Genomic DNA, 63,026 nt, shown 5'->3' on the forward strand with positions numbered 1-63,026 from the left:
CAATGGACGCTGGGACTCCATGTCGCGTCACTATTTCCTTAAGGTAAATGTCCACCAGTCTATCGACCGTGTATCTTTCATTGATAGGAATGAAATGAGCTGACTTTGTTAGTCGGTCTATAATCACCCATATGGCATCATGATTGGCTTTCGTCCTTGGTAAGCCGACAACAAAATCCATGGCTATCTGTTCCCATTTCCATTCGGGAATCTCCAGGGGTCGTAAAAGTCCACTGGGTCTCTGGTGCTCTGCCTTTACTCTTAGGCAAGTCAAACATTTGCTTACCCATTCTGCTACGTCCCTCTTCAAGTTGGGCCACCAGTAATACTCCTTCAAATCCCCATACATCTTGGTGCTTCCCGGGTGAATGGAATACCTTGAACTATAGCTTTCATCCAAAATCTCGTATTTAAGTTCTTGAACATTCGGAACCCAAATCCTGTAGGAATACCTCATTACCCCCTTATCATCTCTCTCGGTATGGATCTCTTCTCCAGTCATTGACTCTCTGCCTTCATTCATTACTTTTTCTTGGCACAATCGAATCTTTTCCAATAACTCTGGCTGCATCGAGATCTCAAACAGTTTTTCAGCTCCGGCTCCGATTACCTTTACTTCTCTTTCCATTCTCTCGAAATCCCTTATCAATTCCTCCGAAGTCATTATCATTTTGAGTCTTTCCTTCCTGCTAAGGGCGTCAGCCACCACATTGGCTTTCCCTGGATGATAGAGAATCTCACAATCATAGTCCTTGATTAGTTCTAACCATCTCCTCTGGCGCATGTTGAGCTCTTTCTGCGTGAATATGTACTTGAGGCTCTTATGGTCTGTAAAAATCTCGCACTTCTCTTCATATAAATAGTGTCTCCAAATTTTTAAGGCAAAAACTATTGCCGCAAGCTCAAGGTCATGAGTAGGATATCTAATCCCGTATTTCTTCAGTTGTCTCGACGCATACGCAATCACCTTACCGTGCTGCATAAGCACACACCCTAATCCCTTGTGCGACGTGTCACTATATATCACAAAATCTCCTTTTCCGTCTGGCAATGCCAAAACCGGGGCCGTTACCAACCTTTTCTTTAATTCTTGAAAACTGTTCTCGCATTTTTCCGTCCATTCAAACTTCTCTGTCTTACGAGTAAGTCATGTCAAAGGGGCTGCGATCTTCGCAAAGTCCTGTACAAATCTACGATAGTAGCCGGCCAATCCCATGAAACTCCTTACCTCTGTGGGTATGGTTGACCTTTCCCAATTTGAGACCGCCTCTATCTTGGAGGGGTCGACCAATACTTCTTCTTTATTGATCACATGTCCTAAAAACTGTACTTCATTCCGCCAGAATTCCCACTTCGAGAATTTGGCAAATAACTGTTCCTCTCTGAGTATTCCTAGAGCTATCCTCAAATGCTCTGCATGTTCTGCCTCAGTCCTTGAGTAGATTAAAATATCTTCGATAAAAACTATCACACACTTGTCCAAGTACTTCTTGAATACTCTGTTCATTAAATCCATGAAAGTCGTTGGGGCATTGGTTAATCCAAAGGACATTACCAAGAACTCATAATGCCCATACCTGGTACGGAATGCGGTCTTGGGAATATCTTCGGGTTTAATCTTTAGTTGGTGATATCCAGTTCTCAGGTCAATCTTTGAAAAATAAATAGCATCCTTTAGCTGGTCGAACAGATCGTCTATTCTAGGTAATGGGTACCTGTTCTTTATGGTTAGCTTATTCAACTCTCGGTAGTCGATGCACAGCCTCCTGCTCCCATCTTTCTTCTTAACAAATAACACCGGTGCCCCCCACGGAGACACACTGGGTCTTATCATACCCTTATCTAAAAGTTCCTGCAATTGGGTAGCTAATTCCTTCATTTCTAATGGGGCTAAATGGTAAGGTGCCTTTGAAACTGGCGCCGTCCCTGGGGCCAACTCAATAGCAAATTCAATCACTCTATCGTGTAGTAATCCCGGAAGGTCTTGTGGAAATACATCTTCAAATTTGTTGACTACCGGAATATCTTGCAAGTTGGGCATCTCCTTCTGCGTGTCCACCGCATAGGATAGGTAAGCCTCGTTTCCTTTTCGTAGCATCTTATTGGCCTGGACCATGGTCAAAAATTTATACGTCTGCCAATTTCCTCTAAATATAACTTCTTTCTTCCCTGGGATATTCAACTTAACTTTCTTCCCATTACAGTCTATCTGAGCATCATTGCTAGATAGCCAGTCCATTCCCAAAATTATATCAAACTCCCCTAATTTAAAAGGAATCAGATCAACACTAAAAGATTGTCCCCCTATGCCTAACTCACAGGCGGGGTGAATTTGGTTAACAGGAATAATTGTTGGATTTTTAATCGCAGCGGGACGTGGAAAAACACTTTTACACATACAAAATCCAAATAAAAAGCATATAAATCGTGAATAAAAATTCGAGGGATCGAATCTAACCTTTTAAAATAATTCGGAGACAACGATCAGAGATCCTTAGCAGTTGCTCCTCAAGTGTGAAGCACTCCACCGGTATCCACCAAAAAAACGATGTTAAGGAGGAAGAAGGAGGTGGAGAGAATTGGGTTTTCCAAACTTTTTGGGTTTTCGGGTTTCGATGGGGTTCAAATAAAATAGGGTCTATAATAGTGTATTTATAGGCAAAATTTTCAGCTAAAATTTTCCCATAAATATTATTATTATTATCCCATTTATTATTCTCATTAATAATTAAAACACCTTTTAATCATTAATCCTTTTTCTAAACACTTTAGAAATAATTCTCTCTCTTGATTTAATTTCCAAAAATTAAATCCTTTAATTAATAATATTAAGAACTTTTCTTAATTAATTTATAATCAATTAAATCTTATTTAATCAATTATTAAATTTGCCAATTAATTATTTATTTCATAAATAAATAATTATTAGCCATTATTAATTAATTCCTCCACCAATAAATCATTCTCTTTTTATGGTGTGACCCTGTAGGTTCAATATTAAGCCGGTAGTAGAAATAAATAATAATAAAACTATTTTATCATTATTTATATAAATTCTCTAATTTATTAAATATGATTAATTAATTAATCACATTTATTCTACATCGTGAGTGATGCTTCTCAACATATCGCGACTATCCGGATAATATGAATTCACTACTTAGAATACCAAGAACCTGTCAGTGAATAGTTACCGTACAATAAACTCCTTCTACCCTACAATGTCCCGATTAAATACAAGGCATGGATCTCGTGTCAAGCCTATCTAATTCAATCACTTTACTTACCATTTACTATGCGTAGTTCTATGCAAATTAGAAACTCCTTTCTAATTTCATTTACTCTGGCCAGAGATTCCTGAACTAGCATAAGTGGATCAGCCTTGAACATTCGCTTCCTTCACTGGAAGGGGTAGATCCTTTATTGATCATACACTATCTTCGTGTACAAATTCCTATACCCAAAAGAGCCCTAATAATTGTCCCTAGAGACTAAGAACTAAACCAAAGCATAGTTCAGTGTACACAAGATGACTATGATGACCTCAAGTCTAAGGATACTTGTACAACTATCACTAGGTGAACAACTGCTGACACGTGAGTGAACTCCATCAGTTGTTCAGCTGTGCGAGTCATGTTCAGTGAACTTATTCTATAATAAGCACCTACATACTAGCTATAGTGTCACCACACAAATGTCTATGAGAACAGACATCCTTCATAATGAAGCAAGCATAGTATGTACCGATCTTTGCGGATTATTAATTACCAGTTAGTAATCCTATGACCAGGAACTATTTAAGTTTAGAGTTATCATCTTTTTAGGTCTCACTATTATGATCTCATCATAATCCATAAAAAGCTTTACTCTAAACTATGGTATATCTTATTTAAACACTTAAATAGATAAAGCCCGTAATAAAAACAAAACAAGTCTTTTATTAATATCAATGAAATCAAAACAGATTACATAAAAGTTATTCCTAAATCCTCATACATGATTGGACTTAGGACATATTCCTTTCAATCTCCCACTTGTACTAAAGCCAATCACTCTGGTATCTAATACCCATCCTGTCATTATGACGATCAAAGTGACTTTCATAAAGTAGCTTTGTGAGTGGGTCTGCTATGTTGTTATGTGTGTCAACTCTAATTCAATACAATACAAGAAATGTTACCGCGCTCCCACTAACCCTTTTGTAGACGCATGGTTCATCTACGTTTTTGATAAAATCAAACTCTTTGATTGTCTCATCAAAACGAATGTTCCATCTTTCGAGAAGCTTGCTTTAAACCACATATGGTTCGCAGCAGCTTACACACTAGGTTTTCATTTCCCTTGGAAAGAAAACCATCTGGCCATCTGACAGATTTCATAGTCGTGGTAAGCAGCATTCGCAAGCAAAATCCGAACTGATTTTAACAGGGCTACAGGTAAAAAGTTTCATCAAAGTCAATCCATTGCCTTTATTTGAATCCTTTTGCCATAAGCCTGGCCTTAAAGGTCTCCACCTGGCCATCTGCTCTAATCATTCTTTTGTATCCCGTATACATAGATTTCTTTCCGGATTTCATGGCACTATGCCTGTAATAACCCCAATTTTTGAGAAATATTGAAACCCTTATGAATAGTGTTTTTGCTGAACGAGAAAACTTTTCATGCCACGCTATGTAGGGGTTCTGTTATTGATCTTATGGGATATTATTAGTACTCTATGTGGTATATAAGTGTATGTAAAGATCGTCAGAATCCAATTCCGAACACTTTGATTTTTCCCGGAAATTCACAAGATACGGAGAGAATTGAGTATAAGGTAACAGGATAAAAAGGATTTAAATTAAAGGATTATAGGAGAGGATCATAAAAGGAATATAATATATTGAGAAAGGTTAAGGGAACCTAAGTAATAAGATCCCGGGTATGATCCCTCAAACGATAAACGAGAACGAAAGATAAGCGAACCGTAAAACAAATAAGTGACCAAGAGACAAGCTTGTACAAGAAGCCAGGGATTGTGACATCATCAAACCACAAGGTGTGGACAAGTGGGAGCATTATGACATGTGCAAGGTGACATAGGCATGACAAGAAAGGAAGGAGATGTGGTGACTTTTTAACCACACAAAACCAAGGGCAACTAGGTAATTCACTAAAACAAACAACAAAAATCAACCAACCAAAAGCAAATCAAGCCAAAACACAAAATTCTCTCTTCTTCTTCTTCATGCTCTCGGGTGGTTTTCTTAAAAAATGAAAGTCCAAGCTCCTCCACTTACTATTTAGCAAGGTAATTATCTAAGCTTCCCCATGGATAGTTACATACTTCCTATAAGTTTAAGCTTCTAATTCCAAGCCAATCTTTTTCTATAAATCATGAAAGAAGATGGTGAATAGTGTTTTCAAGAACTAAAATTTGTGTTCTTGAAGTTTTGTTTAGATTAAGCTTGGATAAGGACTTTAAGGGTGATTCCAAGCCATTCTCTTGATTCTCCACTCTCCAAGGAAGGTATAACTTCTCAAACCCTTAGTATTAAGTTTTGTTGGTTTGGATTTCATAATGTTAGATGATGGGTTAGTGTAATGAGTGTGTACTCATGATAGAGCTTTGTTTAGTAAGTGGTTTTGTTGATTTTGGAGTTAGGAGTGATGCTTGTTAGATTTGAAGTTCTTGGTCACATTTTTGACTTGGTGTAGATGAATAAATTGGTAATATTGAGTTGATTTGGGGCTGTTGTGGTGTAATTTAATTGGAGGTTTGATTGGGTTGTGAATTGGAGTTGAAATTGTGGTTGATTGAATTGGTTTAAATTTGGGAAATCGCGTAAATATAGCCGTCGTAACGTCCGATTTCCTGTAGACTGTTTTTGTGCATAACATTAGGACCCGAGAACCCCCTGCTAGATTATCACCACTGCCATGTTTAGATAGCTCATGTTACGAGCTTCGTTTTGATATGTAGTTCGTTCGATTCCGATGCACGGTTTAGGAGAAACGACCGTTTCAAGTAACGGCGTTTCGCGAACGAAACTTTTCCCCTCGCCTTACTTTGAAACATAGGTTAAGGACCAAAAAGGGTTAATTAATGTATAAAACATTTATGGTAAGTGTGTTAGGCAGTTGGTAAGACACTCGCGAAGGAATCGCTTTAAAACTCGTAAAGGTTAAATTATTAAAAATGGTGGAGCCGAGGGTACCCGAGTGACTTAAGCGAATCAGTGAGCGCAAAACGAGCGTTAGAGTCTGAGTTGGTTAGGGTATAGATTTACAAGTGACTTTGGTTTAATTCCAACTTACTTGTTGCTTATAGGTTACCAGACTCGTCCCGAGCCATTCGTAACCCCCAGTCGCTCAGGCAAGTTTTCTACCCGTTATAACTGTTGTTGTGATGTAAATATATGTATATGCATTATCTTGTGATAAGTGCATGATTGTTATTAGCAAATTTTGCGATATATTGGAGCATGCTGATATGGTATATATGCATGTCTGTTTCGTAATCTGGTTATCTATCTGTTGATTTCGATGCTTATAGTTGCATAATACCTATGCTAGAGATAAGCAGTAGTTGCGTATACCCTTAGTATAGGGGACCCAAAGGTGAACATATTTCTAAACCGGGAGTCGATGTTCCCGAGTATAATATATATATTTTTATATATATATAGTTATAGTTTTCAAAACTATTAATCGAATAAGGTTTATTCGATAACTTTAACTTTATTTTATAATTGAATATTATTTCGAATATTCATCTCAGGACTTATGACTCCTTTATTTTATTATTGAATATTATTTCGAATATTCATTCGAGGACTTATGACTCCTTTTATTTTATTATTTGAATAATATTTGAATATTCATTTGAGGGCTTATGACTCGGTTTATATTATTTAATGAATATTATTGAATATTCATTTGAGGATCTATGACTCCGATTATTTGCTGAAATATATTCTTTATTTTATTAAAGAATAAGGTGTCAATAATCAAACTTATTTTCGATTATTCAAATAAAGATAATACTTTCATATAAGTATATCTTTGGTTATTTAATACTCGTTTCAAGTATAAGTTTTAATACTTCTACTTCAATTATTTTTATAAAGATTATTCTTTATGGGAATATTATTTAAATAATAATATTCAATCATTTTCTAAATATTCTGGGGACTGATTTACTTCATTAAATCAGCTTTACTCCAAACACTCTTTAAAGTGTTTTCGAGTCTTCAAAATGATTTTTAAAAGTCAGAGTGGATCCCAAAACTCTTTTTTTTATATTTAAGATCTTCCTTTTAAGGGGATTTAAATACTCGCTCAAAACCTGGGGAATCCGGCTCTGTGGTGTATTTTATATTCGCAACGAGGTTGCAGTTTTGGTAAATGAATTGATTACTTGCCCAACGTTCGGGAAGTAAGCCCATCTAATTGAGTCGGCATAAGCGACAGGCCGGGGTACGGTCTATTATTGTGTAAGTGGCTGGGTGGCAGTCTATCAACGCGTGAGGGGCCGGGTAACGGTCTAGCGCGAGGTCCTAATGCGGCCAGGGTGATGACCGGTGAGGAATTCATCCATCTACAGTAGAAAAGGTTACTTATTGGTATCTTTGCCTGATCAGCAAGATATCTGGTTTATGCCAAAATTCTTTTCCTTTCCAAAATTCATTGGATGTTTCAAACTATGTTCATACTTTACATAACAGAGGTTCCAGGAAATGTTTAAGAGATATATATATGTGGATATATATATATCGGGACTAAATAAAGTATCTCGTAACTTTATTTCATTCAATAATATTTCAAAGATTGAATCTATTCAAATCTTGTCTTGTAGTCTCATCTATGTGATGAACTTTTGAAACTGATTGTAACTTGAACGGTGGTAGTTCAAGTGGTATTGGGAAAGATATAAGTATATTGGGGTATTTGGTAACCTCATCTTTTAAACTTATATCTAATTAATAATTGTCTTATGAATGACAAAGATTTTCAGAAAAACGTTGAGACAAGGTTAGATATATGAGATCACCTTGCAACGATATTTTTTTATACAGTTATACACTGGGACTTTGTGTATATTATGCATGGAAGAGGACTTCCAATATTTTGAAAAGTATATATGTATATATACTGAATATTTTGCGATTTCATCGCATTAAGATATCAAACTTGGTTCATTTCTTTTGACCAAGACTTTCATGAGTATTATGAGTAGGCTCATATACTATTAATCATTATACATATTATTTTGGTGGGCTTGCTGCTCACCCTTGCTTTATTTCTTCATCACACAACAACAGTTAGGAAAGATGGCCAGACTCCAGCAGACCCAGCGCAAGCGCGTGGGAAGCGTCCCGCGTCTTCCCGTTGATGTTGTAGCTGCTATAGCTGCAGAGGTAGATCTATTGTAGATCAGACCATCTACTTTTGAGAATCAATTATGTATAATTATAACTTGTGGCAGATAATGGCAATTAACGGTAAATTTATCAAGTAATCATTTTGGGTTGTAATAACTTTTAAATTGTGGATTCAAAGACTTGTGGTTATTTTTGGATGTTCATCTCTGAGACTATAACGTGTGGTGTGTGTGTTTATTGTAGGGTCACAATACAGAGTAGTTGAGTAATTATTAAGATTGGGTGTTATTAAGGGAAATGGAACTCGTGACTACCCGGATCCCCGACCCCGGATCTGGGGGTGTTACAGAAATGGTATCAGAGCTAAGCGTTATAAACCTCAGAGATGATGGGACATTAAGATAATAAGTTCACTAAAATAATAAGAACTCTTGCCAAGTTCATAGTCGGGCTACCTAACGTAGTACTGACAGTTAAAACCCTTATGGGAACCCTTATAAATATCGTGATAGGAGCGTAGTTCGTTATCGTATATGGTAGCGGGACTCCGAACCCTGAAGTTGAGGAACATCAACGCGATGATGTTTTATTATTTATTGGGGATCAGATTATGGATCCGATAGAGCGTCCTAACGCGGGACCGGATGATGTTGATATTGAGGATGTAGCGGTTGAGGATGTTGTCCTAGAAGGGATAGTTGTTGAGGAGGATCCCATGGAGGATCCTGACAAGAATGAATAAAGGACCACTGAGGAATTGATGACCATGGTTAGGAAACTACCAGAGGTAGGATTGGCCGGTCACTACCGGAGGTTCGTTCAAGTTGTAAAGATAGTAGCCCCTTTAACGCGGCTTACTCGTAAGACTGAGAAGTTCGAATGGACAAAGAAATACGAGAACAGCTTTCAAGAACTGAAGCAGAGGTTGGTGATGGCCCCTATGCTGGCGTTGCCGGATGGAAAAAGGAGATTTTGTGATTTGTAAGTGACGCTTCGCATAAGGAATTAGGGTGCTTCTTAGCACAGCAAGATAATCGCGTATGTGTCAAGACAATTAAGGTAATATGAAATTCGATATCCCCGCCCATGAGCTTAGGCTCGTGGCAATAGTTTTACCCTAAAGATTGGAGGCACTACTTGTATGGAGAGAAGTGCGAGAATTACCTAAGACATAAGTGCTCTAGTACATTCTTACGTAGAAAGAGCTCAACATACGCCAGAGGAGGCGGTTAGAGCTAATCAAGAATTATGATTGGGAGATTCCTTATCATTCGGGGAAAGCCAATATGGTGGCTGATGCCCTTAGTAAAAAGGAGAGACTCAAGATGATAATGTCTTTTGGAGAGTTTATAAGAGATTTTGAGAAAATGGAAATAGTAGTGAAGGTAACCGGAGCCGGTACCGAAAAGCTGTTTGAGATAGCAATACAGGCCGAATTATTGGAAAAGATCATATTGTGCCAGAAAAAGTTATGAATGAAGGCAGAGAGCTAACAAATAGATAAGAGGTTAATACCGAGAAAGATGAGAAGGGAATAATGAGGTATTCCTACAGAATTTGGGTTCCAAATGTTTAAGAGCTTAAAGATGAGATCTTAGATGAAAGCTAGTTTGAGGAATAAGATTTAGAGCAAACCCTGAACGTGATAGTCAGGGAGGTCGCCATCAAGATAGAAGGAACACATGACATAATGGAGTGGAAAATGAGGATTTTAAATTAAAAGATGACCCCAATTATGGGGAGTAGGATGAAACATTTCATACTAAGGAAACAAAAAGTCGAGTAAGGAAAGGAGACCCGAGATGGTACCCCTATACGGCAATTCATGGACCTGTCTAAAGAGAAATTAGACTATTATCCCCAACCACCACCCTGAGGAGACAGTACGGTGAGAAATTCTTTCAGGACCTTTAAGTCTCTAAGCTCCCAGAGTTCCAAGGAACAGGTTGACCTAGCCGAGGCAAGAGCCTGGCTAAAGGAAATATAGGAATCATTTGAGATTCAAAATGATTGATGAACCACAAAAGACCGTTTTTGTCACTTACCCTCCTAAGAGAGAGACCACCCGCTGGTGAAAGACCAAGAAAGGCACGGAGCCAGAGGTTAGAATAAACTGATTTAAGTTCAGTCAATTGTTTTCGGGAAAGTAATTCCCAAAGATAAGGAGATAGTGTAAAAGCTTTAGAGCCAAAACAAAGGCAGACGAGTATGATGAATTATGAATCTAAGTTGTAAGAGTTGTCAAGATTCGTTCTGAGGACACGAATCCAGAATGACGGGATGTTTGAAATCAATGCTTATGTTGTGTTGGTTCATGAAATAATGATAAGAGAAAGGAAAATAAAAAGAAATTGAAGTGGAAAGGAATATAACGGCAATAGAGTTTGAGGTATGATAAGGGAGTTGGGTATGAGGAAACCCTAACGACTCGTAGCAATAGAAATAGAAAAGTATGCATTCGTCAGGATGAGGGTGATTCACCATAAGTTAAAATTGATGGTTGAGGGCATAAGAGATACATATAGTTTATCCCCTGTAAGTTGGGAGGATTCGAGGAAACCTTGAGATAATTCGAAGGATAAATAATGAGACGCGGATAGACTAAGGGGATAAGGAAGTAAGAAATTAGGAAAAATTGGATGAAGGAAGTGACCTTCAAGAAGGAAATGTAAGACCGATGGCTTGATACCCAGAAAGGGAGACGCCAGGTATGAAAGATATCCCAACATTGAGGTGAATGTTGAGATAAACAACAGAAGTAAATAAGGAATTATTAAGAAGAAGTTCACGTTGAACACGACCAATATCTTCCAGAACATCCTTGTTATCGTTACCAAATTAGGCAAGACAAGCGGATAACCGTTGTTATCTTTTGGAGGCCATATGGATTGACCTCAATTTGAATAAGGATGCTATTATGAAGTTAGGTATAGACTATCGAGGTGGAAATGATTGAACAAGATACCCTTATCAGGGATATATGACTTTATTTATCCATGGAAGGATGCTTGTACCTTTTTAGAGGTGGAATTAAGGATAGAACATCGGTAACTTAAAACGAATCCTAGGGGAATGCATAAAGGTTGGCATTTCACCCTTAATAGGGATAGTATGAGTTTTGACAGTATGAATTGGAAAGGATTAAGGTAACAATAACCTTTAAGAATTAGTGGAGAAATTTTTCAGATGTATATAGACAATGGTTCTAGTAATAGTGAATGGTATTTTGATATGCCCTGTATCTAGGGAATACAGGAGGAACGATTGAAGGATAACCTTAGAGGTTTTATAAGGAAAAAGGTAATATTCAAAATTTTCAAGAATAGAAATGTGGATAAAGGAAATATGACGTAATTATAATGATGCCAAGTGGGGCACGTGTTGAACCACGAGAAAGTATGAATCGAACCAGTAAAGGTCGAAATTGTTCAGGGCAATTAGGGCCCAGGATAAAAGATGTTCTAAGTATGATTAAGAGTCAGTCATGACAGTGATTAACCTCTAAAGACTGAGGCAATAACTTATGGAAAAATGGTGATATTTTTTTTTTACTACTCATCAGATTTTAAGGAATACATTTTCACAAAAGCAGTGATTGAAATAAGGTAGAAAATTTATTTGAAGGTGGTTAAAATGACATTGACTATAAGGAAATTTTAATATCAGGAAAGGCCAAAGAGGTGGCCGACACTTTAAAGGTAAGAGGATAATTATAGGCGCTTGTGCCAGAGGAATACATTGATGATGGTTAAAACTGTGAAGGTTGTATTATGGTTTGGAAGATTGACATTCCTTCTAATGACTGTGCAATACCCAACCGTAATAGTAGTTGGTAAAAGTTTAATTCGTGTAATCGCCATGAACGGGCTATCTATCTTAGAAGGTCCTATCTTGGGATAAGCCAGGACCATGTTTCCAAAAGGACTAGACGAACCTTTGAGTTAAGTCTTCTATTTAAGGCATATGATTAAGAATGGTATTAACCTGCTATCGGTGCTTTGATTGAAACTCTTCTGCAATTTTATATACTTCATGTCATGTAAGTATGTCAGGATCAGGAGTGTACTCCATGAATCATGAATGGTGATTATGTTACCTCCTTAGAAGGATTTGATACGACATGTATAGACTCCGTATGGTTAGATATTAAGATTTTATGGAAAAGTGAATGACGACAGTAGGTCAGTGGTGGACCTTAGTAAGGCAGCAATGATTCTGCGAGTAATGAGCTGATTACAACCGTGAGAGTTGTATTGGAATGGGTGTTGAGATTGAGTACCACTAATCGGGTCGTGGTAGTGTATAAGTTATCATTGATAGACTAATTAAGTAGAGTATCTACCTAGTGAATTATTATTCTTTCTTATCAATAGAAAGTCGTATTATTATACGAGGAAGGTTGCGGTGCAAGCATAGAATTCTAGTAGCGATGATGTATAGAATGAGATCCCAGATTCGATTTTTGATGTCGAGGGAGTTTCAAAGGTGATTGTGTATAAGCTCGAGGAAGAGCATGGGTCCATAGAATGATGAACGGAATAGAAATATTTAGGCATGTGAAATAGGATGCTATAATACTTGATGTTGATATAAATACATATATGTTTTGTTCTCCTATGACAAACCTCTATAGTTCAGAGGTAGGTTCCAAGCCAGATATTTTGTGGCAGTATATTTTTTTATATATATACAATTCTCTTCAGTTCATTCTTTTCTCTTCTTTTCATTTCATGTAATTTGAGAAGAACAACCCTTCCAGAAGGGGAGGTATTGCCGAATGACTGTCTATCTGTGTGATAGAAGCCTAGTAGGATACCAACTATTGTTTAATTGCTTGTCAAGTACTAAAGGCTGGCCACCTTCTGTACTAACTATGCGAGATAACAAGTGTTCATGATCATAGTGATCTCTCAACAAATTCCTTTACTTCTATATGATTGATCAAACTTTGGGAAATAGAAACAGCGGAAAAAGGAGTAATAAAGTTGTGGTAGTATTCGGAATGGAAACACATTCGTGATACTAAGGTTGACGTGGTTATTAAAAGGTTATAGAACGCTAACGAGCAAAAGTATAACCAGTATAATATTAGGAACGGAAGGTAGTAGCGATTACGAACTGGAAAAGAATGGGTATTGAGAAGCAAAAGCTCTAATGCTAAAAACTATAATGAGAGTCTGTGCAATAGACTTGAAAAAAAAAATTGGAATGATCACTTAACACGGATTGAGTTTTCTTACGACAATAGATCATATGTCAGTATTGAGATATCGCCTTATGAGATCCTTGAGGGAAGACAATATCGATCTCCCTTATGTTAGGATGAAGTTGTAGAGCGCAAGATGCTCGGACCAGCAGTAGTCTAAAGGACCAAGGATATGATAGATCTAATCAGAGGACAGCTGGTAGTAGCCCAAGATGGACATGATAAGTATGTTGACATGACACGAAAGGACAAAGAGTATGAAATAGGGGACCTAGTGTTGTTATAGGTATTCTCTTGGAAAGGAAGGATGAGGTTCGGAAAGAAATGAAAGCTAAGTCCACGATTTGTTGGACCCTTGGATATATTAAGACGTTTGGGAAGTTAGAATATGAGCTAGCCCTAACCCCGAACATGTAGCAGGTCGTAACGTGTTTCACGTATCAATGTTAAGGAAGTGTAATTCAGATGCCAGATAAATAGAGGCATATGAGCGCATAGATATGCAACCCGACGTAACCTATATGGCACTATGCCTGTAATAACCCCAATTTTTGAGAAATATTGAAACCCTTATGAATAGTGTTTTTGCTGAACGAGAAAACTTTTCATGCCACGCTATGTAGGGGTTCTGTTATTGATCTTATGGGATATTATTAGTACTCTATGTGGTATATAAGTGTATGTAAAGATCGTCAGAATCCAATTCCGAACACTTTGATTTTTCCCGGAAATTCACAAGATACGGAGAGAATTGAGTATAAGGTAACAGGATAAAAAGGATTTAAATTAAAGGATTATAGGAGAGGATCATAAAAGGAATATAATATATTGAGAAAGGTTAAGGGAACCTAAGTAATAAGATCCCGGGTATGATCCCTCAAACGATAAACGAGAACGAAAGATAAGCGAACCGTAAAACAAATAAGTGACCAAGAGACAAGCTTGTACAAGAAGCCAGGGATTGTGACATCATCAAACCACAAGGTGTGGACAAGTGGGAGCATTATGACATGTGCAAGGTGACATAGGCATGACAAGAAAGGAAGGAGATGTGGTGACTTTTTAACCACACAAAACCAGGGGCAACTAGGTAATTCACTAAAACAAACAACAAAAATCAACCAACCAAAAGCAAATCAAGCCAAAACACAAAATTCTCTCTTCTTCTTATTCATGCTCTCGGGTGGTTTTCTTAAAAAATGAAAGTCCAAGCTCCTCCACTTACTATTTAGCAAGGTAATTATCTAAGCTTCCCCATGGATAGTTACATACTTCCTATAAGTTTAAGCTTCTAATTCCAAGCCAATCTTTTTCTATAAATCATGAAAGAAGATGGTGAATAGTGTTTTCAAGAACTAAAATTTGTGTTCTTGAAGTTTTGTTTAGATTAAGCTTGGATAAGGACTTTAAGGGTGATTCCAAGCCATTCTCTTGATTCTCCACTCTCCAAGGAAGGTATAACTTCTCAAACCCTTAGTATTAAGTTTTGTTGGTTTGGATTTCATAATTTTAGATGATGGGTTAGTGTAATGAGTGTGTACTCATGATAGAGCTTTGTTTAGTAAGTGGTTTTGTTGATTTTGGAGTTAGGAGTGATGCTTGTTAGATTTGAAGTTCTTGGTCACATTTTTGACTTGGTGTAGATGAATAAATTGGTAATATTGAGTTGATTTGGGGCTTTTGTGGTGTAGTTTAATTGGAGGTTTGATTGGGTTGTGAATTGGAGTTGAAATTGTGGTTGATTGAATTGGTTTAAATTTGGGAAATCGCGTAAATATAGCCGTCGTAACGTCCGATTTCCTGTAGACTGTTTTTGTGCATAACATTAGGACCCGAGAACCCCCTGCTAGATTATCACCACTGCCATGTTTAGATAGCTCATGTTACGAGCTTCGTTTTGATATGTAGTTCGTTCGATTCCGATGCACGGTTTAGGAGAAACGACCGTTTCAAGTAACGGCGTTTCGCGAACGAAACTTTTCCCCTCGTCTTACTTTGAAACATAGGTTAAGGACCAAAAAGGGTTAATTAATGTATGAAACATTTATGGTAAGTGTGTTAGGCAGTTGGTAAGACACTCGCGAAGGAATCGCTTTAAAACTCGTAAAGGTTAAATTATTAAAAATGGTGGAGCCGAGGGTACCCGAGTGACTTAAGCGAATCAGTGAGCGCAAAACGAGCGTTAGAGTCTGAGTTGGTTAGGGTATAGATTTACAAGTGACTTTGGTTTAATTCCAACTTACTTGTTGCTTATAGGTTACCAGACTCGTCCCGAGCCATTCGTAACCCCCAGTCGCTCAGGCAAGTTTTCTACCCGTTATAACTGTTGTTGTGATGTAAATATATGTATATGCATTATCTTGTGATAAGTGCATGATTGTTATTAGCAAATTTTGCGATATATTGGAGCATGCTGATATGGTATATATGCATGTCTGTTTCGTAATCTGGTTATCTATCTGTTGATTTCGATGCTTATAGTTGCATAATACCTATGCTAGAGATAAGCAGTAGTTGCGTATACCCTTAGTATAGGGGACCCAAAGGTGAACATATTTCTAAACCGGGAGTCGATGTTCCCGAGTATAATATATATATTTTTATATATATATGGTTATAGTTTTCAAAACTATTAATCGAATAAGGTTTATTCGATAACTTTAACTTTATTTTATAATTGAATATTATTTCGAATATTCATCTGAGGACTTATGACTCCTTTATTTTATTATTGAATATTATTTCGAATATTCATTCGAGGACTTATGACTCCTTTTATTTTATTATTTGAATAATATTTGAATATTCATTCGAGGGCTTATGACTCGGTTTATATTATTTAATGAATATTATTGAATATTCATTTGAGGATCTATGACTCCGATTATTTGCTGAAATATATTCTTTATTTTATTAAAGAATAAGGTGTCAATAATCAAACTTATTTTCGATTATTCAAATAAAGATAATACTTTCATATAAGTATATCTTTGGTTATTTAATACTCGTTTCAAGTATAAGTTTTAATACTTCTACTTCAATTATTTTTATAAAGATTATTCTTTATGGGAATATTATTTAAATAATAATATTCAATCATTTTCTAAATATTCTGGGGACTGATTTACTTCATTAAATCAGCTTTACTCCAAACACTCTTTAAAGTGTTTTCGAGTCTTCAAAATGATTTTTAAAAGTCAGAGTGGATCCCAAAACTCTTTTTTTTTATATTTAAGATCTTCCTTTTAAGGGGATTTAAATACTCGCTCAAAACCTGGGGAATCCGGCTCTGTGGTGTATTTTATATTCGCAACGAGGTTGCAGGTTTGGTAAATGAATTGATTACTTGCCCAACGTTCGGGAAGTAAGCCCATCTAATTGAGTCGGCATAAGCGACAGGCCGGGGTACGGTCTATTATTGTGTAAGTGGCTGGGTGGCAGTCCATCAACGCGTGAGGGGCCGGGTAACGGTCTAGCGCGAGGTCCTAATGCGGCCAGGGTGATGACCGGTGAGGAATTCATCCATCTACAGTAGAAAAGGTTACTTATTGGTATCTTTGCCTGATCAGCAAGATATCTGGTTTATGCCAAAATTCTTTTCCTTTCCAAAATTCATTGGATGTTTCAAACTCTGTTCATACTTTATATAACAGAGGTTCCAGGAAATGTTTAAGAGATATATATATGTGGATATATATATATCGGGACTAAATAAAGTATCTCGTAACTTTATTTCATTCAATAATATTTCAAAGATTGAATCTATTCAAATCTTGTCTTGTAGTCTCATCTATGTGATGAACTTTTGAAACTGATTGTAACTTGAACGGTGGTAGTTCAAGTGGTATTGGGAAAGATATAAGTATATTGGGGTATTTGGTAACCTCATCTTTTAAACTTATATCTAATTAATAATTGTCTTATGAATGACAAAGATTTTCAGAAAAACGTTGAGACAAGGTTAGATATATGAGATCACCTTGCAACGATATTTTTTTATACAGTTATACACTGGGACTTTGTGTATATTATGCATGGAAGAGGACTTCCAATATTTTGAAAAGTATATATGTATATATACTGAATATTTTGCGATTTCATCGCATTAAGATATCAAACTTGGTTCATTTCTTTTGACCAAGACTTTCATGAGTATTATGAGTAGGCTCATATACTATTAATCATTATACATATTATTTTGGTGGGCTTGCTGCTCACCCTTGCTTTATTTCTTCATCACACAACAACAGTTAGAAAAGATGGCCAGACTCCAGCAGACCCAGCGCAAGCGCGTGGGAAGCGTCCCGCGTCTTCCCGTTGATGTTGTAGCTGCTATAGCTGCAGAGGTAGATCTATTGTAGATCAGACCATCTACTTTTGAGAATCAATTATGTATAATTATAACTTGTGGCAGATAATGGCAATTAACGGTAAATTTATCAAGTAATCATTTTGGGTTGTAATAACTTTTAAATTGTGGATTCAAAGACTTGTGGTTATTTTTGGATGTTCATCTCTGAGACTATAATGTGTGGTGTGTGTGTTTATTGTGGGGTCACAATACAGAGTAGTTGAGTAATTATTAAGATTGGGTGTTATTAAGGGAAATGGAACTCGTGACTACCCGGATCCCCGACCCCGGATCTGGGGGTGTTACAATGCCATTTCTCTGAGTCAACACTACTCATAGCCTCATTATAGGTCACAGGGTCGTCATCATCAATGATCGACAACTCATTGTCATTCTCAATGACAAGGCCATAATACCTCTCAGGTTGGCGAGACACTCTCCCTGATCTATGAATGGGCTGTTCCACAAAAGGTTGTTCAGTCAGAACAGGTGTTTCCACTTGATCTGTAGTAGTTTGTGCTTCTTGAACTTCATCAAGTTCAATTTTGCTCCCACTATTTCCTTCAAGGATAAACTCCTTTTCCAAGAAGGTAGCATGTCTGGATACAAACACCCGATGATCGGTGTAAAAGTAATACCCTAAAGTCTCTTTAGGATATCCCACAAAACTACATTTTACGGATCGATATTCCAGCTTATCTGGGTCAACTTTCTTGACATAAGCTGGACATCCCCAAATCTTAATGTGTTTAAGACTCGGTTTCCTTTCTTTTCATATCTCATACGAAGTTTGAGGAACAGATTTTGGAAAGCACCTTATTCAGTTAATATGCTGAGGTTTCCAATGCATAACCCCATAGGAATACTGGAAGATTTGTATAGCTCATCATGGACCGAACTATGTCTAACAAAGTTCGATTTCTCCTTTCAGATACCAATCTGGAGGCGTCCACTGGGAGACTATACCATTTACTTTAAGATAATCCAGAAACTCTCCGTTCAAGTATTCACCACCTCGATCTAATTGAAGAGATATAATACTATGTTTGGTTTGTTTCTCCACTTCATACTTATATTCTTTGAACTTTTCAAAGGCCTCAGACTTGTGTTTCATCAAACACATATCTGAATCCAGATCTATCATCTATAAAAGTAATGAAGTATGAAAATCCACCAATGGCTTGCGTAGACATTGGTCCACATACATCTGTGTGTACCATTCCTAGCAAATCTGCAGCCTTCTCTCCATGTCCACTAAATGGAGACTGCAGTGCCACAACGAAGTGAGATTTTCATCATCCCTTTTCTTTTATTAGTTTGTTCAATCTGAAGTAAATTATGTCACATATATACAGACCATTATTTAAAGTACCACGTCCATAAAGAATATTATCTCTAAGAATAGAACATTCATTATTCTCAATAATAAATGAAAAATCCAGCCAAGTCTAACATGGGAATAATATTCCTCACAATCGAGGGAACAAAATAACAATTATTTAAAACAATAGTCTTGCCCATAGGCATATGTAAATGAAATGATTCTACATCTTCGCCAGCAACTCTTGCTCCATTTCCCATCAGTAGAATCACCTCCTCTTCCTCAAGAGTCCTACTTTTCCTTGGTCCCTGCAACAAATTGCAGATATGAGAACCACAGGCGGTATCTAATACCCAAGTAGAAATGACATATTCACTTCTATCATGAACATACCTGAATTAGAAGCGGTAGTCTCACTACCCTTCTTCTTCAATTCTGCAAGGTAAACCTTGCAGTTCCTCTTCCAGTGCCCCACCTTGTTACAGTGAAAGCAAACAACTTTGCTCTCGGGGTCTTCAGCTTTTGGTGGAACCGGCATTTTCTCACCTACTTTCTTCTTCTTGGAAGAGTTCCTCTTCCTTTTGTTAGGATTGGAACCTTCACCAATTAGAAGAACAGAACTCTTCTTAGGGGGAAAATTCGATTCCGCAGTCTTCAACATGTTGTGGAGTTCAGGCAGGCTGACATCCAACTTATTCATGTGAAAGTTCACAACAAACTGCGAGAACGAACTCGGAAGCGATTGCAAGACCAAGTCTTGGCTCAGCTCCCCATCCATGGCAAAACCAAGTTGTCCAAGACGTTCAATCAAATTGATCATCTTAAGTACATGGTCATTCACAGATGATCCCTCAGACATCCTACAACCGAACAGCTCCTTCGATATCTCATATCGAGCTGTCCTCCCCGCCACATCATACAACTCTTGTAGATGCATGAGGATAGTGTGAGCATCCATATGCTCATGTTGCTTCTGTAGCTCAATATTCATGGAAGCTAGCATGATGCATTGAGCAACATTTGCATCATCTAACCACTTACGATACACACCATGTTCATCATTATGTGCATCACTAGCAGGTTCAGTAGGCTTAGGTGAGTCAATCACGTATTCCAGCTTCTCAATTCTGAGAACAATTCTTAAGTTTCGAAGCCAGTATGCATAATTAGGACTAGTCAATTTGTGAGCATCCAATATGCTCCTAAGTGATAGTGCAGAAGACATAACGTACAAAGTAAATCTTTAAATGATAAACACATAACAACACTTAGCAAATATTCGATTTCATTTCAAAACACTATATGAATCGGGTCTTTATTCATAAGTGGCTCCCACTAGTTTTCCTAATTTATTCAACCCCCTACATGAAAAATTAAGCATTCATAATGCTAGTGGGAATAGGGATCCTACATTCCATTACACAACCCCGGCTGTAGCACGAACCGCCATGCAATGTTCAATAGGCAGACAACTCTTGTCAATTACATCTCATGTTATTCCCTAATCAAACTTTAGCCTCTTGAATAATTGAGTCTCGGCTGTAGCACGACAAACTCAATATTCTAAGTCAAGTCTAACCCAACATTCCGTATAATTGAATCAGCCCCCAAAGGCCCACGGCTGTAGTACGTACCGACCTTTAGATTCTTATTCAATGTACACATCTCTATGTAATAGACAAGTATTTCTTATTTCAAAATCAAAGCCCTCGGCTGTAGCACGAACCGACAATGATTCAAAAATAAGAACTACTTTTCTATCATGTTGGAAGGCTATGACCGACACAAGCCCGTTGTGTCATTGGCCAATTACTACTTGATATTATTTAATTTTAGAGGGATTATATTATGTTACAATAATAATCATATTATAAAGAAATTCTTCCTTTTAAATTAAATATTTCAAATCAATAATCAATAATCAGATGATTCCCAGATCGGGTGGAGCATTGTCAAGAGGCGTCACTTAATAACCCTTTCTTACAGATAGAAATCTGTTGTTGACAGAATCATCCTTTCTCTCATATTGAAAATTCATATTCAATTACGTGTTTCATAAACACAAGAATCTCATGATTGTATTCATAATATTATTATTAAGGTTATGAAACAATTTCACTATACTAGGTTGTCTAACAAACGCCTTATGTTTATTTAAGTTCACATAAATCTATCATCGCATGATAAACTAAGCATATATCACATATATCAACATGAATAAACATCAAGGTAGGCATGTTACATCATCTAGCACATTAGTCTAAGCATTATACATCTCTATGTATCACATGAAGCATTTAAAATCAATTCAAACAGTCAAAAACATCTTTAAAACACTTCATTGAAATATAAACAGTTCAAAACTTTTATATAAACTAAAATTGATCACTCCATTAGATCCGTCTCGGAAAAACGAATCCAACGGTATATTACACGCCCAAAACGGAGTTACGAAACTCCCAGAAAATCAATTTTAATATCAACAGACGGGCTGTAACGCATTACAGGAACGCGTTACAAGCCCTGTAACGCATTCTGGTGATGCGTTACACCCCTTTCAAGCCAATAAAGGGTGTAACACATTCCGTGAATGCGCCACAGGTGAATATTTTTTTTTTTTTATTCTTCAGCAGCCGCCGTTTTGCCCATGGAATTCCGTGCGCCTGACTGACAGTCTCTATTTCTTTGTCCGTGCCATCAACATACAGCTATATCACAAATGCAGATATACAAACATATATATATATAATATATACATATATTTACTTATTTAATTATGAATTCAATTACAAGAACTTCAAAAATTCATAATAAAAAATCTATACATCCTAAAATTATGAAAAAAATACCCAGACGATCTACAACACTTGTAGAACCCAGATCAACATTCAAAATTATTCTGAGAAACGATTTCTCATCAGACAAAATTAAACCATGATATAACTTGTAAAAATCATAACTAATTCATACAAGCACATAAAATTCTGAAATTTTTACCACAGATCTATATGCATACAACCTATGCTCTGATACCATTGTTGGATTATCGCACCGGGGCGTGGAAAAACACTTTTACACATACAAAATCCAAATAAAAAGCATATAAATCGTGAATAAAAATTCGAGGGATCGAATCTAACCTTTTAAAATAATTCGGAGACAACGATCAGAGATCCTTAGTAGTTGCTCCTCAAGTGTGAAGCACTCCACCGGTATCCACCAAGAAAACGATGTTAAGGAGGAAGAAGGAGGTGGAGAGAATTGGGTTTTCCAAACTTTTTGGGTTTTCGGGTTTCGATGGGGTTCAAATAAAATAGAGTCTATAATAGTGTATTTATAGGCAAAATTTTCAGCTGAAATTTTCCAATAAATATTATTATTATTATCCCATTTATTATTCTCATTAATAATTAAAACACATTTTAATCATTAATCCTTTTTCTAAACACTTTAGAAATAATTCTCTCTCTTGATTTAATTTCCAAAAATTAAATCCTTTAATTAATAATATTAAGAACTTTTCTTAATTAATTTATAATCAATTAAATCTCATTTAATCAATTATTAAATTTGCCAATTAATTATTTATTTCATAAATAAATAATTATTAGCCATTATTAATTAATTCCTCCACCAATAAATCATTCTCTTTTTATGGTGTGACCCTGTAGGTTCAATATTAAGCCGGTAGTAGAAATAAATAATAATAAAACTATTTTATCATTATTTATATAAATTCTCTAATTTATTAAATATAATTAATTAATTAATCACATTTATTCTACATCGTGAGTGATGCTTCTCAACATATCGCGACTATCCGGATAATATGAATTCACTTCTTAGAATACCAAGAACCTGTCAGTGAATAGTTACCGTACAATAAACTCCTTCTACCCTACAATGTCCCGATTAAATACAAGGCATGGATCTCGTGTCAAGCCTATCTAATTCAATCACTTTGCTTACCATTTACTATGCGTAGTTCTATGCAAATTAGAAACTCCTTTCTAATTTCATTTACTCTGGCCAGAGATTCCTGAACTAGCATAAGTGGATCAGCCTTGAACATTCGCTTCCTTCACTGGAAGGGGTAGATCCTTTATTGATCATACACTATCTTCGTGTACAAATTCCTATACCCAGAAGAGCCCTAATAATTGTCCCTGGAGACTAAGAACTAAACCAAAGCATAGTTCATTGTACACAAGATGACTATGATGACCTCAAGTCTAAGGATACTTGTACAACTATCACTAGGTGAACAACTGCTGACACGTGAGTGAACTCCATCAGTTGTTCAACTGTGCGAGTCATGTTCAGTGAACTTATTCTATAATAAGCACCTACATACTAGCTATAGTGTCACCACACAAATGTCTATGAGAACAGACATCCTTCATAATGAAGCAAGCATAGTATGTACCGATCTTTGCGGATTATTAATTACCAGTTAGTAATCCTATGACCAGGAACTATTTAAGTTTAGAGTTATCATCTTTTTAGGTCTCACTATTATGATCTCATCATAATCCATAAAAAGCTTTACTCTAAACTATGGTATATCTTATTTAAACACTTAAATAGATAAAGCCCGTAATAAAAACAAAACAAGTCTTTTATTAATATCAATGAAATCAAAACAGATTACATAAAAGTTATTCCTAAATCCTCATACATGATTGGACTTAAGACATATTCCTTTCAATAATTTCATGGTTGGCTATTTCCACTTGTAAGGGTTCAGCCTTAAGTCTTAATTTATGCGCAAAGTCCTTTGATATAAAAGATTTAGTTGTTCCAGAATCAAATAAAACATTTGCACTGATTTAATTTAGAGAAAGGGTACCTGCTATCACATCTGAGTCCTTCATAGCATCCTGGACTGTCATGTTGAAAGTCATCGCAGTAGGTGGCTTATTAGAAGCAGCTCTGCTTGCTCCTAAAGCTGCTGGTTTGTTCATTGGGCATTCCCACTTCCAATGACCCGGGCGTCCACACTGATGACAAGTGGTGGTTGGGCAGTTAATGGGGGTTGGCGAAGTGCACTTGTCCGAATAGTGACCTTCTCGACCGCACTTGAAGCAGATTACCGGCTTTCCTTTACACTCCCCAGAATGTATTCTTCCACAAGTGTTACAGGATGGAAATGGGGGTCGAGATTGGTTGGAATAGGACATTCTTGACTTCTGGCCGCTCTGGCTCACATTCACACAAATTGGTCGCTTAAACCCAGTGTTCTTTCCCGGTAGGGACACTGCTCCTCGATTAAATCTAGTTGGGAAGCTCCCTCCTGCGGAACCTCCACCCATGCTCATACTTTTCCTCTTTATTCCCTTCTTCTTTCTTTCCTTCTGCATCTGTTCACTTCCAGCTTCTACAATTGTTGCCTTCTGCACCAGAGTGGCATAATCAGTAAGCTCAAGGATTGCCACCCTATTCTGAATCCATGATTTCAGTCCCTGCTGAAACCTCCTAGCTTTCTTTTCCTCGGTGCTCACAAACTCCGGCATAAACCTTGATAACTCAGTAAATTTTGCTTCGTACTCTGCTACAGATAAGTTATTCTGCTTTAGCTCCAAGAACTTGAGCTCCATTTGGTTCTCCATAAACCTCGGGAAATACTTTCCCAAAAACAACTGACTGAATCTCTCCCAGGTTATAATAGCATCTGTCTCCATGTTTTTCTTGGCCTCCCATCAGTAGTTAGCCTCTCCTTTCAGAAGGTAGGTAGCAAATACAGTCTTCTGTGCCTCATCGGTACTCAGAATCTCAAAGGATCTCTCCATTTCCTTTAGCCATGCCCTTGCCTCAACTGGGTCGGCTGATCCGTGGAACTCAGGGGGCTTAAGGGACTTGAAAGCCCTGAAAGAGTTTACCACAGCATTGTTATTTCCTTGAGGGGGTGGGTTGGGTTGACGTTCCAAGTTCTGCCTTAGTAGTTGCATGAACTGTCCCATGGTATCCATGCCTGGGTTTGGTACTGGTTGCTCAACCTCAGTTTCTCCTTCTTCAGCCTCTATCTCAAATCCTTCAACATCAAATGTTTCCTCCTCCTCTTCATACAGGGAGTCATCCTGTTCAACATAATCCTCATCTTCCTCTTCACTGTGTTCTTGGTTCCTACCGTCCTGGTTATGGCTTCCCTTGTCCTCAGATCCAGGGTTCGCCCTAGTTTCAATCTTTTTTGGCGGCATGATACTGATAAATTTTTGGGAAATTCATCGTTAGGTTACAATCATACATAAAATTGTGCCTTGCACGGTTCTATAATGGAGAGAATGTATCTTGCAATTCTATTATATTATGACAGTTCTAATAAGAAGTGCAGTAATAATAATGCTAAAAACAGTGATCTCGTCACTAAGGAACTGAACTAAAAGGAAACAAATATATACATAATGCGAGAAATACATAGTTTGATCTAGTCAAAAGTACAACAGTTCTACGGCCGTCTGCCCAAAAGTGATACACAAGAGTCTATCTGTCTAGTCAGAGAAAGGGATGCTATATACAAGTCAACTATCCCGGAAAATTGGCTCTTACTATGGCCTCGACTAACTAGATGACTAGACTACCCCATCACCGGTCCTGAATCACACGCCGGAGTGGGTCAGCTCCCACACTCTTTCCATCGCACGACGGAAGATGTAGTCAGCCTGCCTCCTAGAGATCCTGCCGTGCCTGTCCCCCTGGAGTGATCGGAGTCTCGCACGGGCCGTGAGCTCTATCCCATTCAGCTTCCTTCTCAGGGATCGGGGTATGGTAGCTCTAGCCTCATAAGATCGGGCATACCGACCATCCCTCTCCACCTCCAACTCCCTCCTGACCTCATCCAGCCGGGCCTCAGCAACAACCACTCGATTCCTCAGTACATCTTGAACATAGCCGTGAGCTAACAAAGACTGCCTATGGGCAGGGTCGAGAGGTGGTGAATCCGGAGCCGCTGGGGGTGCCTCCTCGGTCTGCCTAGGCTCGGGAGTATGGGTCTCAGAGATGTCATCATAGGGTCTCCAAGATAGTGGTGGAGGGGTAGGAGCTCTGACCACCGGGAGTGAGGGTAAAGGGGTACCAGCATACTCTACCATAGCTCCGACATGCTCCTCAGCCACTAGGACCTCATCCGGGTCCTCCTCATCTGAACTCGCAATAACCTTCGTCTCTGACTCCTCTCAGGGGTCCTCCTCCTCCATCTCAGGCTCCTCCTGGTCCTCGGCATCTAGCAGTGCCTCATCATGCTCACACTCGAACATCTCTGGGTCCTCTATCTCATGTACTTACACATTAAACGAGCTAAGTTACTATCATGATACTTATAAGGGTTCCCGTAAGGGTTTTAACTGTTAGTGCTACTTTAAGTAGTCCGACTATGAACTTGGCAAGAGTTCTTATTATCTTTGTGAGTTTATTATTATATTGTCGCATCATCTCTGAGGTTTATAACGCATAACTCTGATACCATTTCTGTAACACCCCCAGATACGGGGTCGGGGATCCGGGTCGTCACGGTCTTTCTTTCCACAATATCACTTAACTTAATTAATAATAAATAATCTCATGCTGTGACCCCACACTAATACACACCACAACACGTTATAGTCTCAGAGATGAAATTGAAATAAGTACAAGTCCTTGAATCCACAATTTAAAAGTTATTAAAACCCAAAATGATTACTTGATAAGTTTACAGTTAATTGCCATTATCTGCCACAAGTTATAATTATACATAATTGATTCCCAAAAGTAGAATGCATGATCTACAAATAGATCTACCTCTGCAGCTATAGCAGCTACGATATCAACGGGAAGACGTGGGACGCTTCCCAAGCGCTTGCGCTGGGTCTGCTTGAGTCTGGCCATCTTTCCTAACTGTTGTTGTGTGATGAAGAAATGAAGCAAGAGTGAGCATTACAGCTCGCAAGATAATATATAGTGTAAACAATAATGCAAGTATCTAAATGGATAACTTACTAGAACCCCTTATCAAGTGTAAGGTAATTACTTACTGGATATAAGTTTAAAGGAAGATGAAGTTACCAATTACTTCACTATACTTATACCATTTTAGAAAACTACTTGAACTACCACTGTTCAAAGTATAATAAGTTTTCGAAGTTCATCCCATAGATGATACCACAAGTTAAGACTTAAATAGATTCAATCTTTGAAATATTAATGAATGAAATGAAGTTACGAGATACTTTATTTAGTCCTGATATATATATCCACATATATATCTCTTATACATTTCCTGGAAACCTCTGTTATGTAAAGTATGAACACAGTTTGCAATATCCAATGAATTTTGGAAAGAAAAGAATTTTGGCATAAACCCGATATCTTGCTGATCAGGCAAATATACCAATAAGTAACCTTTTCTACTAGTAGATGGATGAATCCCCCACCAGTCATCACCCTGGACTCATTAGGACCTTGTGCTGGACCGCCACCCAGCCTCTTACGCGTTGATGGGCTGCCACCCAGCCACTTGCACTTTGATAGACCGTACCCCGGCCTGTCGCTTATGCCGACTCAATTTGATGGACTTACTTCCCGAACGTTGGGTAAGTAATCAATTCATTTATCAAAACAGCAACCTTGTTGCTGTTTATAAAATACATCACAGAGCCGGATCCCTCAGGTTTTGAGCGAGTATTTAAATCCCCTTCGAAAGGAGGATCATAAATATAAAAATGAGTTTTGGGATCCGCCCTAACTTTTAAAATCATTTTGAAGACTCGAAAATATTTTTAAGAATGTTTGGAGTAATGCTGATTTAATAAAATAAATCAGTCCCGATACGTTGGAGAATATCTGAATATTATTATTTAAATAATATTCCCATAAAGGATAATCTCTATAAAAATAATTGAAGTAGAATTTTTAACACTCATACTTGAAATGAATATTAAATAACCAAAGATATACTTATACGAAAGTACTATCTTTATTTGAATAATCGAAAATAAGTTTGATTATCGAAACATTATTATTTAATAAAATAAAGAATATTATTTAGTAAATAATCGGAGTCATGAGTCCTCGAATGAATATTCAAAATAATATTCATTAAATAGAATAAACAGAGTCATAAGTCCTCGAATGAATATTCAAAGTAATATTCATTAATAAAAATAAAGTTATCGAATAAACCTTATTCGATTAATAGTTTTAAAAACTATATCTATATATATATAATATATATAATATACTCGGGAACATCGACTCCCGGTTTTAGAAAATGTTCACCTTTGGGTCCCTTATACTAAGGGTATACGCAACTACTGCTTATCTCTAGCATAGGTATTATGCAATTATAAGCATTGAAATCAACAGATAGATATCAAGATTATGAAACAGACATGCATATAAACCATATCAGCATGCTCCAATATATCGCGAGATTTGCTAATTAACCATCATGCATCTATCACAAGATAATGCATATACATGTATACATCACAACAACAGTATAACGGGTAGAAAACTTGCCTGAGCGACTGGGGGTGATAAAAGGCTTGGGACGAGTCTGGGAACCTATAAACAACATATAAGTTGGAATTAAACCAAAGTCGCTTATGAATCTATACTTTAACCAATTAGACCCTAACGTTCGCTTTCGCGCTTAACGATTCACTTAGGTCGCTCGAGTACCCTTGGCTCCACCATTTTTAATAAATTAACCATTAGGAATTTTAAGGCGATTCTTTCGCGAGTACCCTACCAACTGCCTAATCCACTTTACATAATTGTTTCATATCCCAATTAGTCATTTAAGATCCTTAACCAATGTTTCAAAATAAGGCGAGGGGTAATAGTTCGGTCGCGAAATGCCATTACTTAAAATGGTCGTTTCTCCTAAACCGTACATCGGATTTAAGCGAACCACATATCAAAACGAAGTTCATAACATGAACTATCTAATCATGGCAATGGTCAAAACCTAACAGTGAGTTCACGGCTCCTGATGTTAAGAACAAAAGCAGTTCTAAAGTAAATCGGGCATTACGATGGCTATGTTTACGCGATTACCAAATTTAAACCATTCCAGTCAATTCACAATTCAACCCACAATCACCACTACAACCAAACTTCATCCATTCATTACTACTACAGCCCCAACAACTCAATATTTCCAATTTATACTACTCATTAACTAATCATCAAGATTTACAACTCCAAAAACATTACAAAACCAACCAATCTCTAAATATTCAATAATCATGCCTCTCATGAACTATACTACTCATAATAAGCTCTTAACATTCAATAATTATGCTAGGTTAAGAGATTATACCTTTCTTGTGAGTAGGAGTAAGTAATGAGCTTGAAACAACCTTGGAAAATCCATACTAAAGCTTTATCTAAACAAAAACACAAGATGAAAATTTCAAGTTCTTGAAAAACACTATTCACTCTCTTCTTCCATGAATTATAGGAAGAGATTGTGAAGGAATTTGAAACTTAAACTTATAGGATATCTATATCTATGTACAAGGAACCTTAGATAATTACCTCACTAATTAACAAGGCTTGGAACTTGAATTTGAGTTTTTCTTTCTTTGAAAAATAAAAGGGGCCGAGAGCTTCTTGTGGAAAAGATGAAGTCAACTTGTGTTTTGTGTTATGAATTGTTTTGCTTGGTTGTTTTGCCTTTTGTTTTGCTTAATTACCTTTTAACCATGGTAAATTTTGTGTGGTTTATAATCAACCAACACTTCCTTCTCTTTGGTCAATCTTATGTCATCCTCCTATATCATCTTCCCACACTTGTCCTCTTCTTGTTGGTGTGATGACATCATCATCATTAACCTCTTTGATTAACTCCTAATTACTTGGCTAATGACCGCTGATCTGTTATACGGTTCGCTTAACTTTCGTTCTCATTAATCGTTTGAGGGATCATACCCGGGATCTTATTACTTGGGTTTCCTTAACCTTTCTCAATATATTATATTCCTTTTATGATCCTCTCTTATAATCCTTGAATTTAAATCCTTTTTATCCTGTTACCTTATACTCAATTCTTTTAGTATCTGGTGGATTTTCGGGAAAAATCAAAGTGTTCGAATTTGGATTCTGACGATCTTTACATACACTTATATACCATATAGAGTACTAATAAGATCTCAGAATAATAATAAAAGAACCTCTACAAGGTGCGGCATGAAAAGTTTTCTTATTCAGCATAATAGCAAAAACACTATTCATAAGGGTTACAAAAAGTTAAAAATTTTGGGGTTATTACAGTCTCCCCTCCTTAAAAGGATTCCGTCCCGGAATCAGATAGAAAACAAATGGGGGTACTTTTCTAGCATTGCGCTCTCTAGTTCCCAAGTTGATTCTTCCGCATTATGATTCTGCCATAGCACTCTGACTAGCTTGATCACACTCTGACTAGCTTGATCACTTTGTTCCGAAGCACCTGCTCCTTCTTATCCATAATCTTTACTGGTTTCTCCACGTAAGTCAGATCTGGTTGCATATCCACCTGCTCGTACTCCACTATGTGTCTGGCATCCCGATGATACTTCCTTAGCATTGACACATGGAACACATTATGAACTTGTTGTAGGTTCGGGGGTAAGGCTAGCTCGTAAGCCAACTTCCCAATCCGTCTTAGTATCTCAAAAGGTCCAATATATCTCGGGCTTAGTTTCCCTTTCTTTCCGAACCTCATTAATCCCTTTCAAGGGGATACTTTTAGCAGTACTAAGTCCCCTATTTCATACTCCTTGTCCTTTCGGGCTAGGTCTGCATATTTCTTCTATCTGTCTTGGGCTGCTACCATCCGTCCTCTGATGAGATCCACTATGTCTTTGGTCCTTTGGACCACTTCGGGTCCGAGCATCTTCCGCTCTCCTACTTCATCCCAGTATAAGGGAGATCGACACCTCCTTCCGTACAGGGCCTCATAAGGCGTCATTCCGATGCTGGCATGAAAGCTATTGTTATAAGAAAACACGATCAATGACAATTGATCATCCCAACTTCCTTTAAAGTCTATTGCACAGACTCTCAACATATCCCCTAGTGTCTGGATGGTCCTTTCACTATGCCCATCCATTTGGGGATGGTAAGCGGTACTCATATTTAATTTGGTCCCCGTACATTCTTGAAAGCTCATCCAAAATCTGGAGTTGAACCTGGGGTCTCGGTCTGAGACAATGGACGCTGGGACTCCATATCGCGTCACTATTTCCTTAAGGTAAATGTCCATCAGTCTATCGACCATGTATCTTTCATTGATAGGAATGAAATGAGCTGACTTTGTCAGTCGGTCTATAATCACCCATATGGCATCATGATTGGATTTCGTCCTTGGTAAGCCGACAACAAAATCCATGGCTATCTGTTCCCATTTCCATTCGGGAATCTCCAGGGGTCGTAAATGTCCACTGGGTCTCTGGTGCTCTGCCTTTACTCTTTGGCAAGTTAAACATTTGCTTACCCATTCTGCTATGTCCCTCTTCATGTTGGGCCACCAGTAATACTCCTTCAAATCCCTATACATCTTGGTGCTTCCCGGGTGAATGGAATACCTTGAACTATGGCTTTCATTCAAAATCTCGTCTTTAAGTTCTTGAATATTCGGTACCCAAATCCTGTAGGAATACCACATTACCCCCTTATCATCTCTCTCGGTATGGATCTCTTCTCCAGTCATTGACTCTCTGCCTTCATTCATTACTTTTTCTTGGCACAATCGAATCTTTTCCAATAACTCTGGCTGCATCGAGATCTCAATAAGCTTTTCAGTTCCGGCTCCGGTTACCTTTACTTTTATTTCCATTCTCTCGAAATCCCTTATCAATTCCTCCGAAGTCATTATCATTTTGAGTCTTTCCTTCCTGCTAAGGGCGTCAGCCACCACATTGGCTTTCCCTGGATGATAGAGAATCTCACAATCATAGTCCTTGATTAGTTCTAACCATCTCCTCTGGCGCATGTTGAGCTCTTTCTGCGTGAATATGTACTTGAGGCTCTTATGCTCTGTGAAAATCTCGCACTTCTCTCCATACAAGTAGTGCCTCCAAATTTTTAAGGCAAAAACTATTGCCGCGAGCTCAAGGTCATGAGTAGGATATCTAATCTCGTATTCCTTCAGTTGTCTCGACGCATACGCAATCACCTTACCATGCTGCATAAGCACATACCCTAATCCCTTGTGCGACGCGTCACTATATATCACAAAATCTCCTTTTCTGTCTGGAAATGCCAACACTGGGGCCGTTATCAACCTTTTCTATAATTCTTGAAAACTGTTCTCGCATTTTTCTGTCCATTCAAACTTCTCTGTCTTACGAGTAAGTCGTGTCAAAGGGGCTGCAATCTTCGCAAAGTCCTGTACAAATCTACGATAGTAGTCGGCCAATCCTACGAAACTCCTTACCTCTGTAGGTGTGGTTGGCCTTTCCCAATTTGAGACCGCCTCTATCTTAGAGGGGTCGACCAATACTCCTTCTTTATTTATCACATGTCCTAAAAACTGTACTTCATTCCGCCAGAATTCGCACTTCGAGAATTTGGCAAATAATTGTTTCTCTCTGAGTATTCCTAGAGCTATCCTCAAATGCTCTGCATGTTCTGCCTCGATCCTTGAGTAGATTAAAATATCATCGATAAAAACTATCATACACTTGTCCAAGTACTTCTTGAATACTCTGTTCATTAAATCCATGAAAGCCGCTAGGGCGTTGGTTAATCCAAAGGACATTACCAATAACTCATAGTGCCCATCCCTGGTACGGAACGCGGTCTTGGGAATATCTTCGGGTTTAATCTTTAGTTGGTGATATCCAGTTCTCAGGTCAATCTTTGAAAAATAAACAGCATCCTTTAGCTGGTCGAACAGATCATCTATTCTAGGTAATGGGTACCTGTTCTTTATGGTTAGCTTATTCAACTCTCGGTAGTCGATGCACAACCTCATGCTCCCATCTTTCTTCTTAACAAATAACACTGGTGCCCCCCACACACACTGGGTCTTATCATACCCTTATCTAAAAGTTCCTGCAGTTGGGTAGCTAATTCCTTCATTTCTAATGGGGCTAACCGGTAAGGTGCCTTTGAAACTGGCGCCGTCCCTGGGGCCAACTCAATAGCAAATTCAATCACTCTATCGGGTGGTAATCCCGGAAGGTCTTGTGGAAATACATCTTCAAATTCTAAGTTGAGATCAGCCATCTATCAGCTTGGAGAAGAAACTGAAGAGAAAAGAGAGTTGAAGAAAAAGCTTGTTAAAGTCCTACGAGACAAGGAGGAAGAAAGATTGAAAAACTTTCTGGGAACAACTGTCAGTTATCTGAGGATACTGAAGTAAGCTTTACTCATTGTACATTTTGTTGATTAGTTTTGGCATTATTGAGAATGGAATTTATGCTTCATTGCATTAAGCATAAATTGGGGGAGGTTGTTACATATTGAATTCTCAATGATCAGAAGAAGCTCATGATCTGGCTGTTCGGATGTCATCAGGATCTGATGTACCGTCAGGATTTGGCATGTCATCAGTATTTGAATGTCATCAGTATGTGAAGACAGCCAGCATTAGAGGATTTGTTCTATTACTTATAATGTGGAGCAGATATCTGTTACGTCTGAGTTATAGGACTTTATCTGTTTAGTTTAAGATATGTATCAGTTTCAGTTAGTTTTTGATAATGCATATCTTAGATTAATTTGTTGTAGCTGTGTAGTATATAAACACGGTTTAGCTCATCACTTAGTGTATCACACTCGAGGATCATTCGACCCAGCAGCTCTCAAGAACATCAGTATTTCTTGAGAGGATTTTGTAACAGTTTTTATCAGAAATATAAAAAGCTGTTATATTTTATTACTTGTTCAAAACATTTATACAATTGTATCCAACCCCCCTTAAACAATTGTATCTTTACTGAGCAACATTAAAAATTAAAAAGAAAATTGTAATATTTTTCCAAATTATTAAAATTTGAATATATTTTATTCATTTATATATTTTTACTAATAATCCAGTGTAAATGGCAAAATCGTACTTTATATATTCTCCCGTCTGGCGCAATGTCTCATTGCGGTAGCTCCTCACTCCCGCAATGGTGAGTTTAGGAAGAAACAAGATGTTGAGACTTATTTAATCGATTTCAGGTCAGATTTGAGCAAGTTGGGACTGAGTTGGGCGATTTGGGTTCGATTATCGTCAATATCGGGTCGAATTTGGGAAAATTCTGTTCGATTTTGGGACGATTTCTACGGCTATATCTCCTCTTTTTTGTTTAGGTAGTTTCCCAACTGAATTCATATACATACGTGTACATATTTCTTTTTTTTATAGTTTTTGTTATATGTTTGTTGATAATGTTTGAATTGTAAAAGTATATGATTATCGATTTTGCTAAATTCGATTCTTGTTGATCATGTATGTGAATTTGAGTTTTTGTTAATTTTTTGATAATGTTCGAATTCATGTGAATTTGAAATTGATTTTTTGTTAAATTCTGGTTTGAACATTAGGTGCCTGAATCCCAATTCACCCTTAAACGAAACATAGACACTGGACTTTTAAGTACTTTAGTCATGGTGATAAAATATTACTCTCTATGTTGACCATCTCCATAATTTGTCACAAATTACTCTGGATATGATATATCTTACAAGTTTGAAATAGTGTTCTTCGTAATTTACGGTGCATTCTTCATTTGATCATTTCTTGTTAAGAGGATGAAAGTATGAATTCCTGAGTATATATATATAGGTCCCTATCCACAATCATAGTTGGATAGGGACCTCTTACAACCAACAAATCAGGACCGTTGAAGTGGTAAACGAAAGGCTGGGATCCACTACCGCCGCTATGTTTCATTGCGGCAGTCGCAATGAAACATATTTTTATTATTTTTAATAAAAATAATATTTTGATTTATTGAGTAAATAATTTGAATAAAAATGAACTAAATGATACTAATTATAATAGTAATTAGGTTTAATTTCCATTATTTAGTAAATAATTCAAATTTAATTGAAAAATATATCTCCCTTAAGTGTAATTTGAACTAGTTAGGTTTTTTCCCCTTGTGTAAATTTAATTTGAATTTGTTATATTTTATATGTAATATTTTGATTTATTGAGTGAATAATTCGAATAAAAATGGAAAATATACAATAGTTTTTGTTAATTTTATATGAATTTACGTGCAAAATAGTACACTTAAAAATTTAAAAAACATGTGTTGTAATCATTTTATTGTGTTGAGATGATATTTTCACGCATTTGTTTGTTTTCTTTTTCTTAATTATTATTTGTTTGGAGTTGTACTGATGTGCTTTTTGGTTTAAAATATTGCATATACTATGGACATGGAGTGTGGACCTCTTGATCGATCTTTGCTGACTATGCAGGACCGCCATATTAGCAGTATGATCTGGGAGGGCGGGGACAGGAATACCGTAGATGTTAGACAGCTGACAGCGAGGATGGGTGAGTGGCATATACTTCCAGATCAGCAGGCTCTGGTGGATGCATATGGTTTTGGGGCTTTCAGCAACCCCCGGGTGGTTCGACAGAATGACATCAGACTCATTATGGCCTTGATTGAGAGGTGGAGGCCAGAGACTAACACATTTCATCTGCCGTGTGGGGAGATGACTATTACTTTGGAGGATATTTATATGATTCTGGGATTACCGGTTACTGGTCGTCCTCTCACCCACAACGAGCTTGAGCACCCGAAGGAGTGGTTCATGAAGAACTGAGAGGATCCGTCTATGTCAGAGCAGGAGCGCAGGGAGTTTTATAAGGATGGGCTGCATTATAACCAGTTGAGGAACCGGTACGGGGCGAGAGCTGATACCAGAGATATGGATGCTGCTCAGATTGAGGTACAGTACAGAGTGCATACACGGGCTTATATGTTATTTATTATTGGAGGCGTGCTTTTCCCTTCATCTTCGCGGGACGTGGTGCATCCCCGGTATATGCAGCTGTTGATGGAGGAGTCGGAGATTCGTGATTATGCATGGGGTGAAGCTGTTTTGGAACACTTGTACAGATCACTGACTTTGACGGCTGATAGGTCTGTTTGCACCTTTAACGGGTGTAGACTGCTATTGATGTTGTGGGCTTACGAGAGATTCGCACCCGGGAGGCCGGAGATTGCGCTTCAGCAGGAGATTCGGTGGCCGAGGGCGCGCGCGTGGACCGAGCCAGTGAAGGTTAGTAGAGTAAACCCCCACCACCGCACACGTAACTATCGGGGTGATTTGGATAGTTTACAACTACACTGGGTGACATGACAGCCGTATGCCAGACTTTACGATAGAGAGGCTATGTCAGCCGTATTCTTATAATTTTATGATGTATAGATTATTTATTATGAATTTTTGAAGTTGTTGTAATTAAATTCGTAATTAAATAATCATATATATATAAATTGTTAGTATGTATATATATATACATTTGTTGAATGTTTATGTTGATGGCACGGAAAGAAGACAAAGACAGAGACAGCAGCACGGTTTTCCGTGCATGTAAAGGCGGCAGCGACTCACATAAGAGGGGAGGACCGCGCGTCCGCCAAGCGCGCGTGGGGCTCACGCGCTGGTGGGCCACGCGCGGTGCGTGTCAGACACGCGCTGGTCAAGCAGTGCTGACATCATCAGATGACGTCATGCTGACGTCAGCGTAGGGTTTTGGGCGCGTGGGCGGAGGTGTAACACGCGCCTGACAGCGCGTGGGCGCGTGACGGCGCGTGGGTTACCTTCCCAGGGCGCGTGAGGGCGCGTGGGAACTCAGAATTGGCGTTTTTGGTGCCGTTGGATTCGTCTTTTCGAGACGCTTCTAATGGTACATTATATGATATTTTATGAAATTATTTCGAATTGTTTATAGCTAACAGAAGTGTTTTAAAGCTGTTTTTTGACTGTTTTAATAGCTTTTAAATGCTTCATGTGATACATAGAGATGTATAATGCTTAGACCAATATGCTAGATGATGTAACATGCCTACCTTGACGTTTATTCATGTTTATATATGTGATATATGCTTAGTTTATCATGCGATGATAGATTTAGGTGAACTTAAAAGTGAAAATAATGACATTTTTAGGTTAATTTCCCGTGAAATATCATCAATTTCATACAACTAGTTTTAAAATGGACTAATAATGAAAATAATGACTTTTTTAGGTTCATTTCCCGTGAATTATCATATAATTCCCTACAACTAGTTATAAATGGTTTAAAAATGAAAATAATGACATTTTTAGGTTAATTTCCCGTGAAATATCATCAATTTCATACAACTAGTTTTAAAATGGACTAATAATGAAAATAATGACTTATTTAGGTTCATTTCCCGTGAATTATCATATAATTCCCTACAACTAGTTATAAATGGATTAAAAGTGAAAATAATGATACTTTTAGGTTAATTTCCCGTGAATTATTATATAATTCCCTACAACTAGTTATAAATGGATTAAAAATGAAAATAATGACATTTTTAGGTTAATTTCTCGTGAAATATCATCAATTTCATACAACTAGTTTTAAAATGGACTAATAATGAAAATAATGACTTTTTTAGGTTCATTTCCCGTGAATTATCATATAATTCCCTACAACTAGTTATAAATGGATTAAAAGTGAAAATAATGACATTTTTAGGTTAATTTCCCGTGAATTATCATATAATTCTCTACAACTAGTTATAAATGGATTAAACTAAGTGTTAAATATGTACTTAATTTATTATTTAATTGCAGATGCCTATTACTCCAGAATCTTTAGAGACCTCTTCCTCCCTTGTGACTCCATTTGTACATTTGGGCATGGGCGGGTCTTCTGTTCCTAGTGAGCTACGGGACATGTTTGATGTAATAACTCTTAACTCTTTTTTAAAATAAATTGCCTTAGATTAACTAGTTTCAAATGTGCTAATTGTGTTTTTGTTTATTTTATAGATGGACTCAGTTGAAGATTTGGCGGAGGATGCGGCGAAACGAGGTGGTCCCGAGCGGCGTGGTGATATGACAAGGCCACTAAAAAATCGGAAAGTGAGGTGGTTGTATCGGCATTTCTGGAATTTAGAGGTTGATTACATTTGTATCGCCAAATGTTCCACATCCCAAACTAGTATTTAATATTAATATTTTTAAATATTCATATTTTATATCATTATATTGAATTATTATATGATGAGTATGATTTATTATTAAATTAATATTTAATATTAAAATCTTAAGATATTCATATTTAATATTATTAAAAATATTTAATATTTAAAAACTACAAAAAAATAAAATAAAAAGAATAATTTAAAGTATTAAACAGTTATTAATATTAATAAAGTAAATGAGCTATATTATAATATTTTAAAATTTTACTTTTACTTATATTTTATTGTTAACATATTTTAAAAAATTAATTACTGTTGAATATTAATATTATTTTTATACTTTTAATAAATAATATTAATATTTCTTATTAAAAAATATTAATATTATTTTTGAATAAAGTAATTAAGCTATATATTAATATTGAATATTAATCATTATTACATATTATTAAAAAAATTAAGTGAAATATTAATATTAGCTATTTATAATAGTAAGTTATATTTAATTATAAAAAAAGTGGCATTTAAAGCTAAAAGGGGTATTAAAAGTTAAAGAGAGGGGCAGTTGGGGTATTAAAATATGTGGGTCGGCCAACAATAAAATATTGCGGAGGCCGAAATGTTCCTGTGCATGGGCCACTTGCCGCAATGTTTCATTGCGGTGGTTCAGACCCGCATTGGAATATTGTCTCCTTTCACAATGAAACATTGTAATGGGTTGGCTGAGACTCCCGCCCAACCCACATTAACTACTGATTGGACACGGACATACAAGTACTTTTAGTGTAAATATTCAAATTAGGTAGCATGCAACAAAACATTGGAATAGCCAGGCAAATCATGTACTTTATCTCAATAAATTTCATGAAATTAAATATCCAATTCGCAAACTGCATGACACACAAAAATGTGTATCACGTGGGTTGCCCCAGTAAAGTCTTGTACGTACGGGGAATGTAGAGTTTGAGTGCAATTTGACTAGCATTTGTGCTAACCAACAAAATTTTATAACTTGACCCACACACAGCAAAATTCCTCCGTCAAACATAAGAACTTGAAATATTAATAGCCTGTGCATCTAATTTCATTACAAATAGCTGGCTCGGCAACATGTTAAAAGTACCTTACATATAAGAAAACACGCAAATATTTTTGAGAGCTCGAAAATGTCAGTGGTTGATGTTAAGCTTTCTCCGGCAACAAGTAGTCCTAAAACTTCAGTATTTGAGAGAGGAAATCTGAAGATGAAGGAAATTAAAGTAGAAAGATCAGCTGATAGGAAAGAAGTGTACATTGTATCACCAACTAAAGAAGGGAAATACCCAGTGTTTGTGTTCATTCATGGGTGTTGTGTGAGTAATACAACTTACTCTCACCTTCTACAACATGTCGCTTCTCATGGTTTCATAGCTGTTGCTCCTGCTGATCCTTTGGTACCTATCCTTCATCCCTCTAATTCTACCTACTCATTGTATTTTTATATATATTAATATTACTTTACAAGTATATTAGTGGCGATTTCAGGATTTTATAAATGGATAAATGGGTTTCAAATATGGCTGTCAAAAAAAATCGAAAAATCCGATATTCGTCCGAAAAATCAGCATTGGTTCCGAAATAAAATGGATATTATCCGTATCCGAAACAAAACGGATATTATTCATATTCGAATCATATGATTGCGGATACGGATATAAGTATATTCATATTCGATAATATCCGAATCCGAATAAATATATTATATTTAAATATTTATATAATTTAAAATTTATTATATTAAATTTATAGTGTGTGTATAAATAAACACACACATATATATAAATTAAATATTATGTTTATACAAATTTTATATAATTGTAAAAATAGTATTGACATATATAAAAAAATCATTTGAGTTCAATAATTTAAAGATAATAAATATATTGAAAAGAAAAATAAAATTAATTTTTAAATAAATTAAAATGTTAGGAGATAAAATGTTCAAACTGAGAAACTCAGAGAGTTTTATGAAATAACCACCTCGTGTTTGTAAAATGGCTTACTGTGTAATAGTCGATAGTACAAATGGCCCATCCTTTTATGTACACAGGACCATATTTAGGTAAAGTCGAGCTCAAAGCTTATATTTCACCAATAATTGTCTCAGAAAAGACAGTTCATCCGAATAGAGTACGAGGGACCATTTATTTATTGTAATTGTCTTGTATTTTGTCGTTTGTCAGCCCGGATGTATTCACCATCTCCAATCAATCAAAACTATTTTTTCCATTTTTTTCTAATGAACAAATGTTGAACACTTGACTAGCGTAAGGGACACAAGAACTCTAACCCTCTATTGATTGCTTCTTTGTACTAATCTAGATGTGATGGAGAAGTTCTTGTATTCATTTTATTTAGCTGTAAATTAAAAACAATATCTTTATCCAAACAGGTAAGTTCGCTGTTATGCTGTTTCGGAAAGCAAGAGCTAAAATCCGACGGCAATGTGTTGGAATGGTTGGCCGAAGGCCTCCCAACCGTACTCCCGGACAATGTCACAGCAGACACAACCAAAATTGCAGTTGGCGGTCACAGTAGAGGTGGAAAAATAGCATTTGCATTAGCCATATCTAATACACACCTCAAAATCTCAGCTGTATTCGGTGTCGATCCAGTAGCAGGAGGCAGCACAGATAATCGAACCGATCCGAAAATATTCTCCTACATTCCACGTTGCCTAGACCTAAATGTTCCGGTGGCTATAATCGGGACGGGACTAGGCAGCCAAGCAAAATGCCTAATGCCACCATTTGCGCCATGCGGGGTTAACCATGCAGAGTTCTTTAACGAGAGCAAGCCTCCAATTTATTATTTTTTAGCTAAAGATTATGGGCATGGAGATATGTTAGATGATGGAATTGAGTATTGGTTTACTAAGCTGTTGACAAAGCACGGGAAGGGTTCAAAAGAGTTGATGATAAAAGCTTGTGGAGGAATAATTGTGGCTTTTCTAAATGCCAAGTTGAAAGGTGAAGATGAAGATCTTATTATCATTGGGGTGCAACCTAACATTGCTCCTATTAAACTTGATCCCGTTTTGTATGTTGAAAACTGATTGATCTTAGTATCATCGAATGTCGATTTGGTTGGCTTTTGACATCTAATAGTTGACGGGCCGACATTAAAAATTACTTGGTATTTGTAGACACTCGAACTTAGTAATTAAGGGTGAACACAAATTGTGATCGCATTTGAGGTAAAAAATGATCCAACCCAATATAATTAGTTTGTATAAATATCAATATGTTATCCTGAAAATATTTATCAAACCCAATCATGTTATTTATATGTCATATTAGGTTGGATAAGGTCGGGTTAATTGGATTCTATAATTTTGTTAAAATAAACTCACAATAATGCGGACCATATCGGTTTGGGCTTGAGGTGCTCTTTTTTTGGATTTTTATAATATTCTTTGAGCCTAATAATATTATGATCTATCAATAATAATTAAACTAAAATTAAAATTATATATTTTTTAACTTCGGATTTATCCGATCTTAAACGAAAAGTCATATTCGGTTAGAATAATTTATTTATTCGCTTTATCAGTTTTAAACTATAATCTAATTTAATAATACATATTATTTTCACCCTTTTATTCACTTTTTCTTTAATAAAATTGAAATTTGTTTTACAAAACTCGAAAATCCATTATAATTCTTCACTTAAGTTTTCAGATCTACTAAGTTAAGAGCTTGGATTTTATAATAAAATTCAGTTTTTGGATTCAAAATTTCTGGTCTAACAACATATTACAATTTGGTGTTATTCCGAGATTTTTGAATTTTGCCTTTTTTCCGTATTATTCTGTTTAAGTTATTAATTGTGAGTTTGATTGTCTCGTTTTATGCGATGTGTCTCGCTTTGTGCGATGTGGTGGTTGTGTTGAAAATGAATTGGATGGTTTCTGGCAGTTAGATAGTTGTGGTGCATTTGGAACGGTGGTTAAAATCACATATGCTCACCTCTCACAAAAAATATTTGTTCATATAACATGAGACCTCTAAACTCAGTTGTTGCAACTGAGTTTTCTGAATATTGCAATATCAATCGAATTAATGTGAGGGTCAATTGTGAAGCTACTATTTTCGGGGGAGATGCATGCTGGATTGTCTGGAAAACCATTTCCTTCATTTTTAATTTTCAGAATATTTGTATTCAGTTTGTTAAGCAGTCCGGAAACAAAATGGCTAATTATTTAGCTCTATTTGTTTTTAACTTGGTTGCATGATCAGTTGAGGGTTTCTCCCGATTCAATTTCTTTCAAGTCATTAATGAAATCTACTTTAAATTTGGCAAAAAAAATAATACATATTATTTTCATTTAAATCTGCAATTATAATAATATTCAAATGAGAATAAATTAATTTTATTATTATAATACTAGTTGGTAACCTGTGCGAAGCACGAGTCCGAAATTAAAACTAATAGTATGACATTATTATTTGCATTAAACTGAAACTCATAATCTCTGGAAAATACAGATCTAAATATAATATATAAAATACCGTTAAAATATGTAGTTAAAAACATCGAAGTTAGTTATGCATACACCTAATTATTTACTTATATAAATTTGACATGTTAACTTAATAATACGGTTATTTTAAAGTAAACTGACGCTTAGATGTTCAGCAATAAATAAAAATTAAAGGGAAATAGAATTTACAGAGAGTAGTTAATTTTTGTCCCGTTAAGATTTTATTACCTAAAATTTTAGAAATAGTTTTACAATTTTTTAGTGAGTAACAATATTTAGGAGCTAAACATGATTTTCTTATTAGTATATATAGTTGATAACCGTGCTAAACACGGGACCGAGATTAAAAATATCGAATTAATATTTGTATAGAATTATTCATAATCCGTGTAAAATACGAATTAAAATTAATATATTAATATCAACATTAAATTGGTACTTGTATAAAATAGTTATGTGGTTAAAAATAATTGAATCAGTTATGAAATTGTCCACTATAATTCTAGTTTTGCATTGTTTTACTTGATATAGAAATCTAACATATTAGTTTTATTTTGTGAAATGAATTGTATCTCTATCTTATGAACCAAATATCTGTTCTTTAGATAATTTAATATTAATTAATATAATTTGATAATTATCTTATAATTAGCCTTTTCAGTATAGTTTATTTAATATTACTTAATTATTGATAAAAATTAATTTATAAATTAAAAGTAAATAGATGTTATTAAATTTAATTTAATATTACATAATATAATCTAAATACAGCCCATAATTGCGTTACTGTTAAAATATGTTTTTTAATTCAAAGTAAATAAACGTTGTGATGGACATTAACAAATACAATCGTTAAATCAATAATTTTCAGTTTAAAAGTTAATAAATATTACTAAAGTCATTTGCTATTACTTAATTATTTTTAAAATTATACTATAGAAATAAAATCAAGAATAAAAGTCAATTCGTGTTAATAGTTTACTTTGTAGTTCATAGTTTTTCAAAATAAAAGTAAATATATGTTATTTTACTTAATTTAATGTAACTTAATAAATTTTTAATACAATTTATAAATAAATAAAATTTACAAAGAATATAAGTCAATTCGTGTTAGTTGTTTACTTGGTAGTTTGTAGTTTTTCTATAATTAAAAATAAATATAAGTTACTTTATTTAATTTAATGTAACTTAATAAATTTTCAATTTAATTTATAAATCGTTTAAAAAATATTTTTATTTTATGAAGTAAATAGACAATTAGATGAATAATAATTAAAAAGAAAATAAAATTACAAAAAGAAGAAGTCGATTTATATTAAAAACAAAGTTTATTAAGAATATAAGTCAACTTATGTCATGTAAGTACCAAAATTTGGTATTTTGATACTTTTAACACCAAATTATATATGGTTTCGCTTATTAATAAAGAGTATAGATAATTGATAACTCGTGCGACACACGGGCCTTACACTAAAAATATCAAATTAATATTTGTAGATAATTATTCATAATTCATACAAAACACGAATTAAAATTAATATATTAATATCAATATTAAATTGGTACTTACAAAAAATAATTATGTGGTTAAAAAGAAACGAATCAGTTATGAAATTTTTCACTATAATTCTAGTTTTGTATTATTTTACTTAAAATAGAAATCTAACATATTAGTTTTATTTTTGTGAAAAAAATTGTATCTCTATCTTATGAACCAAGTATCTATTCTTTGGATATTTAATATTAATTAATATAATTTGATAATTATCTTATAATTGGCCTTTTCAATTTTTGAAAATAAAATTTATAAAGAATATAAGTCAATTTGTGTTAAAAACTAAGTTTATTGAGAATATAAATCAACTTATATCAGGTCGATTTGTGTTAAAAATAAAGTTTATTGAGAATAAAAGTCAATTTATATAAGTTAAGTACCAAATTTGCTAATTTAGTATTTTAATACTTTTATCATCAAATTATATATTGTTTCGTTTATTAATAAAGAATATATATATATGTGTGTGATTTATATATGAAATTGAATCACAATTTCATGAATTTCGACGTGATAGTTAGGATCTGTACCTATTTCGCCGGAGTCTTGCCAAGTCCCGATATAATAGGGATGGGGGACGAATAAGAAATCCAATGTGAATGCTCTTTTTGAACCGTCACATATAGAAAGACAGGTGTCAAAGTTAGCTTATACAGCTCAGACACGTATCCGGTAGCAGATCAAAAACAGTGGGAGAGTGTTCATGGTTTAGTGAAAATATTTGTTACCCCTGGTATTAAAATAAATTATCCAATAAAAAACTCGACAGAATTTAAGCTATCAATGAATGCATGGTGTGTCACTATACAGATGGTGATCCACCTGGTCAAATAGGACCATGCATCAACCAATCAAATTGCATGAAACAAACATTGAAAACCAAGTTAACTGTGTGATTGCCACGCACCCATGCCTCTCCCATGCCTTTCCCATATCAACATCCAGAAACTTCTTATCTAATATTAGAGAAGAACCTTCATATAAATCAACTCCCACCTTCTATAACTTCTTAGAACTTTCTATGAACTTTCTATTCATAAAAAAATTTTACTCTTAGAAGGCTAGAAACATCTAATGTTCCTATAAGTTGCAACGCAGTCAACTTAGTTTATTCACCTTTTCAGGTGAAGTTACTTAGTAACCCCGTCTACTTAATTAATTATCCTAGTAAGTTTTACTCATTTCAATATTTGTTACTTATATACTACATACTACATATCAGTGGCAAAGCAGATGGAGAGTCGGGGTCAGGGTCACCTGACCGTGCTCGAAATCCTGGTTCCGTCACTGTATATTTTTGTTACTGTCATTTGTACTAAACTTTGATCTTTAATGTTGTGTGTGTCCAGGTTTTAGTCAAGTGTATGAAGTTAGATTATAAATTTGTTATTTTGTAATCTTGATCATGATCAATTCATACCCAGTTTACAAGGATTGTGAAGGATCAAGTTCATCAGGCGGGGATCATCCAGAGATGATGAGATTGCCAGTACCAATGCAAGGACTGACTGAAATAGGGCCTGCACCTTTTCTCAACAAGACTTTTGATATGGTGGATGATCCAGCCACTGCTCACATTGTTTCTTGGAGTAGAGGGGGTTTTAGCTTTTCTGTGTGGGACCCTAATGTTTTCTCAACCAATCTTCTGCCAAGATACTTTAAGCACAGTAACTTCTCAAGCTTTGTGAGGCAGCTCAATACTTATGTAAGTACTCTAGATTCTTGATACTCTTCTGTCTTTATTTTCTGCTTTGTTTTTTAGTTGTGGAGTTCATCAAGACTTATCATTTGGGTGATTTTGATCTAACTTTTTGATTATCAGAAACCTTACTTTGTGATATGTCTTACTTGAGCTATTGATGTGCCTTTTAAGATCTATGGAATGAGAACAAACAAACAATTGTGTATATCTAAGGGCATACTGGTGCTTATATATAAGGCATAAAATAAATTTGAAGTTTTTGATAAAATTATTACCAAATCCCAAATGCAAACAGTGCTCTGATTTTCTTGAAGAGTCCTAGAAACTCCATTTCATTTCATAAGTTCGGGTTTAGTAACAATTCAATTCTTGTTATAAATGAAGCTTGTAGGCTGTTGATGTTGAAAGATGCTGCTACTATTCTCCCCAAAATGAAGTAGACTGCTGCTGCCAAGACAAATTTATGACTAATAATTTTTTGTTAGGAAATGATCTTCACAAAAGAAGATAAAGTGATCTCTGTCAAGTCCACCAAAACCACAAGGCAATGATCTATTTCGTAAATGTCTTTTAATATGGTTTCTCTTTACATTGAATTCAGTCATTTTGTTCTATGTAATTGTTAAAAGCAGTCACACAAGTATTTTTATGCACATGTTAATTACATCTACCAGCCTCGTATTGCTTATTTGTTGTATAATGTAATCTCTGTGTGTTTATGTGGTCTGGTATTTTCTCCAAAGGCTGTTTCGAAGATAAGTTGAAGCAGACTTTAATGATAAGTACATGGTTCAAGTTCTTAATTTGTCCAGATTGAAGCCATATAAAAACGGAATCCTAGAAGCTTGATATTGAAGATTTATGCTTGCTGACAAAAAATCAAGAATTTTTTTAATCTAATCACAAACTGCTGCTGACCTTTGGAATTGGATCCTAACTAATGCAGGGTTTTAGAAAGATTGATCCGGATTTGTGGGAGTTTGCTAATGAAGCATTTATAAGGGGTCAGAAGCATCTTCTGAGGAATATTAGGAGAAGAAAGGCGCCTTCTCATCCTACACCCACACAACAGCACGGTCTTGAGCCTTGTGTTGAGCTTGGACAGTTCGGAAAAGGCGAGGAAGTCAAATTTCTGAAGCCTGACAAACAGGTTATTTTGATGGAAGTTGCAAAACTTAGAGACCAACAGCAGAATACTAGAGCTTACCTTTCATCCATGGAGCAGAAGATACAAGGTACAGAAAAAAAACAGCAACATATGATGAGGTTCCTAGCAAGAGCCTTACAGAATCCCTCTATTATGAACCACTTAATCCAGCAGAAGGAGAAAAGAAAGAAACTTGAAGGTGACATTACTAGAAAAAGGCAGCATCCAATTGATCAGGGCCCTAATGGTTTTCAAGTTGGAAATTATTATGGGCTTCCTGTATCTGAGCTAGACATACTTGCATTAGAAATTCAGGGATATGGTAGAGCGAGGAATGAGAAAGAGAAAGATCATGATGTATTTGAGAGATTTGAGGGTGAAGGTGGAGAAATTGATGAGGAATTTTGGGAAGAATTACTATATAATGAACATGACAATGAAGTAGGTGTGAGTGGAAACGAAGAATATAAAGAGGAAGATATCAGTGTCCTGGGTCATAGGATGGGCTTCTTAGGTTCAAACCTAAAGTAGGAAGCTGGATATCATCGCCTAACCCTATATGTTCTCTGTTCATTGTCTCGATAACAATCTCACTCATATTTGTTCTCTTCCTTTGCGTGTTCTCTCTATCTTATCCCCTGTATTAGGTCCTCTTCGTAAAAGATGAAGACGCGAATTTTTCTCCAAATCTCTCGGTTCCTTGTGTTCCAGATGCATTCTGAGTGCTATTCGTCACTTCATCAGTCACTGCTCTATGGTTATGATAATTTACTTTTGTCGCCTACCTTAAGATTTTGTTGATGCAGTCAGAGTTATATTGGAATCTTGACACTGATTGGAGGCAGAACACAAAGGCTTTCCTCCTTGGAGAATGTAATTTTTGTGGGTGATTCTAACTCTGTTCCTAGTCACTATATTTCAATATTGTCTTCTCTTTTAGGTGTGCACACTTTCTCTCAATTAGCTTGCTCTTTATAACAATCCATGTGGCCAGATGTTCTAGAAGTTGCTACTTGATCACTACTCATTGTGGCCAGATGTTTCTCTCATTAGTCATTGTGGATGACTGTTTCCTTTTGTCCTGTACCTTAGGATTTTATTTGATGCAATCGCAGTTAGGTCGGATCTTGACATTGACAGAAGACGGAACACAAACACATTCCTCCAGAAATATCTTCTTGTAATCCTGTTGGTTTTCCTAACTCCATCACTAGTCAATAAATAACAATGTCATCTTCCTTTTTTGTTGTGTACTGTTCTCTCATTTAGCTCTTTCTTGATAAGCTATTGAATTGCAGCAATTCAAACAGCCAGATTTTGTACAAGTTGCTTCACATGGACTGCCACTAGGTTCATAAATTTATGTCTTTTCGAACCCACCCTGTGCATTTCATTAGCTTGTTAACTTGTATTACACCAAACTTTCATATGCTTCATCTGGTTAATCCTTGTGGCTCATAATAATGTAGATTTCTCGAAGCTTTTGAGCTGAAGATAAATTTGCGGCAAGCTTACTCAACTAGGTGATCTTTCTGAATGCAAGTGACAGTGGATTTGTCTAGGTATTTATTTTGCTAAAATGCTTTTACTAAAGACATGGTCCGCGATATAGAGCCCGTGGAGTAAAAGCATTAACATCAACTCTGGACTCTTTACAGGTATAGCATCTGATGAACATTATAGATATACAATTTGATTCCAGGTGATTGGGGTTGTCAAAAATGTATATGGTGAAAATTTGTTCTCTTGTAAAGGTGCACCGGACTTTCATTGTAACCTAGGATCGTAACTGTTGTAAAACCCTAGATAAGAAAGCTGTTTCCGATTCGGAAAATGCTAGAGAAATTATGGTTTAAAGTTAATTTTCAGATATTATGGTTTTCAGCACTTTTTTATGAGGCTTTCTTTAGGTGCAAAAGCGTACATCTGCTAGTCATTGAGCAATGATAGTGTATATCTGTTATGTTAATATGAATGCCACTGATAAAACGTAGAGGAAGAACTTTGATGTCATTTTATATGTTGTGACTGAATCTAATTGAATCTTTGTATTTATAGATCATGTGAACAGTCTATATCGCTTTTATGCAAGTTAAAATTTATTTGATTAGGTCTGACTTGTTGCTAGTGATCGCAAAACAGGAAGCTACTCAATACCACAAAGAAGCTGTAATTCAATACTGATTTACCAATGTATTCAGTTTTGAACTCCTTTGGTCTATCCGATCGACAACCATAAACCACCAAATTAACAAAAGGCTAGCCTAGCTGTGTCTATGATGAAGTTGCAGTCAAAATCAGAGATACGTCTAGTGAGTCCAAAGAATCTACCTCCTTAACACCGATTCCCCTAAATAAAAACAAATTTGTATCTTTAAATTTGTGCCGCATCTACAACATAAGTACAACATTAAAAACATACATTTCTACTGCTTACTCGCGCTATATATGGATGCCTCACTGTCCCTTGTTATCTTTTCATCAAGGATTTGCATCTGAAAATTTGCAAAATCAAAATAAAATGAATCAACTTCCCTCGAACCAAGCTCCGAGTGCAGCTAGCCCGGAGTGGATGAACAAAGGTGACAATGCATGGCAACTTACAGCAGCAACATTAGTGGGAATCCAAAGTGTTCCAGGGTTAGTCATTTTGTACGGCAGCATTGTTAAGAAGAAATGGGCCGTGAACTCTGCATTCATGGCCCTTTACGCCTTTGCGGCTGTACTTATTTGTTGGGTCGGGTGGGGATATCAGCTCTCATTCGGGAACCACCAAATGTTTCCGTTCCTGGGAAAGCCAAATGTGGCACTGGACGCCAAGTATTTGATGGAAAAAGCATTTTCGGGGATGATTCCCAACGCTACGATGGTGTTCTTTCAGTTTGTTTTTGCGGCTATTACGTTGGTTTTAATAGCCGGAGCCTTACTTGGAAGAATGAATTTCATATCGTGGATGATATTTGTACCGCTTTGGATGACATTCTCGTACACAATTGGTGCATATAGTATATGGTCTCTTAATGGCTGGTTATCAACCAGGGGCATTATTGATTATTCGGGTGGCTATGTTATCCATCTTTCTTCCGGAGTAGCTGGTTTTACCGCAGCCTTTTGGGTAATTTTCTTACAATTATTGCGGGTTAAATATCAAAGTCGTCACTCAACTCAAGATCATATATCACTTTAATCATCAAACTTAACGGGGTATCATTTGAATCACTAAAGTAATAATAAATATCAAACAGATACCTCAAAATATGTGCTCGAGAATTAAATTTATTTTATGGAGTTCTAAACATTTTTTTTAAATCTTATTACAACCAAATAAAAAGTTATGAATTTATAGTATTTTAGATGATTTTTTGAGATTTTTAAAATTTATCTACTAACTATTTTTATTTAAATAAAGTAAATGACTACAAAATTAAAAATAAATAGTAGATAAATTTTAAAAAATCTTATTATATTATAGAAAATAATAGAATTCATACATTTTCATTTGGTTGTAATAGGATTCAAGAAAAATATATAGAACTCCATAAAATAAATTTTAATTCTCAAACACATATTTTGAGGTATATGTATGATATTTATTATAACTTTAGTGATTCAAATGATACCTCGTTAACTTTGATGATTAAACTGATATATGACGTTGAGTTGAATGAGCACTTTGATATTTAACCCCAATTATTGCTTATTATAATTGTTTACGACAATTTTTGTGGCCTAGCTAGAAAATACCAACACTACACGAACAGGACTATGGACCTTACTTGCCCCTGTCTCCCTCGGTCACATTGTAATTTAAAATGTTACATGCTTCCTATTTAAATTTTTGATACAGTTTATGAAGGTGAGGTTTGTCTGTGATGTTTAGGTTGGGCCAAGAGCAACTGTAGACAGGGAGAGGTTTCCTCCAAACAACATATTATTGATGCTTGCTGGAGCAGGTCTACTTTGGATGGGGTGGAGCGGATTCAACGGTGGAGACCCTTACGTTGCCAGCACTGATGCATCTCTAGCCGTCCTTAACACACACGTGTGCGCTGCCACCAGCTTGCTAACGTGGCTGCTGCTGGACATTATGTTCTTTAAAAAGCCTTCTGTAATCGGTGCCACGCAAGGCATGATTACCGGCTTAGTTTGTATAACTCCAGCTGCAGGTACAATAATTTCGTATTCCAACCAAAATGTTAATACTCGTACATTTAATACACTAATACTCTTGGTAACGTTTGGTTTGGTTTGGTTTGGTCAATATAACAAAAATTACAGGAGTGGTACAAGGTTGGGCAGCAATTATAATGGGATTACTATCAGGAAGCATTCCATGGTACACAATGATGGTCCTTCACAAAAAAATATGGTTCTTGAAACAAGTAGATGATACAATGGCAGTGTTCCACACTCATGCTATTGCCGGAAGCTTAGGTGGCCTTCTCGCAGGATTTTTTGCAGATCCAAAGCTTAATAGAATGTTTTACAACCTCGAACCAACCTCGAATTCATGGGAGAAGTATATAGGACTTGCTTATGGGATTCATAGTGGGAGGACCACAGCAGGGTTTAGGCAAATGGGCGTTCAACTAATGGGAATTTTATTTATAGTTTGCTTAAACCTTGTTGTTACTAGCATAATTTGTTTGTTAATAAGGCTTGTTGTTCCACTTAGATTAAGTGACCAAGAGCTACAATATGGGGATGAAGCAATACATGGAGAAGAAGCCTATGCACTCTGGGGTGATGGGGAAAAGTTTGAGAAATCAAGGCAGTTTGGTTTGGAGGAGATCAAAACCAAAACTAGGGCCCAAGTTTGATGCAAGCTGGGCTTGGAGGAACTTTAAAGAGGCCCAATAATCCTGAACTAAGACCCAAGTCTGAATACATCATTCATCGGCTGGGCTTAAAGGAACTTTCATTTTTTTTAACATAAGGGCTTCAATGAACTATTATAGCAACTATTTATTTTTCTATTTATCAAATAAGCAAGTGAAAAGACTTCTACTGCAGCAATGTGATAGCAGGACTGAAGTTGCTTTTCTTTTATAGCTTATCAAATTATTTTCACATTTACTTATTTCTTAAGCTATTAAAATATTGAAAATTTTAATATAAATATATTTTCGGAGAATGTCTTCGAGCACGTGATACTCCAAAGACATGCTAATGTACTGAAAATGCTAAAACCATGTGATATTAATTTGTCAATTTGGATGAATGCCAGATGTGCACTACATATTACTATCCAGGTTAGTGATACGCTGTTGTTAAATCCTGATATCACACTTAAAATTTTCAAATAATCATGATTAAATATGGTTGTTAAATTTTAACTAGAAAACTAAACAAATCGAGCGGTTCGTGAGCAAACTTGAGTATGGGTCAATAAGTGCTCGGTTTGTTAAAAATTTAAGCTCGAGTTTGAACTCGAAAATGCGCGTGTTTAACTTAACGGGCTCAGATCGAATTGGTTCGCTCGAACTCGTGTCGTTAAAACTCGAAAAAAAAATTTATATTTATTCTGATTTTATTAATATTTCTAATGTTTTAAGTTTAAAATTACACTCAAATAGTTAATCACCGATTCATTTGGGTTATTTAAGTATAATAGAATAAATTTGATATTCGGTTGTGTCGAAATTGCTGATAAGTTGGTTTAAATGAGTTTCAACCATTTTTTTTAAAATTAAATGTTCACAATTTGTTAGTTAAGGGCTCGACTTCGGCGCGATCATTTTTGTTCAAGAGATGACTCGATTTATTATTAGTGAGCTCGAGCTTGAACACAATTTTTATTCGATACGGAAAAAAGTTAAGCTTGTCTCGTTAAGTATAAAACTTCGCTCGTCTTCGTTCATTTACTGTCCTAATTTTAACAATGATCCGGAGACTGGACTTGGATGGATCACTTGGAGAGGTTCTAATGTACAATGTAAAGAGTAAGCAATTCATTTGGATATTTAGATAACGGTGGAGATGCTCTTGGGACACATTGGGCCAATTGTTTTGACAAATCAAGACAATGGGGAATGCAGATGCAGTGAAGATATAAATAACATGTGAAGGAATGTGTGCATCAGAACCAAACAAGGGAGAGTCCGTGGGAGTGAGAACATGGGATGTTCATGCATGTTGGAGGTTGCGATATCATCTCAATTCATGTAAGTGTGACCATTATATTGGAAGTTGGAACTTGTACACTTTTGGACCACCCCAGTACCTATAGTACTACACTATGTATGAGTGGATCTGTGTCAAAGTGCACTTCAATATTTATGAAAAAAAGTTGAAGTTACATAGAATTGGGAAATGCACATGTGAAGATAGATCTTATAAATTAACTTGTATAGCCCTTATGTTGTGTTTGTATATACAGATTATGAAGAAGAATGAATGTATGAGAGAAACTGGTGATGCACATGGCACATTGAGTCAGTTTGATGCCTACTTTGTATGAAACAAATACCTACAAGACCTACTTGTGCAGGGAGGGGGGATCATTATCAAGTTCTTGTCTAGTGTTTCGTGGAGTACTATTCTTGACTTACTTTTCACTTTCACTGGATTTGATATGCAGCATGCAAGCATATTTTGACCAGACAATACTAGTATACGACACGTGAACACGGAATGAAACGACACAAATAATTAGTGTTTTGGTTCAAAAATTTGGTTCACGAACACGAAATTACACGAACACGAAAAAACACGTATATAATTAGTGTCGGGTCTGGGTTTCCGGTATAGGTGACACGGAACGAAAGTACACGGAATAAATAAATAGTTAAATTTTTTAAAAAATATAATATATATATATATATTATACATACAAAATATGAATTTTACGTATTCTAAATAATATATATATATATAAGTGTAATTTGTAAATACTAAAAGTCTAAAATACATTTTATTGGTCATTTGACTAGTTGAGCAGCCGTGAGCATTTAGGGTTTTAACTTTTGTCCCTTTACTTTTCATTTCCACAAATTTAACAGGCCGCTCATCTTGTACAAACTTTTATTCCGCTTCCAAACTCTTCTCATTCTAATTTAGATCCATACATATTACTTAATTTATATCAAGTAGTTGACTTTATGATTTTAATTTCTTTTGAATGTCGAACAATTTGTAATTTGTTATACGCAAAAATATTTTCACTTGTTTCGTACTTTTATATTCAGAACTTTGTTGTTCACTATTTAAGACAATTTAATTATCTATTGCAATTTTTAATATTTAATTTTTTTTCTTATAAAATTCGTGTACTTTAGTGTAATAAAGCGGGTAAACACGAATATATTACTGTCGGGTTAGTGTCACCAAATTAGTACACGAATCCAAATCCGGGTCGGGTTCAGGTTTAATGTTTGGTACACGAAAACACGAAAATATACGGAACGTTTGTACACGACACGAAACGTTACCAGGTCTAACTAGATACGAGCATCACTTTATAAATATTGTACTATGTTTGGGCAGATGATGAGTATACAAGAGGTGTGGCGCGGACATTAAAAAAATTATAATTTGATGGGGAAAAGTAAAGAAGATGGGTAAAGTCATGAGATCTATTAATATTTAATATATAAATAAATGTATATTTATAATTAAAATATTAATCAAAATACACCAAATTCCTGGGATTTAGTATCTAGTTGTACCCAAGAGCTAGAAAAACGGTAGAGAAAAGGAGCGGATAATTTGATGGTTTTTATGATTCAACAAACTCACGTGGTTGTCTTGTATTATTAGCCTAGGTTTCAGCATCACTTCGTAAGTACTACTCCCGTTATTCCCTTCAATTGTATACAAAAAATTTGGATGTTTCTCGCATTTATATATATTATATACATTTTAAAAATGAGTAAAATTTAATCCAATTATTTTTATTACTTTTTGTCCATTAAACTCCTTTTATATATTAACCAAAAACCCATGCGATGCACGGATTATTTTTAATATTACATATTTTTTTAATTTAATTTGGAGTAAAAATTGTAAATTATGAAACTTGCTTATTAGAAATTTTAATTATATGATTTGATAATATTTATTAATATACACATATGTGTATAAGTTAGTTATACTACCGTTTTAAAAAATAATTTAATGATTGAGATTTATATTTTTATTAATTTTTATGGGTATGTTTACGAAAAATTATTATATTTAATTAAAATATAAATTTTAGCTGAGATCAATAGTATATAAATTGTCATTAGTCTGTTAACCGGCCAAATTCAATTAACTATATTCAAGTTTATGTTAGTTTAATATGTTTAAACCCGAATCAATAGTAAAATTTTATGTATCAATGAATGACAAAATTTATGTTAGCTTGAGGCCCGTTATATCAACCAAATCCAGCTAATTATACTTACTATTTTATTTTATTTTAACCCGGGATGATTATTATTTTATTTTAGACCGAATGGATAATATGTATTATTTTGTTTTAGTTTGATGACATTATAGCGACCCCGCGATTGTTTTTCAAATTTTTATTTTGTTATTATCCGGTTCAATAATATAATGTTTTTTATCGGGATCGATAATATTTATTATTTTATTTTAGCCCGATATTTCAAATTCAACTAACTATATGTAATTTTTAAATTTTTTTTATTTAAAGTTGGATCAATAATATAGCTTTATTTAATCCAGGTGGTAGTTTGATGACATTATATCGACCCCACGAGTTTTCTTTTAAATTTTTATTTTGTTATAATTTGGTCCAATAATATAATAATTAGCGGGATCAATATTTATTATTTTATTTTAGGCCAATTATTCAAATCCAATTAACTATATGTAGTTTTTTTTATTTAAAATTGGATCAATAGTATAATTTCGTTTAGCTTGGTTGGGTGAATATTATATTGTTAGATATATTTGATAATGTCATGGCTAATATGATTTATGTTTAGTTTTCAGATCTTACTTAACAGGATAAATCAGTACTTAACTGGGAATCAGTACTTATACTGGAAGTCAGGACTTAACGATATCAGTACTTATATTATCAGGAGATAATCATCAGAAGATGGATATTAGAACTTAAGTGCTGAAGGACGTTCAGATAAGGACAGTAGTTGATTAAAGGAAAGAAGATCGAGATAAACATAAGAAGAGATATGCATGAAGAAGGAATTCTATGAAGAATAGAATACTTGGAAGAAAAGATATCTGATTGATATATTTTAGGAAGCAGAATTATATTCCATATCAATTAGCGATTATCTTGTAACTGCGTAGTATATAAACACAGATATAGGGTTTACACTATAAGTGTTATCATATTCGAGAAGATTATTCATTGTAACCCTAGCAGCTCTCGTGATATTTGTTCATCACTGAGAAGTAACAGTTCCATACTGTAACAGAGTTTATTGTTTCAATAAAGTTTATTTTCTGTTACTTGAAATATTAGAAGTTCGATTTGATTGTATTTTACACTGTATTCACCCCCTCTACAGTGTGTGTGACCTAACAAGTGGTATCAGAGCCTATCTGTTAACACACATTAAAGATCCAAACATAATCATGCTGACATAGAAACTCCAACTAAGCCTACCAAAACTGAAGAACCTCCAAAGACACAAATTCAAAGTTGGTATGAAACCATCAGAGTTCCCATACTGAGACCATCTGAATATGCCATATGGAAGGTAAGGATGACCATGTTTCTGGAAGCTACAGATCCAGATATCTTGATAGAATCAAGGAAGGACCTCACAAACCAACCAAGCTCGCTGTTGCAGTTGCAGGTGAAGCAACAAAGACCGTACCAAAGGAAAAGAGTGATTATACTGCTGAAGATATCGCATCAATTGCTAAGGATGCTAAGGTACGACACTTACTGCATAGTGCCATTGATAATGTAATGTCAAATAGGGTAATTAACTGCAAGACTGCTAAGGAGATATGAGATGCTCTGGAAATAAGGTGTCAGGGAACTGATACAATTAAGAAGAATAAGAAGACAATACTCACTCAAGAGTATGAACACTTTGACTCAAAGGCTAATGAATCATTGAATGATTTATATGATAGATTTGTCAAACTCTTGAATGATCTGTCACTGGTTAATAAGGAGTATGATCTTGAAGATTCAAACCTTAAATTCCTGTTAGATCTTCCTGAATGTTGGGATTTGAAGGCAACAACAATAAGAGACAATTACAATCTTGATGAAACAACTCTTGATGAAATTTATGGAATGCTCAAGACTCATGAACTTGAGATGGAACAAAGAAGCAAGAGGAAAGGAGGAAAGTCAAGGACAGTTGCTCTTAAGGCTGAAGAAGAATCCCCCAAGGCAGCTACCTCAAGGAAAGACAAGAGTAAAGCTCTTTTCACAAAGTCTGATACTGAGTCATCAAGTTCTGAAAGTGATGATGACTCAGATTCTGAAACCTTGCCTGAGACTGATGCTGATGAGGAGATGATGAAGCTGTGTGCTCTTATGGTGAAAGGGATCACAAAGATTGCATACAGGAAGTTCAGGAAGGGAAAGAAGTTTTCCAGGAAAGGCATAAGTTCTGATAAGAAGAATTTCAGAAGATCTGAAGGTAGAGGAGGAAAGTATGATAGAGGAGATTATACCAATGTCAAATGCTATAACTGTGGTGAGAAAGGCCACATATCTCCTGATTGCAAGAAGGTAAAGGGTGACAAAGGCAAGGCTCTTGTCACAAAGCAGAAAAGCTGGACAGACACCTCAGACTCTGAAAGTGAGGAGAACTATGCATTGATGGCAAATGCTGATAAAGAAAGTGCTGAGAGCAGTTCTGAAGCTGCTGAAACAAAGGTACCTTAGACTACTTATGCTTTTCATACTGATGATATTAATGAGTTGAGAAGATATCTTAAAACCATGTTTGTTAGTTATAGAGATCAAACTTTAACATGTGAAAGATTTACTTTTGAAAATCTTGCTTTTAAGAAAAAAATGATTTCTTAGAAAAAGAGTTAGTTATGTTCCATCAAACTCAGAAGGATAGAGATGATGCTTTTTATGTTAGGGATGAAATGCTAAAAATGAATGAATCTCTAAAAACTAAGTTAGAAAAGGAAAGAGAGATAATCAGGACTTGGACTAACTCTGGCAGAACAACTCAAAATTTTCTAAGTAGTGAAAATTGGAAAGAGGGCTTAGGTTATGGAAAGGATAAGAATGATAAAGGAACTGTAGAAATTAAGCCTGTTGTTAAGCAAAAGCCAAAGTTAAAACCTATTAAATTTGTAACTGTAAAGTCTGATAATGATAAATCAGATGTTAGAGAGGGATTAACTTCTGACAAACTAAAACAGGAAAAGACATCTGAAGTAAACATAGGCTTAATGACTAAGAAGCAGCTTAAGTATAAGCTGAAATATGTTAAGAATGTAAACAAGGTAAAATCACCTAGGAAAAATAGGAATGGAAAGGAAGGTGTGAATAAAAGCAATGATTATAAACCTGTTCCTGATGCTCCTAGGAAAACATGTCATAACTGTGGAAGTTCTAACCATCTGGCTTCTTTTTGCAGGAAGAATAAGAACATTAACTCCTTACCTTCAAAATCAGGAGTTAAGAGTCAGTCTGTTAGATATAAACCACAAAATCCTTGTTTTCATTGTGGTAGTTTATGACATTCCATTTATACTTGTAAGGAATATCATAGTTTGTACTATGATTATTATCAATTAAAACATTCTTTGAAGAGAGTTTCCATTGTTCCTTCTAGTGTAAATTATGATTCAAAGTCTGATAGTGTAAGTTCTGATAAGAAAAATGTTAACATAAACTCTGATGCTAAATCCGCTGCAAATGTTAACAAACTTGATAAGGCCAAAGGATCCAAGCAAGTCTGGGTCCTTAAAACTAATCATTAGTGGTCTTTGTGATTGCAGGGCAACAGGAAAAATATTCTAGTTCTGGACAGTGGATGTTCAGGACATATGACTGGAAATAAAGCCCTGCTATCAGACTTTGTGGAGAAAGCTGGCCCAAGTGTTTCCTATGGAGATGACAACATTGGAAAAACATTGAGATATGGCAATATCAATCTAGGGAATGTCATCATTAAAGATGTAGCTCTGGTCTCAGGACTTAAACATAATCTGCTGAGTATAAGTCAAATATGTGACAGAGGTTATCATGTTGATTTCTTTGAAGAACACTGTGAAGTTGTGAGTAAATCCAAAGGCAAAGTTGTTCTAAAAGGATACAGGCGTGGTAACATTAATGAAGCTAAGCTTTCAACAAGTACTGATGGTTCTGCAATCTGTCTGATGAGTAGAGCGTCAATTGAAGAAAGCTGGAATTGGCACAAGAAACTCTCTCATTTAAATTTCAACAATATAAATGATCTAGTCAAGAAAGATCTTGTGAGAGGACTGCCAAAGTCAGTATTTGCTCCTGATGGCCTTTGTGATTCTTGTCAGAAGGCCAAACAAAGAAAATCTTCGTTCAAGAGCAAGACTGAATCATCAATTCTTGAGTCTTATCATCTACTACATGTTGATCTATTTGGTCTAGTGAATGTCATGTCTGTTGTAAAGAAGAAATATGCATTGGTCATAGTGGATGAGTTCACCAGATACACATGGGTGTATTTCTTGCACACAAAAAGTGAAACTGCATCTATTTTGATTGATCATGTCAAACATCTGGATAAATTGGTCAAAGATTCTGTAAAAACCATAAGGAGTGATAATGGCACTGAGTTCAAGAATTTGATAATGGAAGAGTTCTGCAAAAACCATGGAATTAAGCAGGAATTTTCTGCTCCTGGAACTCCACAGCAAAATGGAGTTGTTGAAAGGAAGAATAAAACTCTCATTGAAGCTACACGTACAATGCTTGAAGAAGCAAAGCTTCCAACCTATTTCTGGGCTGAAGCTGTGCAGACTGCTTGTTTTACTCAAAATGCAGCACTCATTAACAAGCAAGGAAAAACACCATATGAGATAGTGAAGAAAAAGAAGCCAAATCTGAAGCACTTTCATGTATTTGGATGCAAGTGTTTTGTTCTCAAGACTCATCCTGAACAGCTATCTAAATTTGATCTAAAAGCTGATGAAGGAATCTTTGTTGGATATCCACTTTCCACAAAAGCCTTCAAAGTCTATAATTTGAGAACAAGAGTGGTCATGGAATCTATCAATGTCTCTTTTGATGACAAGAAAATTACTGGTCTTGAAGATTATATTGACCATGATCAGCTGAGATTTGAAAATGAAGACTCAAATTCTGATACTGAAAATCCTGACAGTCTAAGTCCTGATACTGTAAACTCTGATGGATTAAACTCTAATGTTATTGAAACTGTGGTAACTATGCCAAAGAAAGATGCACCTATGCAGGGGGGGCATACTCAAGATTTTACCACATCTCAAGAAGCATCAGAACATACATCTGGCTCTTCAAGTTCTGATTCGTCAAGTTCTGATAAGCCAAGTTCTGATAGTGCTGAAAATCTAAATTCTTAAGAATCCAACTCAGAGAGCATAATTTCAAGGGGAGCATCAGAAAATGAAATTGAAGACAGCATGGATCATGGGGGAGCATCCAGTTCTAGAGAAAACCTTCCATCTGCAAGGAAGTGGACTAAATCACATACACCTGATTTGATAATTGGAAATCCTGATGCAGGTGTCAGAACTAGAACAGGTACTTCAAATGAATGTCTTTACAATTCTTTTCTCTCTCAGACTGAGCCAAAGAAAGTGGAAGAAGCTCTTCAAGATGCTGATTGGGTGCAAGCAATGCAGGAAGAGTTAAATGAATTTGAAAGAAACAAAGTCTGGACCCTAGTGCCAAGACCAAAGAATAGATCTGTTGTTGGTACAAAGTGGGTATTCAGAAACAAAACTGACAGTGATGGCATAATTACAAGGAATAAGGCAAGGCTGGTTGCAAAAGGATATTCTCAACAGGAGGGAATTGATTATGATGAAACATTTGCACCAGTTGCTAAGTTAGAAGCCATAAGGATATTTTTGGCTTATGCTGCTCACAAAAAGTTTACTGTCTTTCAAATGGATGTGAAAAGTGCTTTTCTCAATGGAGAATTGGAGGAGGAAGTATATGTTGAACAACCTCCAGGCTTTGTAGATTCCAAACATCCAGATTATGTCTACAGGCTTGATAAAGCACTTTATAGACTTAAGCAAGCTCCTAGAGCATGGTATGAGACTTTAGCTCAGTTTCTTCTGGAAAGTGGATTCAACAGAGGAACAATAGACAAAATACTGTTCTACCTCAACCATGGAAAGAACTTACTTCTGGTCCAGATTTATGTTGATGATATCATTTTTGGGTCTACAAATGACAGACTTTATAAGAAGTTTGCCAAACTGATGCAGTCAAGGTATCAGATGAGTATGATGGGGGAACTTAGCTATTTTCTGGGCCTTCAAGTCAAGCAAAATGAAGAAGACACTTTTATTTGTCAAACTAAGTACACCAGAAACTTGCTGAAGAAATTTGGAATGCAAGATTGTTCAAGTGCATCCACTCCCATGACCACTGCAACAAAACTGGATAAGGATACTGGTAAATCAGTAGATATTACTGATTACAGAGGTATGATTGGCTCTCTACTCTATCTAACTGCTAGTAGACCTGCTATCATGTATGCTACCTGTCTTTGTGCAAAATTTCAAGCAGATCTAAGAGAACCTCATTTAACAGCTGTGAAAAGAATTTTCAAGTATCTTAAGGGAACAGCTGATCTGGGATTGTGGTATCCCAGAGAATCAGATTTTAAACTGATAGGTTACTCAGATGCAGATTTTGCAGGTTACAAAATTGACAGGAAAAGCACAAGTGGAAGCTGCCAATTTCTTGGAGGCAGATTGGTTTCTTGGTTTAGCAAGAAACAAAAGTCAATTTCCACATCAACTGCAGAAGCAGAATATATTACTGCAGGAAGTTGTTGTGCACAGATTCTTTGGATGAAGAATTAGTTACTGGATTATGGGTTAACATATTTCCAAAATTCCTATTTACTGTGATAATCAAAGTGCTATTGCTATGACAGGTAATCCATTTCAACACTCTATGACAAAGCACATCAGCATCAGGTACCACTTCATCAGGGAACATGTAGATGAAGGTACAGTGGAGTTGCACTTTGTTCCAACAGATCAACAACTAGCAGATATCTTCACAAAACCATTGTGTGAAGCTACCTTTACAAGATTGGTAAATGAACTTGGAATGGTTTCAGGTTCTTTTTCTAAATCTGTTTAGTTTTGTTCTGTTGCATCAGACTTTATGATCAGTATTTACAGAATTTAATCTCTTTGTGTATTCTGTACTTAATTGAAAAATGTGTTTAAGTACTGACTGTTGTCTGATATATGTTTCTAAACTCTGATAAGGGATATGTCTGTTGAAGTAACTATTCAATCCTATGAGGATAACTGTGCTAGATGCTGAACTAGTAGTCTTCAATAAACAAGGGATCCCATGTAAGAAGTAATTATTTCTGTGGAAATCTATTGACACATGCAAATTCTGATAATTGAGCTTAGTTGAGTTTACTTTGTCTATCTTATTACTAAGTCACAAACTAGAATAATGCTACTCATCTGTTAAGTTCTGATGCTTGTAAATCTGTTGAATGTACTAAGTGCTGATAAACCTCACTTATCAAAAGAAAAAGCAAAAGAATCAAGGATTAAAAATCAGGTACTCCTTTGAGATCTAGAGTAAAAAATGTGGAAGGGAAGACCCAAGTGCATTGCTGGTATTAAGTAATAGCA

At 35.6% G+C, this 63,026-nt stretch overlaps 3 protein-coding genes across 14 annotated transcripts; all 3 read left to right on the top strand.

Annotated features, from left to right (window-relative positions):
• The first annotated feature begins 39,373 nt into the window (after window positions 1-39,373).
• On the top strand, window positions 39,374-41,508 carry LOC141695263 (chlorophyllase-1-like). The gene is made up of 2 exons (XM_074499520.1): window positions 39,374-39,771; window positions 40,770-41,508. Exons 1-2 carry the CDS (start codon window positions 39,505-39,507, stop codon window positions 41,430-41,432), a joined length of 930 nt encoding a protein of 309 aa, XP_074355621.1. The 5' UTR covers window positions 39,374-39,504; the 3' UTR covers window positions 41,433-41,508.
• A 3,923-nt stretch (window positions 41,509-45,431) lies between these two features.
• Window positions 45,432-49,153, top strand: LOC141697538 (heat stress transcription factor A-7a-like). 12 transcript variants are annotated; one of them, XR_012564758.1, is made up of 6 exons: window positions 45,432-45,582; window positions 45,765-46,120; window positions 47,064-48,146; window positions 48,380-48,452; window positions 48,563-48,614; window positions 48,734-49,153. XR_012564758.1 is itself a non-coding variant. In XM_074501956.1 (3 exons), exons 2-3 carry the CDS (start codon window positions 45,821-45,823, stop codon window positions 47,793-47,795), a joined length of 1,032 nt encoding a protein of 343 aa, XP_074358057.1. In that variant the 5' UTR covers window positions 45,432-45,582; window positions 45,765-45,820; the 3' UTR covers window positions 47,796-49,153. The 12 variants fall into 12 exon arrangements, 3 of the variants coding, with proteins under 3 accessions (XP_074358057.1, XP_074358059.1, XP_074358058.1); XR_012564753.1 differs by having other exon boundaries at window positions 47,064-48,614; window positions 48,734-48,826; window positions 48,923-49,153; XR_012564755.1 differs by having other exon boundaries at window positions 47,064-48,452.
• Window positions 49,154-49,785: 632 nt separating this feature from the next.
• Window positions 49,786-52,346, top strand: LOC141695919 (ammonium transporter 2 member 5-like). The gene is made up of 3 exons (XM_074500123.1): window positions 49,786-50,379; window positions 51,145-51,430; window positions 51,543-52,346. Exons 1-3 carry the CDS (start codon window positions 49,786-49,788, stop codon window positions 52,082-52,084), a joined length of 1,422 nt encoding a protein of 473 aa, XP_074356224.1. The 3' UTR covers window positions 52,085-52,346.
• Window positions 52,347-63,026: the final 10,680 nt, after the last annotated feature.

Source organism: Apium graveolens, chromosome 11 (genome assembly GCF_009905375.1).
Source record: "Apium graveolens cultivar Ventura chromosome 11, ASM990537v1, whole genome shotgun sequence".
NCBI lineage: Eukaryota > Viridiplantae > Streptophyta > Magnoliopsida > Apiales > Apiaceae > Apium > Apium graveolens.

Excerpts from the sequence above, each read along its gene's own strand:
- LOC141697538 (XM_074501956.1), top strand. The coding sequence starts at position 45,821 with ATGATCAATTCATACCCAGTTTACAAGGATTGTGAAGGATCAAGTTCA. Across the intron at positions 46,121-47,063 it reads TGAGGCAGCTCAATACTTAT|GGTTTTAGAAAGATTGATCC; the intron begins GTAAGTACTCTA and ends TAACTAATGCAG.
- LOC141695919 (XM_074500123.1), top strand. The coding sequence starts at position 49,786 with ATGAATCAACTTCCCTCGAACCAAGCTCCGAGTGCAGCTAGCCCGGAG. Across the intron at positions 50,380-51,144 it reads GTTTTACCGCAGCCTTTTGG|GTTGGGCCAAGAGCAACTGT; the intron begins GTAATTTTCTTA and ends TGTGATGTTTAG. Across the intron at positions 51,431-51,542 it reads TTGTATAACTCCAGCTGCAG|GAGTGGTACAAGGTTGGGCA; the intron begins GTACAATAATTT and ends CAAAAATTACAG.
- LOC141695263 (XM_074499520.1), top strand. The coding sequence starts at position 39,505 with ATGTCAGTGGTTGATGTTAAGCTTTCTCCGGCAACAAGTAGTCCTAAA. Across the intron at positions 39,772-40,769 it reads TTGCTCCTGCTGATCCTTTG|GTAAGTTCGCTGTTATGCTG; the intron begins GTACCTATCCTT and ends TTATCCAAACAG.